Raw genomic sequence first — 72,089 nt, forward strand, 5'->3', positions numbered from 1 at the left:
CTCCGGCCATTGCGGCCATCTGGGGAGTGAACCAGCAGATGGAAGACCTCTCTCTCTGTCTCTACCTCTCTCTGTAACTCTGTCTTTAAAAAAAAAGAAAGAAATTACTATAACGAGATATATGCTAATAAATTGGTAAACCTAGAAGAAATAGATATTTTCCTAGAAACACACAACCTACCAAAATTGAGTCATGAAGGCAAAGAAAATCTAAACACAACAATAACAAAGATGGAAATCGAATCAGAAATAAAGACCCTCCCAACAAAGACACCTTCATTGCTGAATTTTACCAGCATTTAAAGAACTAATTCAACTTTTCTCAAACTATTCCAAACAGTTGGAATCCTCCCAAACTCCTTCTATGAAGCCTGCATCACCTTAATCCTCAAGCTAGAAAAAGATACAGCAGAGAAAGAGAACTATAGATCAATATACCTGATGAACATAGATGCAAAAATTCTCAAAAAATCTTAGCTAATACAATCCAACAACGTACCAGAAAGATCATACACCTGGAGCAAGTGGGATTCATCCTTGGTATGCAAGAATGGTTCAGCACAAACCAATAAACATGATATATCATATTAGTAAATTGAAGAATAAAAACCATATGGTTATCTCAATAGATGAAGTGAAATCATTTAATAAAATACAACATCCTTTCATGATGAAAACCTTAACCAAATTGGGTATAGAAGGAACATTCCTCAACACAAGGCAGTTTATGACAAAACCCATGGCCAGCATCCTATTGAATGGGAAAAAGCTGGAAACATCCCCCCAAGAAAAGGGCGCTGACTCTCACCTTTGCTATTTAATATAGTCCTGGAAGTTTTAGCCATAGCCATGAGGCAAGAAAAAGAAATCAAAGAGATACAAATAGGAAAGGAGGAAATCAAACTATCCCTATTTTCAGATGGCATGATTCTATATGTAGAGGATCCAAAAGACTCCACTGAGAGATTATTGGAACTCATAAAAGAGTTTGGTAAAGTGGTAAGATATAAAATCAACACATAAAATCATTAGCCTTTGTATACACAGACAATATCATTGCTGAGAAAGATGTTTTAAGATCAGTCCCATTCATAGTAGCTCCAAAAAGAATTAAATACCTTGGAATAAATTTAACCAAGAATGTCAAAGATCTCTACACTGAAAATTACAAAACACCAAAAAAAAGAAATAGAAGAAGACATTAAAAATGCAAAAATCTTACTTGATTGTGGACTGGAAGAATCAACATCATCAAAATGTCCATACTAGCAAAAGCAATTTACAGATTCAATGCAATCCCAAACAAAATGCCAACAAATTTCTTTACAGATCTACTCAGCTGTAAAATAAAATGAAATCCTGTCTTTTGCAACAAGATGGTTGCAACTGAAAATCCTTATGCTCAGTAAAATAAGCCAGTCCTGAAAGACAGATATATGTTTTTCCTGATCCGAGGTAAATAGTAGTGTACCTTAAATATAATGTATTGGTCTGAAATAGACATATTGAGTTTGATGATTGTTACAGGCCTTGTCTCTTCCATTGAGGTACAGTGATTTTTATTCTTCATACTATTTATTGAATTATTTTACTTAGTCTATGGATAACTACACAATCATTAAGTAAACTGAAAATAGATTTTTTGTACAAATTAAGAGTGGAATGTGAGAAGCAGGAGGAGGAAAAGTTGGAGCATGGGTGGGAAAGAGGGTTGTGAGGGATGTGTCACTATGTTCATAAATCGGTATATATGGAATACGTGAAACTTGTATAACTTAACTAAAATTTAAAAAGAAAGAAAAGATGAAATATTTATTTATGTATGTATTTGAAAGACAAAAATATGGCAGGGGAGGTGTGATACACACACACACACACACACATATACACACACAGGAGAGAGAGAGATCTTTCATCTATTGTTTCACACCCTAAATGGCCACAGAGGCTGAAGCCAGGAGGCAGTCATTACATATAAGTCTTCCATCTGGGTGACAGGCTCTGAAGTACTTATGCCATATTCTGTTACTTTCCAAGAAATATTAGCAGGAAGCTGCATCAGAAGTGGAACATCTGGGACTTGAACAAGCACTCAATATGTATTGTAAATGGTGGCTCAATCTGTTGTTCCACAATGCTGTCTCTAGTCTTTTTGCTTTTGAATAAGAAGAAAATTATGTGAACTAGGTCAGAAGTAAATGGTTAATATACTCAAAATTAAAATAAAAATTTGAAGTGTCTTTGTAGAAAATTTGACTTTATATTTAAATCAGGGATATGTGGAATTAATGAATAAATAATAGGCACTTGAAATCTGAGTACACTTTGATAGAGTTAGTTAATTGTGCAGATTAGGCCAATAAAAGTGAGCAACCCTACACATGCATTCCATTGGATAATAGTAATAGCAAAGACAAGCAAAGGAAGAACCCTTGTACATTTTAGATAGCCAAGATTTGTATCCTAATCACTAAAACACTTCACTATTGAAAGTTCAGGGTTCAAATATCAAACAAAAAGGAAAAATGTTTAACAAATGCAATTCTCAGTAATTGTTCAGTTTGTTTTTCTGATGTTCATCCTGGCATTATTGATTCTACTCAATGATACTCTTTTCAAAGATAGATTGCATTGTAAATGCAACATTGCTGTAAGATTACTGCTTTGGCACTGAGGAATTCATCCAAAACGGTTACTGCTTTACCCTGGCCTTTCCTAGCTACTCGAAACAAAAAAAAAAAAATGTCATTTATCAAGGCTTGCACTAGGTTGTCATGGGAGGTTATTCTTTGATACACCATTGGCAACAGAAGTTCTTCGAAGGTTTTGAGATTAGGTATCCAGTACCTACTTAACTTCTTATCCAGAATGCTGAGAGGGAAATTCTTTTGTGTTGTACAAACAAACAGGACCGATGACTGTGGTGGCAACACAGAGCAGATATAAATCATACGGAAAGACATGAGCTTTTTTTTAGAAAAATTATACTGAATTAAGAATAAGTCATTCCTTGTAACATGATGAGAATTCAGTTATTCAGTTATTTTTGCATAGGCCCAAAAAGATCAAAATAGAAAATAAATATTAACAATACCAAATACTGCAATATCTTTACATTCCCCGTAAATACTTTAGACCTTGATGTACCATGTGTCCATTGGGATCATTTTGAAATAAATCAGTGAAGATAGAAATGAAAGTTTTAAAAATCAATTTTATAACTAAAACAAATTTTGTGGCTGCAAACTGCATCATAGGAAGGAAATTCAGAATAATTAATCAGACTCAAATAACTGTGCATCCTACTTATTTAGTACCACTTTATTGTGTTTAAGATATTTGAGGGGCTGGCATTGTGGTGTACTAGGTTAAGCCTCCACCTGCAGTGCTGGCATCCCATATGCACAAAGGTTTGATTCCCAGCTGCTCTTCTTCATATCCAGCTCCCTGTTGATAGCCTGGGAAAGCATTAGAATACGGCCCAGGTACTTGGGAGACCCGGAAGAACTCCTGGTTCCTGGTTTCAGATTGGTCTAGCTTCAGCTGTTGCGGCCATTTGGAGAGTGAACCAGTGGATGGAAGACCTTTCTCTCTGTCTCTATATATATAACTGTGCCTCTCAAATTAATTAATTAATTAATTAATATGTGTGAACTCTTTTCCACTGAATTCTTTGCTATTAGTTTAAAACTACTTGGTTAGGTTAGGTGCTTGAACTGTTTTTGATTTTCAGGAAGTTAAAAATATGGTTTTATCATTAAAACTGTGTGGCAGTTCACTGGAAATGAATAAAGCAGAGCACCTTGTTTTTTGGTTCTCTCATTCAGCTCAATTAAATATAATTTCCACTTTGTGGCACAAAGTAAATTGGAGGATAGGGTCCATGGCAATGCCTTAAAATAATTCATTCTAGGAACATTGTCAGAGAACTAAGATGCTAAAATAGAATTTTGAGGTGAATTTAAGTGAAAACATATATTATACTATCACTGGGAAATTTAGCTACAAAACACTCTCCCATGATAACAACACAAGTGAACATGTTGGCAAATGTTTAATTGTTTTAACTTTCTGTGCTGTTGAAGCAAGATTTTTATTTTGGTAACCTTCATGATTGCTTTAGGTATCTTCTTGTATAACTTATCTCACAATGCATGCTACAATTTCTTTTTTCCCTTTTTTTTCTTTCTTTGCATAGATAGAGATCTTCCATCTGTTGGTTCACTCCCAACAAATGGCCGCAATAGTCAGAGCTGAGCCAGTCTGAAGCCAGGAGCCAGCAACTTCATCCTGGTCTCCCATGTAAGTATAAAGGTCCAAGCACTTGGTCTACCTTCTGCTATTTTCCAAGGTGCATTAGCAGGGAGCTGTATCAGAAGTGGAACAGGCAGGACTTGAACCAGACCTCATAAGGGATGCCAGCACTGCAGGGAGCAGATTAACTTGCTATGTCACAACACCAGCTTCTAAAATTTCTTTTAATTTTTTTAAGTTCTATTGACTTATTTAAAAGACAAAGTTATCAGCAGGGAGTGGGGAGACCTTCTATCCTATACACTGTTTCACTCCCCAAAATGACCACAACAGACTGTCTTGGGCCATGTAGGATTCAGGATCCTGGAATTCCATCTGGGTCTACCACATGGGTGGCTGGGTCCCAATCCCTTGGGTCACCTTCTGCTCTTTTCCCTGGTGCTTTAGTGGGAAACTAACCAGCATTCATATGGGATGCAGGCATTCAAGGTGGTGTCTTAAATTGCTGATCTGTAACACCCCAAGGCTACAATTTCTTAACTTAATATAACAGAATTTAAAAGAGTGGTCCAAAGTTGTTGTAAGTGATAATCTACTTATCTGACTTTCACCCTGATTAATTATAATACTATAATTATATTCAATTAAGGATGAACTCAGAAAAATAGCTTTAGCATATGATGTAATCAATATAGAAAACTATAGAACTATTACATTTGTCTACTAACAAATCTAAGAATTGATTTAAAGGACATATTTTCTACTTGACTATTCTTTAATGAACACCTTCATAGAATAAAAAATGTGACTTTAAATTAAGAATGAAATAGCAGTACAAAAATGTTCATCAAGTCACTAGGGAAGAGCTTTCTGGCCCCTGATAAAAGCATCGATGCTTAGGAGAAGGATGGGAAGCATGTTACTGAGCATGGAGGAATCACAAGTTGCTTCATGCAACTCTTCCTCCTGTATTCCCCTGCCCCCCTACTCAGGTGCTTGAAGAACTCCACAAGATGGAAAATGCAGTATGATTATAGAATTGACAAGACTAGGTGACTCATTGGTTGTAGGGGCCAGGAGCAAACAGGGATGGTGTCCCAGGTCTGATTTTTTGATTATGGTTCTTGGGCATGTGTTGGAGTGAGAATGGGGGATGTGACTGTACCATTTATGAAAATGGAAATTAGAAAAAGTTACAAATTTCTGGTTAATGAGGTAGCAGTTGAAAGTTTAGCACTAGGGGCCAGCACTGTGGCTTACTAGGCTAATCCTCTGCCTTGTGGCGCCGGCACACTGGATTCTAGTCCCGGTCAGGGTGCTGGATTCTGTCCCGGTTGCCCCTCTTCCAGGCCAGCTCTCTGCTGTGGCCTGGGAGTGCAGTGGAGGATGGCCCAGGTCCTTGGGCCCTGCACCCGCATGGGAGACCAAGAGAAGCACCTGGCTCCTGGCTTTGGATCAGCACGGTGCACCTGCCGCAGTGGCCATTGCGGGGTGAATCAACAGAAAAAGGAAGACCTTTTCCTCAGTCTCTCTCTCTCACTGTCCACTCTGCCTGTCAAAAAAAAAAAAAAAAAAAAAAAAGAATCACTGGTGATGAGAAATAGAATCTCTGCATGCAGAAGAATGAAGCCACAGCCCTAAGACTACCAGGTACAAAAATCAACTACAAATGGATTAAATACTTGAATGCAACACCTGAGTCTTTGGAACTTTTAGAAGAGAGCATAGAGAAAACATTACCGTGCATTGGAATGGGCAAGGATTTTCTGTTTCACATCCCAAAAGCACAGGAAATGAAAGCCAAAATACAAATGGAATTTCATAAAAGTAGAGACTCTTGGGGCTCGTGCTGTGGCTCAGCGTGTTAACACCCTGGCCTGAAGTGCTGGCATCCCATATGAACGCCAGTTCTAGTCCTGGCTGCTATGCTTCCAATCCAGCTCTCTGTTATGGCCTGGGAAAGCAGTAGAAGATGGCTCAAGTCCTTGGGCCCCTGCACCCGCATGGGAGACCCAGAGGAAGTGCCTGGCTCCTGGCTTTGGATCAGTACAACTCCTGCTGTTGAGGCCAAGTGGGAAGTCAACCATTGAGTAGAAGACCTCTCTCTCTCTCTCCCTCTCTCTGCCTCTCTTCTAACTCTGACTTTTAAATAAATAAATAATCTTAAAAAAATAAGTAAAGAGACTCTGTACAGCAAAGGAAACAATCAATAAAGTGAAGAGAAAACCTATAGCATGGGGAAAAATACGTGCACGTTATACATTTGATAATAGGTTAATATAAGTATATAAAGCACTAGAACATCTCCATAGGAAAATAATGACTGAATTTAAAAAAGGGCAGTGGATCTAATCATATACTTATCAAAGGAAGATATACCAAATGGTCAATAGGAATATATATCAAATAATCACCATCACCAATCATCAGAGAAATACAAATCAAACACACAATATTACCTCACTCTGGTTAGATTAGCAAAAAGACATAAGATAACAAGTGTTGGTGAGGACTGGGGGAAAATGGAACCTTGCACAATATTTGGGAAAATGTAAATTACTAAAGTCATTGTGGAAAACAGTATGGAGTTTCCTCAAAAAATAGAATCACATGTTCCAGCAATCTTATGACTGGCTATATATCCAATAAAATGAAATCTGTTTAATAGACATCTGAACTCTAATTTTTCTTGTACCACTATTAATAATGGTCAAGAAATGGAAGCAAATTTCTACTCACTGATGAAAGGAAAAAGAAAATGTGTTATGTGTACCCACTGGCATGTTATTCAATGGATAAAATTGTGTCACTTGCAACAACATGAATAGAAAAGGAAGTCATTATGTTAAGTGAAATATGCCAATCTCAGAAATACAACTTTTACATGTTCTCAATCATGTGGAGTCTAAAAAAGAGATGATTTTAAAGAAGTTAAAAATATAGTGATGGGGGCCGGTGCCGCGGTTTAATAGGCTAATCCTCCACCTGCGGCGCCGGCACCCCGGGTTCTACTCCCAGTCAGGGCGCCGGATTCTGTCCTGGTTGCCCCTCTTCCAGTCCAGCTCTGCACCCACCCAAGCGACACACACAGAAGTGCTCCTGGCTGCAAGCAGAGAGGATGTGCCACCTTGATAAGGCAATGTCAGCAACCAAAGCTCATGCCTGTGCAAGTAAGGGATTTCTCTGAAGGTAAATCCTTGATCCCTACTGACTGACTCTGCCTAGAGGGCTGGCAGGGTCAGAGGTGCCCACTTAAGCCTATGAGGTGCTCCTCTCCCTTAACTCTATCATGGGCAACCGTATACTCAAATTGCCAAGGCAGAACAATGACAAGCAGCAATTCTGGAAATTCTTCAGCTCTCTCCATGGATGGAGTAGCCTCATGGGGCCGAGATTGGATGAACTGCTCCCTGTGACTGCGGGAGCCTTGCAAGTTATGACAGTGGGAATTCTGTGACTGAATGCTAGGGCTGCTGTGTAGATGAATTTTTGGCAATCACAGTGACTGGCTTCAGAAGACCAGATTACTTAGGGTGTCTTTTCAGAGAGTTCTGTGCTCACACTAAGAATTGCAGATTATTTGTGAAGTTCACATGCCTGCATGGGTGGGGTGTGTAGCTACTGTGGGCATGCTCTGTGCATGTATGACCTTGGCCGAGAGGAGGTGAGACAGTTATCACACTAGCTGATGTGATCATACCCTCTCCCTGCTGACAATAGAGATCTATAATGCACCCAACTTGAGTGTCACCCTGGATTCTTACATTACTCCCAAGCAGTGGCTAGAGCTTCTTGGCTACACTCTACGTATGACTCCGAATATCCACTGAAGGAGAAGACACTCCGCTAAGCCACAGAAGCATATTTCAAAGATAGGAACACTTAGAGATAAAAGAGACAACTGGTTCCATAAATACCTAAAAATAAATGTGGAAACAATAGAACATGAGAGAAAGAAAAAAAAAATGACTCCCTCAAAGGGAAACAACAACATTTCTAATATTAGAATATGAAAATGAAGAGATTGATGAAATGCCTGAAAAGGAATTCAAAGAATGTCCATAGGATTACTCAAAAACAGTGAGAAGTAAATTCATGAGTTAAAGAAATCCATACATGAGTTGGATGAAAAATTTGCTGGGAGATAGGGATATTGAAGAGAAATCAATCTGAAATATTAGAAAGGAAGAATTCGATTTGTCAAATAAAGAATACAATGGAAAGCCTTACCAGCAGACTTGGTGAAGCAGAAAAAAGAATATCCAAGCTAGAAGATAATTCGTTGGAAATATCTCAGTCAGATAAAAAAAAAAAAAAAAAAAAAGGAAGGAAGGAAAAGAAATACAAAAGCTGAAAACAGTGCTCACGATTTATGGGATACTCTCAAGTGACCTCACATATCATCATAGCAATTTCTGAAAGTGTACAAAGAGTGAATGACTTAGAAAGGCTGTTCAGTGAAATAATAGCAGAAAACTGATGACTAGATCAAGAAAATGTGTTTTCTATACACTACAGAATACTATTCAGCCATAAAAAAGGAGTGGAATCCTGTCTTTTGCCACATAATGAATGCAACTGGAAACCATTATTCTTACTGAAATAAGCCAGTCCCACAAAGAGAAATATCATATGTTTTCCCTATTTTTAGTAATTAGTATACAAGGCAGAAAAATGTAATATATATGGGCTAAATTGATATTTTGAGATTGATTATTGTTTACTGCCTTTGTCTATACTTCTGAGGACAGTAATTTTTCTATTTTCTACTTGTTAATATCTTTATATGGTGATTGTAAAATAAACTGAAAATATGACATTGTAAAAATTAAAATAAAAAATAAGAAAAGAGAAGGGAGGGTGGGAGCGTAAGTAGGAAGGAGGATAGATAGGAAGGATCATTATACTCCTAAATCTATGTCTGTGAAATACAATAAATTTGTTTACTTTATATAAATTAAAAAAAAAAAAGAATTGGCTTTAGTTCACAAGACTATCTATAATCACATTAGGCAACCTCAGAACAGGATCAATAAAATAAGATTCTTGTGATGAAAGGAAAGAGATCCAGAAGAGTCAACATCTCAGTGAAATAGTTAACAAAATTGCATTCAGCATTGGACGCTGCTTGGAGAGGAAAAATGGACAACCAAGGTAGCATGTTAGCATTGTGGTTGGTGCTGGATAATGGGACTCATTCTTTCATTTGCTCAATATATATTGATGTTTTGAACACCTCCAATGCATCAATTAATGTACTGTAAGTGCCCCAGAAAGAGTATCTTCCCAGGTGAAAGGATATGTTGAGTTGCACAAAGAGCCACTTCCTTTAAAAAAAAAAAAAAAAAAGGACCTAATCAAATTAAAAGAAATTAAAACAGAAGAAAATAAGTCGAAAGCTTTTCCCAGTATATATTGATAGAAAAAAAACTATGAAATTATAGACTACTATTTTTCTTGTGGTGGAGAACTAATTTTCTACTAATGTTAGTCATGTTTTTCTGAGCTAATAAAAGTTTCTAACTTTCAGAACTAATTGCATTCAAAAAATCTAGAATCAAAGTTTTCTTAAATTGCCTACAGGGAACAATGGGAAATATTTTTTGTTGTTGTTTTTCCCCTAACAGACTATTTCACTTTTATTGGCTTCATGATTTGGGGAATATTGGATAACAAGGCAAACTCAAAGGGGTGAACTTTATTACTCTCATTTATTTTGCTCCAGGGTCAAAGAGAGTTGAGGCATTTATCTCTGTTGTGTACCTTCTACACACACTACTACTATGGTCATATAAGAGAAAACATATTTCTGGGAAAAAATTGTGCCTAAAACTACATCTACCAAATATTTGGGCCAAAGATCATTCATTGGTACAAACAACAGTAGTAGAATATTTTAGCAAAAGATAATTAAAATATTTAAATCACTCTGTAAGTCTGACTTAAGATTTGTTCATAGTAAAAATCAATTTTAGAACTTAAAAACTTAAAAATTTTAGAGTATAGAAAAAAAAGACCAAAGATAATTACTAAAATCCAAATCTCATTTTTTTCATTCTAAAAGGGATGATAGATCTAAAATAATCACTGTAATAAAAAGCATTGTCAAATTAATTATGAACTACATTAATGAACAATCACAATCCACAATGAGAGTAATCTTTGTGCAAATAGTTCTAGTATCCAGTATTATTAACATTTTTATTATTTTGTTATCTTCATGATTTTTTTTTTTTTTTTTTTGACAGGCAGAGTGGACAGTGAGAGAGACAGAGAGACAGAGAGAAAGGTCTTCCTTTGCCGTTGGTTCACCCTCCAATGGCTGGCGCGGCCGACGCGCTGCGGCCCACACACCATGCTGATCCGAAGCCAGGAGCCAGGTGCTTCTCCTAGTCTCCCATGGGGTGCAGGGTCCAAGCACTTGGGCCATCCTCCACTTCATTCCTGGGCCACAGCAGAGAGCTCACCTGGAAGAGGGACAACCAGGACAGAAACAGGCGCCCGACCGGGACTAGAACCCAGGGGTACCGGCGCCGCAGGCCGAGGATTAGCCTATGCAGCCGTGGTGCCGGCCCATCTTAATGATTTTTATACTCAAAGGCCATCCATTTGACTGATTTTATTCTCAAAATTGAATTTTATTGAATTTTCTATAACTATTTTATCTAAGCTAAGTTGATTGAGAGTCTATGAATTAGAGATCTAATAATTTAGTTTAGATAAAACTAACATTATAGTCCAAATTTTTAAGATTTATATTTTCTAATCATCAGTACCTATTGGAGTAAGCCAAAACACTTATCAATGTTTAACTAAGTATATAGAATAGAAATGGAAAGTATTTAAACTTATACAGGCAATATTCTCTTTTTAGACTTAGAAAAATTGAAGAGTTTAAATTATTTCCCAGTCCAAGCAGTAGACCAATACCATATTTTGAATTATAATTTTTAAAAATATTTATTGGCTGCTGTCGCAGCTCACTAGGCTAATCCTCCGCCTGAGGCACCGGTACCCCGGGTTCTAGTCCCAGCTGGGGCGCCGGGTTCTGTCCCAGTTGCTCCTCTTCAGTCCTGCTCTCTGCTGTGGCCTAGGAATGCAGTGGAGGATGGCCCAAGTCTTTGGGCCTTGCACCCACACGGGAGACCAGGAGAAGCACTTGGCTCCTGGCTTCGGATCGGCGCAGCGCTGGCCATAGCGGCCATCTGGGGGGTGAACCAATGGAAAGAAGACCTTTCTCTCTGTCTCTCTCTCTCACTGTCTAACTCTGCCTGTCAAAAAATGTATTATTTATATGACAGAGTTATATATAGAGAGAAGGAGAAGCAGAGAGAGAGAGAGTTCTTCCATCTGATGGCTCACTCCCCAAATGACTGCAATGGCTGGAGCTGCACTGATCCAAAGCCAAAAGTCAGAAGCCTCCTCCAGGGCTCCCACGCAGATGCAGGAGCCCAAGGATTTGGGCCAACTTCCACTGTTTTCCCCTGCCATAGCACACAGCTGGATTGGAAGTGGAACAGCTGGGACTTGAACTGGTACCCATATGGGATGCTGGCACTGCAGGTGGCAGCTTCAGCTTCTATGCCACAGTTCCTGCCCCTGAAAAAAAAATTTAAGGTGCATTTATTTCATTGGAATTTTTAAAAATATATTATAAAGTTTGTAAGACTTTTCATTTGTTATAGTCTATATGTTATTTATGACTCTTTGAACATCATGTTCCCTGATTTCTCTTTTGTGGGGGAAGATGATAAAACCTTAGAAAGTTACTGCAAAAAAAAAAAAAAAAAAAAAAAGATACTGCATGTTCCGGCTATTCTAGCCATTTTTTTACAGATAATTTTTGTTTATTTGTTTTATTTTGTTTAACCTTAAAAGAGTCTCTGATGTTTTATTCTTTCCAGGCATGAGGACAATGACTCAGATTACTAAACTTGACAAGTAATACAGATAGCTAGGTGTCACAATACATCGCATCAGATTGCTTTTATATCAAAGTTCATTTTCACTTTCCTCTCTTATGGAATGACTCCATCCATACCTTGCATAATCTCAATTTCCAGTGTTAATTCTACAAAGTTTCCTAGCCCTCATATCTTTCTGTAGGTATTCTTTTAATTCACTAATTAAGGTAGTTAGATCAGCCTATAATAAATATTCATGACATTTTTATTATTATTTCCCAAGAAATATATGCATTTTGTTGTCTCTACAAATCTCTTGCATAAATATGCCTACATTAGAAAAAGTGCTCATATCTCATTGTTTTGTTTTTTGTTTTTTGTTTTTTTTTTTTGGTATTTATTTGACAGGTAGAGTATAGACAGTGAGAGAGAGACAGAGAGAAAGATCTTCCTTCCATTGGTTCGTCCCCCAAAGGGCCGCCACGGCCGGCGCTGCGCTGATCCAAAGCCAGGAGCCGCGTGCTTCCTCCTGGTCTCCCATTCAGGTGCAGGGCCCAAGCACTTGAGCCATCCTCCACTGCCTTCCCAGGCCACAGCAGAGAGCTGGACTGGAAGAAGAGCAGCCAGGAATAGAACCCGGCACCCATATTGGATGCTGGCGCCGCAGGCGGAGGATTAACCAAGTGAGCCATGGTGCCAGCCCCCACATTTTTTTGTTCTTTCTTTCTTTCTTTCTTTCTTTTTTCTTTCTTTCTTTCTTTCTTTCTTTCTTTCTTTCTTTCTTTCTTTCTTTCTTTCTTTCTTTCTTTCTTTCTTTCTTTCTTTCTTTCTTTCTTTCTTTCTTTCTTTCTTTCTTTCTTTCTTTCTTTCTTTCTTTCTTTCTTTCTTTCTTTCTTTCTTTCTTTCTTTCTTTCTTTCTTTCTTTCTGACAGGCAGAGTTAGACAGTGAGAGAGAGAAAGAGAGAAAGGTCTTTCTTCCGATTGTTCACCCCCCCAAATGGCCGCTACGGCCGGCGTGCTGAGCTGATCCGAAGCCAGGAGCAAGGTGCTTCTTCCTGGTCTCCCATGCGGGTGCAGGGCCCAAGGACTTGGGCCATCTTCCCTGCCTTCCCGGGCCACAGCAGAGAGCTGGGCAGGAAGAGGAGCAATCGGGACAGAACCGGTGCCCCAACTGGGATTAGAACCTGGAATGCTGGTGCCACAGGTGGAGGATTAGCTTAGTGAGCTGTGGCACATGCCATTGTTCTTTATTTCTAGAAACACCATCCTGCATAGTGATACCATACTGATACTGAATTCAAAAATAAATTCCTGGATAATGTGTGTGAATGAAATCAAAACCCAAAAATATTCTAGCTGTTTGATTAAAACCAATGATTAAAGAGTACTGAGATGGACCAGTGGTTCATCCTTAAGAAAGCTCTGCTAATGTTTGCATTATGGAAAATTTTTTGCTTTTAAAACATTTGACATAGGCCGGCGCCGCGGCTCACTAGGCTAATCCTCCGCCTAGCGGCACCGGCACACCGGGTTCTAGTCCCGGTCAGGGCGCCGGATTCTGTCCCGGTTGCCCCTCTTCCAGGCCAGCCCTCTGCTGTGGCCAGGGAGTGCAGTAGAGGATGGCCCAAGTGCTTGGGCCCTGCACCCCATGGGAGACCAGGAAAAGCACCTGGCTCCTGGCTCCTGCCATCGGATCAGCGCGGTGCGCCGGCCGCAGCGCGCCGGCCGCGGCGGCCATTGGAGGGTGAACCAACGGCAAAGGAAGACCTTTCTCTCTGTCTCTCTCTCTCTCACTGTCCACTCTGCCTGTCAAAAAAAAAAAAAAAAAAAAAAAAAAAAACATTTGACATAATACATTTTGAGATTTTTGTTGATGAGACATCTTCAAACATTGCTTTGTAAATATCATAAAATCTATTTAATAGATGAAGTAATGATCTCAAGGAGAATACATTTTTTTAAAAGATTATATTTATTTATTTGAGAAGTAGAGCCATAGACAGAGAGGGCAAGACAAAGAGAAAGGTCCTCTATCTGCTGGTTCACTCTCCAAATGGCCACAGTTGCAAGGCCAGACCCATCTGAAGCCAGGTGCCAGGAGCTTCTTTTGGGTCTCCCAAGTGGGTACAGGGGCCCAAGCACTTGGGTCATCTGCTGCTGCCTTCCCAGGGCATTAGCACACAGCAGCTGGGACAGGAACCAACGCTTATATGGGATGTCGGCACCCCAGGTGGAGGCCCAGCCTACTAGGCCACTGCACTAGCCCTGAAACTAGATGCCTTTTTAAATATCAATACAATTATATATTGCTAAAAAAAAATCCAAGGATTTTTGAGTCTAATTGTTATTTATGAACAGTATACACACACTCACCTAAGCCTGGGGTGATAGTTGCTAATCAGTTGAAACGGTGTTCTCTGGGAAAATAATATTTTTTCTTCCATGTTAGTTTCATGGCTGAGACCCAAGAATAAAAGTTTAACAAGCCAAAAACATGTGTATCATGGAAACCTTCAAAAAAGAAGACTCAATGAAATTAATAAGCTTGTACAGTTTTATGGTGAGTGCAATAAGGAAGTGGGTAATTGCAGAGCAGAATAATATAAGGCAAAAGGGTATGGTCTAATTATAGTGCACCTGGGTGAACTTAGCAAGGCTGGCTGATTCAGATTCTTCCACTTCCTGCGTTTCTAGAGATAAGGATGTTCCTTTCTTCCACATCCAGGGTGGGCACCTGTCACATAGGCGTCTTCTAATTGTCTTCGGGGGATTTCAGAAAATTCTTTTTTAGATTTTATGGTCTGTTTTAAGAAAGAAAAGTGGGAAAATATTTGTAAGTGGCTTTTCTGGCTTTTTCTGATCTTTTTATTCCTAAAATGCCAAACTTCCATATTTTGGGATGTAGTGTCCTAATCTCCATCAATGCCTAAATTTACACAGTCAGTTACATGCTATCAAAATAATCACTGAGAATTATAGAAACGAAATATTTCAAGGATGCGATGGCAGGTGTGTGACACATTATATGTTCTGCATTCTTACTTTATCCCTTTTCTTTTTTAAAGTATTTTTTGGCTTCTCAATTAAAGAAGCACTTATTTTATTTATTTGAAATGCAGACAGGAAAAGAAAGGTTGGCAGACACAGGGATATCTCCCATGCATTGATTCACTCTCCAGGTGGCTGCAACAGCCAAGGTTGGGCCAGGCTGAATCTGGGATATAGGAATTACATTCAGGTCTCCCATGTAGGGAGAAGAAATTGCGACTCAGAAGGGTTGTGGGCATCCAAAATGATGTCTTAACCGCTGTGCCAAATACCTATCCTTCATTTATTTTTCTAATGAATAAAGGGAGTTGTCAGATAATTAATTTAGAGAAGTTACTGGGATTTGATTTACTTAAGGCTCTCTCTTGCATTCCTTTTTGTATCCATCAGGATCTTGCTAGTCTGGCTAGAGATAAATAAAATTCTCATGTTGAAAGTGCTATTTATGACTATAAGCAACAAAATTCAGAATAGCAGCTCTGGGGTAGATTGACAATCATAATAACAACTATTATCCTCTAAAGCGGCTTCTGCTACTTAAAGGGGCAATATTCATTATAGAAGGAATAGTGGCTTTACTGGAAAATGTTTTGTTATGATGATTGTTGTAAATATAGCCATAGTGAGTTTGGGTCTTTGAAATCAAAGTAGCTTCATTTTATTTAAGAAGGTTATATGAACACAGTTAAATTGGTAACATTTCAATCCATGTTAAATCTTCTATAAGGAAAGTGGAAAGTGAAGTTATTCAATTCTCTTTATACTACTATAATCTTATGCCTGGATTTGCCACTCACATTTTTAGTGCAAAGTGTTACTTGTGTTTGCTACACTTCACCCATATCATTCAGATTTAACAGAATGATCACTTTGAAAAATCACAGTGGTCATATTTCCCTTGGTCATGATCCATCTTTTATATTTCACATGTTAACAGATAAAACATAAATTTACCAGGTAAGCACTCAGTGGATTACTTTACAATACTTTGGCAAAAGAACAAAAAAAGTTTTTCCTCATTTAGTTCATTCTGGACCCAGAAATATGAGCAAAATAAATGTGAGTAAGTAAGTACAGAGGAAAAGAATTAAGTTCAGGAATCTTGAACATTTACACTACCATGATGGAATTACATACAATACTTTGTTAAAGTGAGTATTGGTAGAGATTCAGTCAAAATAAGATAGTGATATAAATTGGAAGCTTTTTTATGGTCTTCCCTGTGTAGTATTTTTTTGGAGAACACTTCCTCCCTTACTCTCAATTCTTGGACAGAATTCTGGTTTTTGATAAACAGTACACTGTATTTCTGAACACAAATACACAAATTCCTTCCTGACAACTTTGTCAGAACTAAAAAGACCAAGACACAAGAACAAGAACAGAGTATTACGAATGTGGAATAATGTAGATACCCGAAGTTTTCTCCACCAACACATCTAAAGAGGAAAGAGTGATCTAGCGCTGAAAAAAAAAAAAAAAAAAAAAAAAAAAAAAAAAAAAAAAAGAGCCACGAGGAAAGGAAAATATTCTGCATAGTTTCTGAGAAGAAGAACTCAGTTATGTTGAAATCATTTAGCTGACCTGAAATATTTCCTTTATTCATTGAAAGAAAGCTTGACTTGGAGTTTATGTCTTAATTATTAGAATCTGAACCATTATCTTTATTAAATATCTACTTGGGTTGATTTGATTAAAAGTATTGTAACTATTCAAGAGTATTTTAAGGTAGTTTAGACAATATAAACAATAAATAACATTCATTGTATGAGGAATCTTCAAAAAGTTCTTGGAAAATGCATATTATGAAAAAATTATGCATGAATTATTGAGGCACTTCATGTATAAAGCAATATTTATAAATGTAATCTGCAAAATAAAATTATAACATTATCATTCATCAGTAAATATTTTTATTTATTACTTTTTAATTGTAATTCTTTGCATTTCAATTTTTCTGTAATTAAAATTTATTTTCTATTATTTTACTTTAATTGATATATAGACTCTTCAATCATGTAGCTAAATCATTTTTTAAGATACAAGAATGCATGCAATATCTTCCCCACACTCAGCCCTCTGATCTGCTCAGCTCCTTTGCCTTATGTAAGTTGCAAAGTGACAGGCTGTTAATGACTTACGCAGTTTCACAGATTTTTTTTCTATATACAAGTATATATTGTACATAGCCCATCCTTACTTTTACACAACAGATAGCACAAGATATACAATAATCGCTCCCTTATTTATTACTTTTAACATGTAGGGTGATGATTCTCAAGGGTAAGTTTATAGGACAAAATTCTCAGTAACTCTGGATCCATCTAACTGCCAAATTGGCTGTAACACTTTGGTATTTAACAGGCATCTCAAAGTGAACTTGTCTGAAATTGATTTCCAACTTCTCCCCAAATTGGCTGTCTCTAGTTCTCTTCATCTCAGCCACTGATGACAAGATTCTGCCTGCTAAAGACAAGTGATGTCAACTTTGTTTTTTCCCATTTTTCTCCTAGATCAGTTCCAACAACAAATCCCCTTGGCTGTGCTTCCAAATACACAGAAGTCAACTTACGCTTGTCATCTTCACTTGCCAATTCATGTTGATAAAATCTATCATCATTTCTCTCCTGGATTTTCAAAAAATATTTATTCATTTGAAACAGAGAGACAAAGTTCTCCTCTGCTATTTTACTCCCCAGAAGCCTGCAACAATGGAGGCTGAGCTGAGGCCAAATCTGGGAGCTAGGAACAGAATCCACATCTTCCACTTGGATGGCAGTGACTCATGTACTTGATTGGTCACCTGCTGCTTCCCATGGTTAGCTTAGCAGGAATCTCAAATCAAGAATGAAGCCAAGACAGAAACATAGACATTAGTATATAGTTTGATGGGGTTATTTCTACTCATATCTTATTAAATAATAGCCCAAGTGCCTGTCCCTCCCCTGCTTAATTTTTGAAGAGATCATCCTCTCTTTATTACTGAAATGTATGCTGAATACCACAGCCCAGGTCTTTATTACCTCTTGGAAGAAACTTCATGATCGATGGCCCCAGGAAAACTTCTGTGACTTCATAATAATATCATTTTATCCTTGTTGTTCCAATCTCATGGACTTTTTTCCCTTTCATCTGCAAAATTCTTTGCGCAGAAATTAGCAATGTAATTTACTACAAAACTACTCATTGAATTTTTGTGTGTGATTATTTTCTGTTTTACAATTACATATGCAGGCATCTTTTGTCATTGCTATTGAATAATTTAATCAATTTTATCATTTTCTCAAATTACTTGGTTTAGTTTCATTGTCACATGCATTAAAATCTGTTTCAGGAATTTTAAATCAATTTTCACTTTTTAAAATTTTCAAATGTGCAAATATTTGAGACAGATATAAGCTATTTTTCTTTTTTAATTTTTATTTTTATTTGAAAGACAGAGTTACAGAGAGAGGTAGAGACAGAGAGGTAGGTCTTCCATCCACTGGTTCACTCCCCAGATGGCCGCAGTGGCTGGAGCTATGCAGATCCGAAGCCAGGAGCCAGAAGCTTCTTCCAGGTCTCCCACATGGGTGCAGGGGCCCAAGGACTTGGGACATCTTCTACTGCTATCCCAGGTCATAGCAGAATGCTGGATTGGAAGTGGAGCAGCCGGGACTAGAACCAGCACCCATATGGGATGCGGCGCTTCAGGCCAGACCATTAACCCGCTGCACCACAGCACCGGCCCCTAACTATTTTTCTTTATTCCTTTCTACTTGTTCACTTCTCCACACATGATCTTAGCCAAAAGGCCGAGAAACGATGTTCACTTCTCTATTTACTGAAATCTGTGTATTTTTCTCCAGCATTATTCTAAAGGAATCTCACACATTCTTAAATATAGTGCTTTTATTTTTATTATCACTATTTTCCAGATATTCTGAAATGTTTGTTTACATTTGCTCCATGAACTAGGTCTTCATTATGTTCTTAAAACTGTTTATAAGAAATACATGAAATTTTCACTTTTCATATAAGTAAAAAAATTTAAAAATGATAGCTAGTTTGAGATTTTGATTTTTTTGCATTATTTTCAGTTATTGATCAATGGTCACATTGAAGTTTCTTTACTTTTTCTTTTTCTTTAGAGATTTTGAAATTTGGGGCCAACATCTGTGCAATGGGTTAAGCTACTGCTGTAACACTGGCATCCCAGATATAAGTTTTAGGATGATAGCAAATAATATATTTGTAAAATATTTATAAACATTTATATATATAAGCAAATATTAATTTAAAATAAATTAGCCCTACCTTATTATTGGGTTCCATTTTGTATTTTTCCATTTGATCTCTTAAGAGAAAAATTAAAAATCAACTATTATTCATATGATTCTATTCTTCCTTCAATATTTTCAAATGTTTCCTAACTATGATTCCTAAATGTTTCAATTGTTTCCTAAAGTGGAGGAGATGTTACCATCTCCTCCACTTTATCTGTTTTTACTTTTTCTAATACAGTTCCGAAAACTTAATTCATTCATCTGCATGTCTATTTTAGTTATCCTTTCAATTTCAAACTGCTTTGTTCAGTATATCTTTTTTATATAAAAATTTTCTTTTTAAGATAATAGGAAATTTTAAGAGGTATTTTTTACTAATTTATATTTTTGCTTTTCCAGTGTTCATATTATTTTATGTCATGCTGAATTTTTCTTGAATTTTGTATTGTCTTTATTTATTTTTTTAACTTTAATTAATGAATATAAATTTCCAAAGTACAACTTATGGATTACAATGACTTCCCCTGCCCATAACTTCCCTCCCACCCACAACCCTCCCCTTTTCCTCTCCCTCCCCCCTTCCATTCACATCAAGATTCATTTTCAATTCTCTTTATATACAGAAGATCAGTTTAGCATATATTAAGTGAAGATATCAACAGTTTGCACCCACATAGAAACACAAAGTGAAAAATACTGTTTGAGTACTAGTTATAGCATTAAATCACAATGTACAGCACACTAAGGACAGAGATCCTACATGAGGAGTAAGTGCACAGTGACTCCTGTTGTTGACTTAACAAATTGACACTCTTGTTTATGGCCTCAGTAATCACCCTAGGCTCTTGTCATGAGCTGCCAAGGCTATGGAAGCCCTCTGAGTTCACTGACTCTGATCATATTTAGACAAGGCCATCGTCAAAGTGCAAGTTCTCTCCTCCCCTCAGAGAAAGGTACCTCCTTCTTTGATGACCTGTTCTTTTCACTGGGATCTCACTCGCAGAGATCTTTCATGTAGGTTTTGGTTTTTTGTTTTTTGTTTTTTTTGTTTGTTTGTTTGTTTGTTTTTTTGACAGAGTGTTTTGGCTTTCCATGCCTGAAATACTCTCATGGGCATTTCAGCCGGATCCGCATGCCTTAAGGGCTGATTCTGAGGCCAGAGTGCTGTTTAGGACATCTGCCATTCTATGGGTCTGCTGTGTATCTCGCTTCCCATGTTGGATCGTTCTCTCCCTTTTTTATTCTATCGGCTAGTGTTTGCAGACACTAGTCTTTTTTATGTGATCCCTTTGGCTCTTAGTCCTATCATTATGATCAATTGTGAACAGAATTGTCTTTACTTTTTAATATGAAAAATTCTGATACTTAGTAGAGTTTCTTATGGTTGCAAGGTAGTGCAGGTTATCTTTACATCATAGCTTTAAATCTTTCAATAATTTATATGATGAAAAGTTATTTTCTTTACAACTTTCTCCCTTCTCTCATATCCGAATCGGATTTTATATTTTAGCGTTATTTTTACTATTATTTAGCTTTTTATAATCAATGACACTTTGAATGCTATCATTTAGGCCTCACCTGTTCAGCTTTCAATATGCAGTTGGTTCATTTAATCTAAATTCCACCTTCTTTTCTCTCACATTGTTATATAGTTTAACAATTTATGCTTTGTGAGGTATATCACTTTTACAATTTTTTATGTCTACCTCTTCCTAAAAAATACTTCAGAGTTTACTCTACAATTTCTTGTAGTTAATGTTGACAACCCTTTCTTTACATAAAGTCCTGAGATTTCATATAGTTAATTTCATGTCCTTCTTTTAGCAGTTTTCTTAAAAAGTGTTCTGGGAAATTTATTCTCTAGGTTTTCATATATCCACACTTTGTAGCAGAAGGAATTTTTTTTCTGTGTATGAAATCCATAGTCCCACTTTCATTCTTTACAGTCTTGTATTTTGTTTCTATATTTTCTGGTGTGCAAAATATGAAAAATTCCCAGGCTTAAATAATTATTTTATTCCTATATAATAAATTTGATTTTTGGCCTTGCTTGTAAATGATTATTTCTTTTGAAGTTTAGGATAGGTCTTGATATTGAAAATGCCGGGTTAAGTTTTTTATCCCAGTGTATCCTTTTAATATATAAATGTAATTTCTTTATAATGCTCAGATAAATTTTCTTGAATTATAATTTTAAATATTTATTCTATTTTCTTTTCTTTTTACAGGAGGTGGGTGTGTGGGTGTGATGCCAAGGGAATCCCAATATATGTGATATTTTATACATATATAATTTTCTCTTTAAAAGGTTAACATATAAATAACTGTGGTAAATTTTGAGTAACTTTACAAATTATATTTTAACATACCTTACTGAATATTCTGCAGAGTTCACTATTTCTTATGTTTTTTACCATATTATCTACTTTATATTTGAGAATTTCTAAAATTCAATTTTCCATTTCATTCATTCACCATCTTCTATTGCTTTCTCTTCTGTAGTCTTTCCTGAGTTCATGCTTTTCTGCTTTGTGGTTGTGCTTGTCAAAATCTCAATAAGAAACAGATGATATACTCAAATGCAGTTAACTACAAACAGTTTCATAAAAGGACTATTCCTGGCAGTGAATACAGACAGTGAAACATGTGCTACTGGCAACAGTGAAGCAAGCTTTATTCCACCTAGGCTTAAAGGTCAGGCAGTTACCAGAACCCAGAGGAAACTATGAAATGGCTACCTAATCATAATCTTCAAGGAAAGACACAGAAAGCTTCTGTCCTGGTCTGAAGAGATCTGAGGAATAAATGTGCTGATCTTATTCTTATCCCAACCAGTATTCCATCAAAATCTATTGGCAAAACAATCTGAAGGAGTACAAGTGATCTACTTAGGCAATTTACAAAGACTAGCCTCCATGGGCATTGCGTAGATGACAGAAAAAAAAAAAAAAGAAGCATGTATCAGGAAGAGCAAATAGTGATGATATTCCAATCTACTGGTAATTTTCTGCTTCTACATTTTATTTTTCTTCTCCTATATCTTTATTCTGTGTTAATTCATTTCTATTAATATCACACTGAGAATAGATTTCTTGATTGGAGGATAAATACAGGGACATATATTCATTTGCTTCATAGTATGTTGATATCTTTACAGATTTCACTGGTAGAATTTGGATTTCTTAATCTGTTAGAGCTAGTACAATTGATACTATAAGGTAAGACGCTTTTACAAACAGTGACTTCTTTCTCACTGAGTTTGGGAAGTATAAGATCAAGGTGCTGGCAGATGCAGTGTCTTGTGAGGGAACACTTTTTGGCTCATAAATGGTGCTTTTTTCCTCACTTGGTAAAAGTAGTGGATGAGCTCACTTTGGCATGATCTCTAAGGACTTTAATTCTTTATTGTGGATCTACCTTCATGTCCTAATCACCCCCACAGGCTCTTTTGTTTCTCAACATCAGTTACTCTGGGGACTAGAATTTCAGCATATGAATGTCAAGAGAACAACATTCATTCAGATCACAGTGACAGATGATATAATTCATTATAATTTCATATTTTTCCCTCATGTGTACAATGCAGAATGTCATTTACAACTTTTACTTGATATTATTATTGTCAAAAGTCTGCTCTTCTTTCATTTTCCAATCAAATTGGGCCCATTAGTATAGACTGCCATATTTTCTTTCTGCCGTGGGTCATGTGCTTCCCAATATACATGGAAAATGGCACAGACACAGGAAGGAATGAAAAGTTGGGGACGGAGCCTGCGTCGTGGCTCACTTGGTTAATCCTCCACCTTGCAGCGCCGGCATCCCATATGGCTGCTGGTTCTAGTCTCGGTTGGTTGCTCCTCTTCCAGTCCAGCTCTCTGCTGTGGCCCGGGAAGGCAGTGGAGGATGGCCCAAGTTCCTGGACCCTGCAACCGCATGGGAGACCAGGAGGAAACACCTGGCTCCTGGCTTTGGATTGCGGCCATTTGGAGAGTGAATCAATGGAAGGAAGACCTTTCTCTCTGTCTCTCTCTCTCACTATCTATCTGTCAAATAAAAAAAAAAAGAAAGAGAAAAGTTGGGGACAATAATAGAACTGTCTACTCAGCTTGTTAGTGACACAGGTGGGACTTCCATGAAACTTCCACTCCATGAAGCATTTGAAAACAAAGACAGAAACCCCTTTACTTTATGACATAGGAATAATGAATAGTAGATAGCTATTTTCCAAAGATATTAGGCCAACCATATCTAAGAAACGAAGATGTGAACCAAAACAACTCAGCACAAACTCACCTATTATGACAGTCAATGTATGGTTTTGAGAGATCAACAGAGCAGCAATCAGTATATTCAATTACCTTTCTAGCAGGATAGACATAGATTTAGCATACTAAAATTTAAGTACTATCAATATATTAATAAAGAATGAACAATTAAAAGCACTTTGCATCCATTTTCCTGAGACTTCCATTAATAGCAAAATTATATTTTATAAAGTAGATCAAATAATCTATTCAAGATATTGTAAAGTAGAAAAATCATTAGTTTGCAGAAATTTCAAGAGAATTAGAATGTGAAATTTCTTTTAGTGCATTTCCCTGAAAAAATAAAGTGCACCTAAAGTTTAAACAGTTCTTATCGTGTTGGATTTGACTGCGAAACTCTAATGTGTTCAGTGTATTGCACTTGTTAGTAGCTGAGAATCCTTTGTCAGGGTCTTGGGTACTCTGTTTGCTCTGTAATTTTGCCAGCTGGGAGACTGTAAGAAAGCATAATAGCCCCTTTAAGTCACGAAGGGACAAAACATTTCACTAAGGATTCTTCTTGGTTAATCCTCCAGAACAGATTTAGTTCTTGTCTGTAAAGATAAAGGAAGCTGTTGGTACCTACTACCGAGATTAAGGAAGCCTCTGTCTGTGTGTGTGTGTGTGCGTGTGTGTGTATGTGAATACACCTTTAATATTGACTTTAATTCACATGCACCTACCACAGGAAGTAATCTGTGTAAACATATGGTTTACATGAAATTATAAAGTTTTGAATTATTTAAATGAGAATCAAAACTGTCTCAATGGACACTCCATATAACTTTATATATGTTTCTAACAATGAAGCTTGGGGATGTAGATTTTTATTATTTTGCTATGTAATCTATATATGCAATGTATATATTCATTTACATGCATATTTAATTAGTGACGGAATGAGAGAGGTTCTGTTTCTAGCAGAACTAAGTTTCTAATTGGACCAACTCTGCAATGCACACACACACACCTTTACACACACATGCAAAACATGCATTTTCCCAGTAAATAATAATAACTTATTTTTAAATCTTTTTAAAAGATTTATTTATTTAGTTAAAAGGCAGAGTTACAAAGAGAAAGTGGGAGAGACAGAGAGAATCTTCCATCTGCTGGCTTACTCCCCAAATGTTTGCAATGGCTGGAACCAGGAGGGTCTGAAGCCATAAGATAGGAGCTTCACCAAGGTCTCCCTAGTGGGTGTAGGGGGCCAAGAACTTGGGCATCCTCCACAACCCTCCCAGGCACATTAGCAGGAAGTCGGATCTGAAGCAGAGGAGCTGGGACAGGAACCTGTGTTTTTTATGAGATGCCAGCAACACAAACAACAGCTTTATACACTACACCACAGCGCCAGTCCTTAGTTTTAAATCTTAAAAAGGTAATTTCATGAAATAATGATAAAACTCACAATACTGCAGCAAAAGTAAGTGTTACCTATACACTCTCCCACCTGAAACACTATTTTTTTATGTAGAGTGAATCTAACACTTTTTTCAAATTTCAAAATTCTCCAGATGAGCCAATTTTGAAAACAAAGTAAATATTGCCTAATGTTTTATTTCTTCTATGTGGACATATGGAATACTCCTCGTTAAACTATTTCTGAATCTGTCCCGAGTCTTCCACATCTAGGAAATCTTCACTGGTCTAATAGCTCAGGTACATCCTTAGATCCTACAATGATAGTAAGACTTTCTATCGTACCCTCCTAAAATTGGAACATTTTGCTGAATTTTTTCTTGTTAAAAAACACACATATCTCTTGTGTATTATTTCTATGCCCTTTCAAAAAAGAACCCATTGTTTGGATTAAAACAAGTTAATAATTACCCAAAATGAGAAAAAGAAAAATTACTGATCACAATGAAGCTTAATATACTACAATTTTGTAATTAACCTATATTGAACCATTTTAAATCTATAGTAAGCATTAAATAACACGTAATCTTGAACTATGCAATGTTTACTGGAGTTGTCAACTTCACAGTAGAATAGCTAAACCAGTGCCTGTTCCACAATTAACCTGATTGTAAGCAATGCAATTAGAAGGCTATTTGCAGTATTATATGAGCATGGTTACAACCGTTCTGGGGGTTTTCCTTAAATAGGCTCTAATTATTGATTCATGTGGTATCAGTAATAACTAAATTTTATGTCCCTGTAAGAAAGAACACTTAGAATGTGGCTACATATGTTATTTTAAATGAATTTAGCATTTGCTTCGGTTTTCAGAACAATAAGCTCTAATTGTATAATTTATTTTCAGGTGTAATGGAGTTATTTTTTAAAAAATTTGGCTTATAAGGCATTTAAGATGTAGGGCTTATTTGTGAGTGTTGTAAGTACACTACAGTTTTATTATATTTTCAGTTTTTATTCTTTTTATATCAAATGTGTTTATAGAGATTTAAAATCCAAAATAATGAAAAGCAAACCACTATGGAACACCAGAGCAGGCACGGGTTATTTATAAAATGAAGGAGAGCCAATACTGTGAATATTTCATTTCTTTTGAGTTGATCCTGTTCTTGTTTACACCTGACAGGAAATCCTGGCAGGCAATTAATTGCCTTCTTCACCAGAGAAGACATCATTTTTTTCCTTTAGCAATGACCCTGATCTCTATGCTCAGTGAAGAAGACAGATACGCATTAGGTGGCAGGCTTGAACCCACTGGCTCATGGGTATGACTACTCTTCTCAGAGATGCTGGAAATAAGGATTAACCTTAAAAAATTAAAGCTGTAAGTACAACCAAACGATATGATAAGAGGTGAATTTTTAGCTTGCACACACAAATACTGCCCAAGGACAACAAATCTGTAAGTTATAATATGGGAATAAACAGGATAGAAACATTGTTGTCAAGAAGATAAGGATAATACAATACACCCAGAATACATAATCAGATAAATTTAAACACAAGGAGAGCTATAATTTACCTTTAAAACAAGAGAAAACTATCCACATGCCCAAAGATTTCTATTTTTGACCACCTAAAGGTTCGAACTTCTTTGTTTACCATTACTGTTGATAAGGCATTCTGAAATGGAGTTGAAAGCAATTACTCCTTCCTTCCATTTTGATCCTTAACACAGGTTTCTCTGAGCCTGTTTACTTTCACAATCTGAATGGCAAGAGCCTAAAAGCAACTGTGATGGAAGAATGGTTCTCTACATATGGCATGAAATCTGAGGTTCAATAAATGTTCAAGGTTCAATTGCAGCTGGTGTTTTTCTTCTGGCTCATGGCTCAATAAGTATTACCAAACTTGAAAACTTGGCAAAAAAAAAAAAAATCACTAATGCATTTTAAGAGGAATACACACAGAACTTTTATTATACTTAAATATGGATATCTATTCAACACAGTAAAGTAGAAAGTAGTGGATTTAGATGTTAGGGGGAGTACAAATATTGACCACAGGGAGCTGGCACTGTGGCATAGTAGGTAAAGCCACTGCCTGCAGTGCCAGCATCCCATATGGGCCCCAGGTTCAAGTCCTGGCTGCTCCACTTCTCTGATATGGCCTAGGAAAGCAGTGGATGACTCAAGTCCATGGGCCCCTGCACCCATGTAGGAGACCAAGAAGAAACTCCTGGCTCTGGGCTTCGGACAGGCCATGCTCTGGCAGTTGTGGCCTTCTGGGGAGTGAACCAGCCAATGGAAGACCTTTCTCTCTCCCTCTCTCTCTCTGTCTCTCTCTCTCTCTCTCTCACACACACACACACACACTCTTACTCTGCCTCTCTGTAACTCTGCGTTTCAAATAAATAAATAAATCTTAAAAAAAAAATAGACCCCAGGGTGCCACAATCAACTCCCAGAAGAGAACTCAAAGATTGCTGTTGTTATCAGGTCAGCTCCATGCACATCTCTTGTGCCATGTCTGAGGAACTATCTTAAATCTGATACTGCTTCAGCACATAGTAAATAAATGATTCCAAAGATTAAATTGCTCTCTATCAATCCAGACCAATTATCAGATACAAAAGACTAAAGAATTCTGTTCTCTGCACATGGGATAAAGTAATGAGATGGTCAATCAAAGTGTACTTGTGAAAGCCACTTGTATCACATAAAACTTCGGATTGAAAGATATGGTACTGTTGAGCAATCAGAACTTGCTCAAAATCAGAACTTGTTTTTGATGGTTCTACTTTGCCTTTAGAACCATCAAAAGCAAGTTCTGAGTTTGAATACAACATTTTATGCAGAGTAAGTGCTCAAATATATTTGTTCAGTTTTATTAAAAAAATAAACTGTCATCATATTAAAAACATGCATGTCAGGTGACACCTCAACTTATAAAGGTGCACAGACTTCATTTGGAACAGTGCTTGTTTTTGTAATTAAGGTATTATTGCAACAAAGTCCCACTTGTTCATTTATATGTTGCATATGTCTGCTGCTCTGTGTTGGAGCAGAACTGAGTAGTCGGGCAGAGACTGTATGTCCCACAAAGCTGAAAGAATTTACTATCTGGCCTTTTGCATATGTTTGCTGGCTTCAGATGCATGACGTTTTGTTTAAATATAAGCTTTTTGAAAAAATTATAGAAACAGTTGTTTATTGTTATTTATTGTTGACCTTTTAATAATATCTGCTTTTTTTTTTTCTGATCGCTCAACAGTACTATATCTTTCAATCAGAACTCTTAGGTAAGTGGCTTTCACAAGTACACTTTGATTGACCATCTCATTACTTTATTCCATGTGTAGTGAAGTTGAGTGGACACAGAGAACAGAATTCTTTAGTCTTTTGTATCTTATAATTGTTCTGGATTGATAGAGAGCAATTTAATTTTTGGAATTATTTATAGTTAACATAATTTTGGTTATTATTATACTAGCACTATTATAAGAGAATTTAGATAATTTCTAATGGGAAAAAGTTGGATCCTGACAGATATGATCACAATTACAAATAATATTGGAACAGAGCTAACTCAAATAAAATAAATATTTTGGGATTATGATATATATATATATTTCATGAAATCAAAGGAAGATCTAGATGCATAGATTATATGAATGATGTAAATAAAGACATTCCCAGAAATCACGGAAGTGGGATTTTGTAAACCATTCCATTAGAACATCGTTGAATAACTACTCCAATTATATTTTGTCCTTGAGTTTCCATGTGAAATAACTGAGAGTCTCAGAGACAGAGATATATTTTCTTATATCCAATTGGACAGACAAAAGATCATTGTCTGTAACTGATATTATCACAAATTTGTGGATAGGAAGTGTGTTTTTTTAAAAAATAAAGATTATTTTGAAGACATGAACAACAGACTCCCATGAATTCATTCCAGGTGCCGTAAAAGTGTGCACAGAGCCATGGTGATGTGAAAGCATAGGCTTTGTTTTGAAAGCAGAAGGGAATACTGAAATTGTGGAATCACAGATATTTGGAAATTGAGTGTTAAAAGAATAGAGAAATTTCGAATCCCCTGGTATGTTTCTAACTCTACTGTTTGAGGTAAGTCAGCTTGAGCATGTCCCGAATCGCACATCTCTTCCCTCTCTTATTCCCACTCTTATATTTAACAGCGATCACTTTTCAGTTAAGTTTCAGCACTTAAGAAGAATTGTGTATTGATTACAGTATTCAACCAAAAGTATTAAGTAGAACAAACAAAAAAAAAATACTAAGAGGGATAACATATTAAGCTGTTCATCAACAGTCAGGGTGAGGGCTGATCAAGTCACCGTTTCTCATAGTGTTCATTTCACTTTAACAGGTTTCCTTTTTGGTGCTCAGTTAGTTGTCACCTATCAAGGAGAACAACTTGTTCAAGGAGAACAAGTTAGAAACATACCAGGGGATTCGAATTCAATCCCATCAAGGTGGCATGTACCAATGCCATCTCACTAGTCCCAGTGATCAATTTCTGTTCACAATTGATCATAATGATAGGACTAAGAACCAAAGGGATCACATAAACAAGAATAGTGTCTGCAAATACTAGCTGATAGAATCAAAAAGGGAGAGAATGATCCAACATGGGAAGTGAGATACACAGCAGACCCATAGAATGGCAAATGTCCTAAACAGCACTCTGGCCTCATAATCAGTCCTTAAGGCATGCGGATCTGGCTGAAATGCCCATGAGAGTATTTCAGGCATGGAAAGCCAAGACACTCTGGGGGAAAAAAAAAACCTAAATGAAAGATCTCCACGAGTGAGATCCCAGTGGAAAGAATGGGTCTTCAAAGAAGGAGGTACCTTTCTCTGAAGGGAGGAGAGAACTTCCACTTTGACCATGGCCTTGTCTAAAAATGATCAGAGTCGGTGAACTCAGGGGGCTTCCATAGCCTTGGCAACTCATGACAAGAGCCTAGGGTGATTACTGATGCCATAAACAAGAGTGTCAATTTGTTAAGTCAACAACAGGAGTCACTGTGCACTTACTCCTCATGTAGGATCTTTGTCCTTAGTGTGCTGTACATTGTGATTTAATTCTATAACTAGTACTCAAACAGTATTTTTCACTTTCTGTTTCTGTGTGGGAGCAAACTGTTGAAATCTTTACTTAATGTATGCTAAACTGATCTTCTGTATATAAAGAGAATGGAAAATGAATCTTGATGTGAATGGAAGGGGAGAGGGAGTGGATAAGGGGAGGGTTGCGGGTTGGAGGGACGTTATGGGGGGAAGCCATTGTAATCAATATTCTGTACTTTGGAAATTTATATTCATTAAATAAAAGTTAAAAAAATAAAATAAAATCACATAAAGAACTTAGGGGGAACATAAAATCTTTTCCTTTTTATTTTCTCTTACATCTCTGAGATTTTTCAAATCTCTTCAAGTTCATTTAGCTCAGTTGATGAAGATAAAGATTTTGCTTATTCAAAAAGACAAATAAATTTCAATGCAGACTAAAAAAAAAAGAATAGAGAAATTTCTTCTAGAATATAAGTAAAGCACTGTGGGATGCATAGTCTTTGTTATAACTACTCACTCTCGTAGTGCAAAACCAGCTGCAGGCAATGCATAAACAAGTGAGTATATCTGTGTTGAAATAAAACCTTAGCTAGGAAAGAGGTGGTAGGTTGGATTTTACTCCTAGGCCATAGTTGCTGACTTCTGTTCTTAGTCAGTGGCTGCCAAAAGCAAGAACCCCCAGAATTGTGAATTGAGGAAATATTTTTCATTTGTTTTTTTTTTTTCTTTTATATCCTTTAAAGCTTTTTCCCATTATTTGTTTAAATATATTATAATATCTATTCTATTTTATATTATTGTTTATGATATATCTGTGCATAATTTTGACTATAATTTAGCAAAAAGTACCTCTATATCTATATTTACCTATCTACCTATCTATCTATATGATGTGTATGTTCAGCCTTGTTTCACCACACAGCTATATGACAGTAAGAAAAGATATATAAGTATAGACAACTGCTCTAGGCAGTAGGGAATCATTGTACTTTTTAATCAGCAAAGTAAGCTAATCAGATTTGTTTTTCGGAAGGATAATTTTGTGAGCAGTATTTTCATTGTACTTAATTTCTTTACCAGGAATCCAGCTATCATTTTCTTTTTAATTCAGAGAATTTCTTAATTTGATTTCTTATCTCTTTGACTATCTTAGTATTATAAATATAGTGTTTCCTGATAGTTGCCTCCAATTAAAGTCATAAAAAGGATCAGTATTACAGAAAGCTATGATACCAAAAACAATAATGAATTTCAGTAATTTGATGAGATCTTCTTGCACCAAAATAGTTTAGTTCAATTTTTGGTTTTGCTTGGAAGAAACAGGGAAATCATCTAGTTGAGCTAGTTTAATCCTCATGATAGAAGGGACGAAGTAATTAAATGGTGAAATCCCTGAACTATTATTACTGAAAGAATATTAAAAAGGGTAGCACAGAATATGTCATGATTTATTACAAGAAAGCAAATGCATTTTAAAAATATATGTCAGAAAGTCTTCCTGTAAGAGCATAGAGTGTACATTTCAGAATTAATGTGATATAACAAACATAATAGGAAGGAATTCATCAGGCTGAAAGGATTTTTGCAAGATGAAGGAATCAGAAAAAGGCACGAATTTTAGAAAATAATGAAAGAAATCTGTGTAGACATCCAATAAGGAAAGCTTGTTCTCAAATTAAATAAATCAAAAAAAACACCACGCATTCACATTAATAGTGCTTTAAATTAAACAAAAGAAGGATAACAGATCCTAACAGAGTAGGCTACAGAAAGAATGCAATCGAGGCATAACAGAAATAGAAAAAAATTGGAATCTAGATAAGAACAGAACACATATTTCCCTCTAGACCATCAGTAGTGTGCTTTACAAGTGGGATAGCCACATGGGTGACCCAACTTACACTCTGGTCTCAATATTGCTGCTACTCCACTATAGGCTTTCTTCCTTGTGGCCCCATCCTGGTTAATAATAAGCAAAATTTGTGTCAACCAAAAATTGTGACTATCTGTTTCAAATTTTTCTTCCTCATTGGCTCACTGCTACTCTGAAATAATCTTTTATTTCATTTAAAATTCGAATAAATTGACTCCAACAAATTTCATTATCAGTTCTTTCTTTACAGACTAAGTACATTTCTTGGATACATCCTTACCTTCATTCTTTTGTATGTACACCCAATATATTGTCCAAAAATAAATTAATGATCTTTTTTATTATGAAAAAAAATTATATAGATAGATAGATAGATAGATTACTGTTGACTACCACTGCTATTTTATGCTTAGTTGTTTGGAATAGAAAAGTGGTATCAGGGCCAGCACTGTGGCACAGCAGGTAAAGCAGCGACCTGCAGTGCCTTCCAACATCCCATTTGGGCACTGGTTGGAGTCCTGGCATTTCCACTTCTGATCCAGCTCTCTGCTATAGCCTGGGAAAGCAGTAGAAGATGGCCCAAGTCCTTTGGCCCCTGCTCCCATGTGGGAGACCTAGAAGAAGCTCCTGGCTCCTGGCTGCAGATAGGCGCAACTCTGGCTATTGTGGCCATTTGGGGAGTGAACCAGCAGATGAAAGACCTCTCTCTCACTCTCTGCCTCTCCTTCTTTCTGTGTGTAACTCTGATTTCAAATAAATAACTAAATCTTAAAAAAAAAAAAAAAACACAAGAAAAATGGTATCATTCAGATGTAGAATGGGCAGTAAATAATAGACAACTTCTCAGAAGCAGTGAATTTTGATTTAGAATTTCAGAATGTGTAAGGCTAATATGTGGGGGTTAGGGAGTGTTGTTATGGCACAGCTTGTTAAACCACTGCTTGTGACACTGAGATCCCATATTGGAATCTGGGAGAAGCCAGATGGAATTATTGGCTCCTGACTTGGTCCTAGGCCAGAACTGGCTATTACTGTCATTTGGGAAGTGATCCAGTGGGTGAAGTCTCTCTCTCTCTCACACTCTATTTCTCTCTCTCATCCTATCTTTTAATAAATGAATAAAAAATAAATAAATCTTTAGAAAGAGTAATATGGAAAACCAGGGGCATTTGTAATTTAATGAAGTATATATTTCACTAGTAATTTGGATAACTAAATTAGGAATTGGGGTGTAAAGGAGTAAGTATATGAAGCTGAAATTAGAAAAAAATACTATTGCTACTTTAAGAGCTATCAGCGCAATGGATTTGTTTTATTTTTATAATGTGTTTGTTTATTTTAACTTTTCTTAAAGGCAGACACAAACACACACACACACACACACACGTACACACACACACAGTATTCCAACTGTTACTTCATTCCAATAAATGTTCGAAACACTGGGTTGGGCCAGGATGAAGGTGGGAGTCAAGAGCTCAATCCAGGTTTATCATGTGGGTGGCAGGGACCCAAGTATTTGAGACTCTGTCTCCTGTATCTGAGGGTGTGCATTATTAGCAGGAAGCAGGATCAGGAGCTGTGTAGCCACAACTTGAAATAGCACTTCCATATAGGATGCAGGAGTCCCAAGCAGCAAATCAATCACTTGCACCAAACTTTCACCCAGTAGGAATACTTAAAAAATATATGGTTCATATTTGCATAGTTGTTTCAAAAGTTCCAAAAATATACACCTACCCCTTTGACTAATACATACGCATATGTCAAATTTGATCTATTATTAAGAATCATTCTTAATCAAAGAAAAATATTTTTAGTAGCAGCAAGAGCATTATTTTTTCAAGGAAAAATTCCTCCATGTATGGGTGTTTGTCCTAGTGAGTGTTTGACTCCAGTTAGGATGGCTACCTCATATATCAGAGTACATGGGTTTACTTTTCTCCTCTGACTTCTGATTCAAGATTTCTGACAATATGGATCCTGGAAGGCAGTGGTGGTTAATCAGGAAATTGGGCTTTTATCACTCATTTAAGCTGCATAGATGAGTTTCTAGCCTCCTGCTTTATCCCTACCCTGTATATGGACATGCTGTTGCAGGCATCTGGAAAGTTACCCAGTAATAGAATCTCTCTCTCACATTCTCTCTTGCTCTCTGGCTCTCAATAGATAAATGGAATCTGAAACTTTAAAGAGGCACTAAATTTTATACACATGATTATATCTAGTTGCAGGCATTAGTTTCTATCTATGAAAATTATAAAATTAATTAAGTTAAGGTTTAGACTAAGTCTCTTATTATTTATTATACTCAGTCATTTTTATGACTCCAATTCATTTAGCATGGCATGATAAACAAGATTAATAGCACAAAAGCTACATATTGGGCTCAATCAGTAGTTTAATCACGATCTATATTTATTGCAGACTTTCATTTGTAATTTAGTACAAATTGAAATCTAAGTGTATGTATTAAAAGCAATCATGCTATATTAGTGTTTTCCTATCTCTTGATCTACTATAGCTACCTTTGGCTTCTATAACTTCCATTTGACAATTAAAGAAACGAAATAGTAATTTTAAATATTAAGGCAACTTTTGATATTTCCATTACTATTAGAAAAAATATTGCCAACACTGGACAATAACTGAATTTAAGAATTGTAATAGTTTTAGAGGATTTCTAGAATTTTTTATAATGTTCAGTAAGTGCACATTTTATAAAACACAGTGGTATTAAGGGATTAATGTACATAAGCTCTTTACTTAGCAAGACAAAATTTTTTTTAGAGTTCTGTCAGGTGTTTTCTCTAAACACTCACATTGTTTTGTTATATAAAAGGTAGGAAGGAAAGATGAACTCATCTCTGAACCACTGGCCATAAATGAAGCCTTAGAAAATATATACATGTCTGAGCCAACGCTGTGATATAGTAGGCTAAGCCTCTGCCTGTGACGCTGGCATCCCATATGGGTGCCAGTTTGTCTCCTGGCTGCTCCTTTTCAAATCCAGCTCTCTGCTATGGCTTGGGAAAGCAGTAGAGCATGGCCCAAGTTTCCCATGTGGGAGGCCCAGAAAAAGCTCTTGGCTCCTGGCTCTGGCTCCTGATTGGCCCAGCTCCAGCTGTTGCAGCCACTTGGGAAGTGAACCAGTGATGGAAGGCCTCTCTCTCTCTGTTTTCCCTCTCTCTGTCTGTAACTCTGCCTCTCAAATAAATAAATAAATCTTTACAAAAAAAGAGAATATATTATGTCATTGCTATAGATTGTAAGTCGGAGGACTAGCTATTTACTGGAACTGAGGAGGGTGGAGGTTGAGAGAGAAAAAGTAAACTTGAGCTAACCCTGAATCCTTTTGTAACCGGATAGTTTACTGTAGGCTATTGTGAACATCATGGTATTTACAAATAACATTGACTTAATTAGCCAAATCTATCATAATATGTAATCTGTTACGTTCACACAATATGTATTTCTATTACAAGATTCATTGAATGTGCTAACGACAGGCAAGGAAATCAAATTTTATATAGTCATAGCCTATTTACAAACTTTTGTATATAAATGAGACGTATGTCCCTTCATGAACACAGATGCATGTCTTACACACAGATGCAAGGAAACTTCAGAAAGTTCATGGAAAGTGGATTTAAGCAATGTTTATTGTGGTGAAAAGTATTTTGAAATGTATGTGTAGATTTTTTTGAAGATTTTATTTATTTATTTATTTGAGACATAGAGTTACAGACAATGAGAGGAAGAGAAAAAGAGAAAGGTCTTCCTTTCATTGGTTCACTCCCCCAAGTGGCTGCCAAGGCCGTATATGCGCCGATCTAAAGCCAGGAGCCAGGAGCTTCTTGCTGGTCTCCCACGCAGGTGCAGGGGCCCAAGGACTTGAGCCATCTTTTACTGCTTTCCCAGGCCATAGCAGAGATTGGAAGAGGAGCAGCCAGGACTAGAACCGGCACCCATATGGGATGCCGGCACTGCAAACGGAGGATTAACCTACTGTGCCACGGTGCTGGCCCCTGCATAGATTTTTATAATACACAATTTAAATGAAATTTTTCAATATCATTCGTGTGTACAAACATATACACACACAGAAGCCTCTTTGATTTTGTGAAAGCTATCAACAAATAATAAAGATTTCCAAAAAATTAGAAATACAAAAATAAGTCTTTAAAATGTAGTCATTGTAAAAGAATAAGAATTAATGAGCAGTATTCAAAAAGTTTTCTGGCATCAAAAAGGAATCACAGTAAACATTCAATTAATATCACAGTTTCGCCTATGTAATCAATGAAATACAAGTCACAGTTTTTATGGTACTTGAAAAATTAATCTTTTTTCTTACATAAAATTTTTCAAAACTAAAATGCATACAAATTAACAAAATTTTGACATGCTAGACTTCCCCTGTTGCATAGTGAATGTTTATAGAAATGATATTTGTTTTGAGGAAATATGTCTATACTAAGAAGTATATATCCATTCTCATTTAGAGTATTTGTCAGAACCAGTGGAAATTCACTATTTGGTATATGAAGATTGAGAATAAATTGAGATGAACATTCAGCCTAATGGTTAAAACACTTATTAGGATATTCACGTCCTACATCAGAATCCCTGAGTTAGATATCTGATGGTAGTACTTGAATCCAGCTTTCTGATAATACAAACCCTGGGAGGCAGTGGTGATGGCTGCAGTAAAAGACATCCTGTCACCCACATGGGAGACCTGGAAGACGCTCCTGGATCCCAACTTCTGCATTTGAGAGTGAACCAGTGAACAGGATCTCTCGATCTCTCTCTCTTTCTCTCTCTCCTCTCCCATCTGTGTGTGTACAAAACACATTTTTTTTATCTTTTTTTTTATCTTTTATTTAATGAATATAAATTTCCAAAGTACGACTCATGGGTTACAATGGCTTCCCCCCCCATACCGTCCCTCCCACCCACAACCCTCCCCTTTCCCACTCCTTCTCCCCTTCCATTCACATCAAGATTCATTTTCGATTATCTTAATATACAGAAGATCAGCTTAGTATACCTTAAGTAAGGATTTCAACAGTTTGCTCCCACACAGAAACATAAAGTGAAAAATATTGTCATGTTTAATCCCAGTGAGAGTCAAATTGGGAATTGATAATTTTTTTTTTTTTTTTACAGAAGATCAGTTTAGTGTACATTAAGTAAAGATTTCAATCGTTTGCTCCCCCATAGAAACACAAAGTGAAATATACTGTTTGAGTACTCGTTATAGCATTAAGCCTCAGTGTACAGCACATTAAGGACAGAGATCCTACATGAGGAGTAAGTGCACAGTGACTCCTGTTGTTGACTTTACAAATTGACACTCCTGTTTATGGCATCAGTAATCTCCCTATGCACCAGTCATGAGTTTCCAAGGCTATGGAAGCCCCTTGAGTTCTCCGACTCTTATCTTGTTTAGACACGGTCATAGTCAAAGTGGAGGTTCTCTCCTCCCTTCAGAGAAAGGCACCTCCCTCTTTGAAGACCTGTTCTTTCCACTGGGATCTCACTCACAGAGATCTTTTTGCCAGAGTGTCTTGGCTTTCCATGCCTGAAATACTCTCATGGGCTTTTCAGCCAGATCCGAGTGCCTTTAGGGCTGATTCTGAGGCCAGAGACAAAACACATTTTGTAAAGATTTATTTATTTATTTGAAAGGCAGAGTTACATAGAGAGGTAGAGAAAGTGAGAGAAAGATCTTCCATCCTCTGGTTCACCCCCCAAATGGCCAAAATGAGGGGAGTTGGGCCAATCTGAAGTCAGGAGCCAGGAGCTTCTTCCTGGTCTCCCACCTGGGTGCAGGGGCCCAAGCACTCAGGCTTTTCTCCACTGCTTTGCCAGACCATAGCAGAGAGCTGGATCTGAAGTGGAGCAGCCAACCGAGTCTTGAACCAGCACCCATATGGGATACTGGCACTGCAGGCAGCGGCTTTACCTGCTATGCCACAGTGTTGGCCGCTCAAATACATTTTTAAAAATTAAAATAAAAGAGAATATATCTTCATAGTTCAGGATGTATATGTAAAATAATATATTTACCAAATATATCAGATTTATATATATACACATAGTGCATACTTACATACACAAACTACACAAAAGATAAAATCACTGTGAAAGATCCCATTGGAAACAAAAATATATTGGACATGAGCTTCAAAAATGCATAAATATAGGTCTTTTAGAATACAGATTTTGAATAAAACAAAAAGTATATAAAGAGTAAATATATTTAAAATATTGTTATTAAAATAATTCTCTCTGCTACTAGAAACCCACATTTAATTAACAGTCACAAAGTGAGTGTGGTGAATAAGAACATTCCAAATTTCTGTACTTAAATAGCAAGAGGAGAAAGATTATGTGTTTTGGTATTTTCATTAAAACTAAAACTATATAACTGACATAAGGTCACCAGTATTGGACATGTAATTCCATGATTACATTTGCTATTCTGAGTGAAAGAATAATGCAATGGCTAAGAATACAAGTGGAGCCATGCAACCTGAGGGTTCAAAGCTGGTCTAAGACTTGCTAGTATTAATATGATTTAAAAGTCTGTGCTTTAGTTTCCTCATCTGTAAAAACAGGATGTTGATATACTCACCTACAAGGCCATATTGATGATTTTATTAGCTTAAATAATAAAAGCTTCCAGGGGCCGGCACTGTGGTGTAGCGGGAAAAGCCGCTGCCTGCAGTGCCAGCATTCCATATGGGCACCGGTTTGAGTCCCGGCTGCTCCACTTCTGATCCAGCTCTCTGCTATAGCCTGGGAAAGCAGTAAAAAATGGCCCAAGTCTTTGGGCCCCTGCACCCAGGTGGGAGCCCAGGAAGAAGCTCCTGGCTTCGGATAGGCGCAGCTCCAGCTGTTGCAGCCAACTGGGGAGTGAACCAGCGGATGGAAGACCTCTCCTCTGTCTATGTAGCTCTAACTTTCAAACAAGTAAATCTTAAATAATTTAAAAAAAAAAGCTTCCAGATCAGTGTCCAGTACTTACAAATATTTTATAAAAATATTACTGTTTTTATTCTGAAAAGCAGAGGATCTCAGGTTTTGTGCTACTTGCTAAATACAAATCCAAATAAAGAAGATGCAAAAAAATTAAGATCAGCTGCTTGGAAGAACACACATAACTCAAAGCAGGAACAAAAACCAAGGAATATAAATATTAATACTTAAGAAAATATATCTTTATGAGGAATGAATGTAAATAAGAAGGTGAATGGATGTCAAACTAATATTCATAATAAGTGTTTATGAATCAAGACTATTATATTATAATAACATCTATATAAACAGTTGAAAATTTCAAGAAAAATGGATGACTATATAAATGTACAGGGAGATTTAAACACAGAACTACTCTTTTTTAAATATTAGATTAAATTGGCAAAAGTTAAGACCCAAAATATTTGAATAACAATAAAGATTAACTTTGTTCATACATTTTTGCTGTTTGTGTTTCCTCACAAAGATACTTCCCTATCCACAAATGTCCGTTGAAAAGAAATTGATGAGGGCCAGCACCATGGCTCACTAGGTTAATCCTCTGCCTGTGGCGCTGGTATCCCATGTGGGCGCTGGGTTCTAGTCCCGGTTGCTCCTCTTCCAGTCCAGCTCTCTGCTGTGGCCCGGGAGGGCAGTGGAGGATGGCCCAGGTCCTTGCGCCCTGCACCTGCATGGGAGACCAGGGGAAGAACCTGGCTCCTGGCTTCGGATCGGCGCAGTGCTGGCCGTAGCAGCCATTTGGGGAGTGGACCAACAGAAGGAAGACCTTTCTCTCTGTCTCCTCTTACTGTGTACAACTCTACCTATCAAATAAAAAAAAAAAAAAAGAAATTGATGAACAACTTGAGTTGTTATGTCACAACAAGAACAAAAACTCCATTAGATTATGAAAATTTAAAAACGTCTTTACAAAGTGACTGTTTACAAAGGTGGCAATGGGGGGAACAACCACTATAATCCAAAAGCTGTACTTTCAAAATTCATATTTCTTAAATAAAAGCTTTCTATTAAAAAAGAAAAAATCAAGCATAGCTAGCTCGTGATTAGTGCATGCAGGTGCCGAACCGCCCTGGCTTTTCTCTTCTCCTTCCCTTTATTCCCCTGCTGTAGCTTCCCAAAGGAAAAATATAAGAAAAAGAAAAACTGGAAGTCAGACAGCTGAGGAATCCACATTCCATACAGATTGGATATCTGGGATGAAAGCAGCAGAGTTAACAATGACTCTGGAAATGGAAAAGCCACAAAGGAAACCACCAACACTCCAAACAGAATAAAAGTCTCAGGACATAGTCAGTGACTCTAATAAAATACAAAGGTTTTTCCATTAGGATATTTGATTAATAAATATATATATATACATATATATATATATATCATGTTTGATCTCTGTGGTGTCTCTCACTATATTTAAAGATATATATGCAAAACTGGATTCTGGATATTATGTGTATAAATGTTTTATATGCCTGAAAGGTTTTTTTTTTTTTTTAAATCTCATACCTGAAAATTTTAAATTTATTCAGGGCTCTAGATACCAAAATATGTCTTATAACATATTTGTTGAGTGAATATTAAAGTTTAAAATTAACCACTATCTGGGTTGCTTTTCATGTAAGGATAAAGATTGTAAAAATTTTAAGAGATTGAGAATGAGGGTAGTCCAGAGGTTTTAGTGGGATTCAACACTGGGAAAGAAGCATTCAACACTGGGAAAGAAGCTGAGCTAGACGTAACAACTATCCTATGTAGAAACTACCAACAAGGGGTTGTTTTCTGTTTGGTGCACAAAGCAATGTGCCTTCACGGTTGTATATGTATCACAACAACTACAAAGTAGGACGGAAAGCTCTCTATCAAAATAGGAGCTTTTTTCAACCAGAAACATATCCTGATTCAGGGCTTCATTGCTAAATCGAACACCGATTTCAAAAGAAATCACTGTGGAAAACACTCTCTTCTTGTTAATTCAATTTCTCTCCTATCTCCTTATTGTCAACAATCTGACTTTCACCATAGTTTTCTTACAATAGAGTTTACATTACATTATTAGTAAATAACATGGCACATGAAACAAATTCATTTCAATCTTTTTTCTTGATATAGAATCAAATTATAAATCAAAGGTTTTATTTGATTCAATGCATTAAAATAACATATATTCTCTTATTAAGGTGGAAAGATAAATTATGAATTAGAGAAGCAAGTAAATATAGGCAAAATTATGAATTAGAGAAGCAAGTAAATAGGCAGTTTATCTACAATTATTACTATGTATATTGGTGTTCTAATGCACTGAATTACCTAAATTGATGTAACCATAACAGTTAAAATGAAAAAAAAATTAGTAAAACCAAATAGTAGTTTCTTCGAGATAATAATTAACTGATATTCCTGAATAGAAATGCAAATTAATCATGGAGGGTATTCCAATTTCAATTTGAATTTAGTAATCATGCATTCCTGGATTAACCAGGTTAAGCCAGTATGTGGATTTGCCATTATTTCAAATTTGAAGTAAAATGGTCATTGCCAATTGGGAATGTAGGCGAGGTTTCACCCTGAAGTAAAAACTGGGTTAAAGTTGGGTTATGAAATGCACGACTCACCTTTGTTTAAAAGTTATGTAATTAAATGATTGATTTGTCATATACAGGTCTTTTGGATTACTTTTCTTATTTCTAGTTTGTATTTGTTGTTAAAGATTAACGACATCTGAAAGACAAAATAATATTGAAAGATAAATGTAGGTGCCACCTTCCTATGAGAGCACTGCCTTAGGGTGTATCAATAACACTTTCAGACTCCTGACAACTTTATGGTGTGTATAGACAATAGAGACTTTAAAAAAACTGATAAGAAAAACCTGATATAACTACATATTTGTGAGTTAGAATGGTTTCAGAGAATGGATTCACTAAAATTACAGTTGAATTGGTTTTACTGCTGTTATATCTGGTGGCAGAATCAGTAAAAATCAGTCACTCAAAACAAAACTACTCTATTTAGGAGAAAAAATATTCTGGCTGGACTATTACAGTAAATGTGCTTTTGTGGCAGTGATCTAAACTAATAGTTTACTTTATTATTAATAGTATTTTGTTTGAACTACAAACGCATCATTTTAAGGTCATAGACTTTAATGTGAGTTGTTATATCAACATACAAAAATGTAAAAATGAATAATATGTATTGATAGATTTCTCTTTTTCTTTATTTTCTAGTTTTTGTTTTAAAACAATTTATAAACATGTGAAAGATGCACCATTGTTAATACAAATTTAGAATGATTCCTGGTCGATTATTACCAAGCTGCCATATTTTTTTTTCATTTAGGTTTTCTCTTTAGGGTATTTGATTAATAAATTATTTTTGCCTGAACAAAACTAAATTCATAATTTGCTGCCAGTTTTCAATTTATAACAATGCATTACTCAGTGAGTTAATTTACCTAGAAGTAATCCAACCATTGACTCTTGAGTGCTTATTTTTCTTAAGATTCTCTATGCTCTCCAAGGGAATTGTAAACAGCACAGCTTCTTTTTGTAGTGATGCATGTGTTGTTTGGTAGTTAAACTTTCACTTAATTCTTAATATAGTCAAAGACAGAATTCATTAATCATACCCCACAGCGCAGAATTATAGTTATACTTCTATAGTTTCAAATAGTAAGGGGATATCTGCTATTTTTTGCGTCCAATGAGAATTACTCCACAAGTCATTATATAACTATATCTATTAACATACTTCTTGTAACTATCACTCTGAATTTTGTAATCAATTGTTAATTCTTTTGCAGCCAATTTGCATTGCAATAGCACAATGCAATAAAGTTATTAAAATATTCAACAGCCTAAAAACTTTTGTAATGATATTACTCTATTTTCAATGTGTTTTAGGAATATTTCATTTACCAATTTGTAAAACAAAATGAAAGCAGTTGACCTCTGAAAAGCTTATGGTATTTTAATAATAACTAAATGACTGAAACTTACATAAATAATAAGTACATGTGTGTATGTGTTAGTGAGGATTCATATTTGGGATCATTATTTTTAAAAGGACCAAGTAATTGTTTTAAAGGCTTTTTATTCTACTAGTCAGAGTATTTGCTGTACTAGGCTGAAGTCTGCCCTCTCCCAGTTTGGATGCATCTTGCCTCCCCCTCCTGTTTACAACCCTCCCCTCCTGTAGTGTGATCCCATCTAATGATCAGACATGTGCCCCATGCCCTACATCATCCCTAGGCTCTAATGCCTTCTTGTATGTTTGGAAAACTGGCTGCCTATTTAGCAAAACCCTTAACATTCATCTTTAATTTATTTTCTGTTTCCAACCTTCTTCAACGTTTTTTGTGTGCTAGTGTTTCAACTCCAAAGTCAATCCATCCTCCTCCATTGAATCAAATGCCCTCTAGCCTTTCCTATTTCAATCTATTATGCACCCTGCTGTGTTACTTCCATTTCTCACCAGACTACATCTTTCCTCAGCATTTGTATATGCTATAGTATCATCTGTTCAAAACACAAAAAAACCTCCCCTCTTCATTTCTCATTTACCCTTCAGCTCATTATCATTAATGATATGAAACAAAAAGCTTAGCTACTTCAATTCAACTATTCAGATAAGCAATGAATCATATGTTCCAAATATTGTGTATTTTTATTTTATAATGCTAGTTTTCCAGATATTTATTCTTTATAATGAATCAAAACTGCGATTTATTTCTTGATGATAAATTATATCTTTTTTGCTAATCCAGTTGCCACAGATATAAACAAGCCTGTTTTGTCTATCTGTAAAAGATTGAGAAGAGCTATGGCTGGCGCCGTGGCTCACTTGTTTAATTCTCTGCCTGCAGCGCTGGCTTCACATATGGGTGCCAGGTTCTAGTCCTGGTTGCTCCTCTTCCAGTCCAGCTCTCTGCTGTGGCCTGGGAGGGCAGTGGAGGATGGCCCAAATGCTTGGGCCCCTGCACCCACATGGGAGACCAGGAGGAAGCACCTGGATCCAGGCTTCAGATTGGCGCAGCGCCGGCTGTAGCAGCCATTTGGAGAGTGAACCAACAGAAGGAAGACCTTTCTTTTTCTCTCTCTCTCTCTCTAACTCTATCTGTCAAAAAAAATAAAATAAAATAAGTTGAGAAGACCAGAGAATTAACACTTTCTTAGAATAGACATTCTAAATGACCCATGAGTTTGGGCATAAATGTCCCTCTATTCCTTTTTGTTGTTGTTTTTGTTAAGAACACTTAACATTATACCTGTCTGCTTAGCAAAAAAGTTTATTATATTTTTTAAAGATTTATTTATTTACCTGAGAGGCAGAGTTACAGACAGAGAGAGGAAGAGACAGAGAGAGAGAGAAAGGTCTTCCATCCACTGGGTCACTTCCCAAGTGGCCACAATGTCAGGTACTAGAATGATCTAAATGCTGGATCCAGGAGCTTCTTCTGGTTCTCCCAAAAGGGTTAAGGGGCCCAAGTATTTGGGTCATTTTTCACTGTTATCTCTGGCCTTTAGCAGTGAGCTGGATCTGTGGAGCAGCCAGGATTTGAACCAGCTCCCATATGGGATTCAGGTGCCGTGGGAGGAGGCTTAACCTCTACACCACAGTATCCTCTCTAAATCAATAAACAAACAAACAAACAAACAAAAAACAAACACAAAAACCACAATATAGTATTGCTGACTTCCAGGCAGTATGTTGTATACCAGGTCTCTAGAATGCACCCATCTTACATAACTGAAACTTTATACCCGTTATACAACAACCCCCACTTCCTCCTCCAAGGCCCTGGCAAACACCATTCTACTATGCTTCGATGAGTTTGACTATTTTTCTTTTAAAGAATTATTTATTTATTTGATAGTAAGAGTTACACAGAGAGATAAGGAGAGGCACAGAGAGAGAGAGAGAGAGGTCTTCCATCTTTTGGTTCGCTCCTCAATTAGCTGCAACAGCCAGAACTGGGCCCATCTGAAGCCAGGAGCCAGGAGGTTCTTCTAGATCTCCCACATGGGTTCAGGGGCCCAAGGACTTGGGTCATCTTCTACTGCTTTCCCTGGTCATAGCAGAGAGCTGGATGGGAAGTGGAGCAGCCAGGACTCAAACCAGCACCCATATGGGATGGTGTCACTGCAGGCAGCAACTTTACCCACTGTGCCACAGTGCTGGCCCCAAGTTTGACTATTTTGGACACATCATATAAATAAAATCATGCCATATTTATCTCTTTGTGACTGTATTATTTTACTTAGCTTAATGTCAACAAGATTCATTCACACTCTCACATAATAGAGTCTTCTTCATTTTTTTAATACTGAATATTCATTATATATTCCACATTTTCTTTCTTTATTTTTTCTGAAATAACCTTTTATTTAAGGGTATAGCCTTCATGCATTTAATTAATACAAATTTACGAACATAGTGATTCTTCCCACCCTACCCCCTCTACCACACACATTCCCACCTCTCTTCCTTAATCATACACTTATTTTTTACTAAGATCTATTTTCAATTAACTTTATACACATATGATTAACTTCATGTTAACTAAAGAGTTTTAACAAACAATGAAGCCATCTGCTCCTAGGCATTTTGACCCTAGCAATTTTATTACTGATTCAATTTCTATCTTGGTTATGGGTCTGTTTAGGTTGTCTGTGTCTTCACAGCTCAATTTAGGTAGGTTGTATGTGTCCAGGAATCTATCCATTTCCTCTAGGTTTCCCAGTTGTTGGTAAACAGCTCTTTATAGTAATTTCTGATGGCTCTTTCTATTTCTGTGGTGTCTGTTGTTACATTTCCTTTTTCATCTCTAATTTTATTATTGTACAAGATGCTGATGGGGCCAGAGCCTAAGATAGTACCCTAGATAAGACAGTCCACTTTACTAACATACCTTCTTTTGTTTTTTATAAAGCAAGTGTTGTATGGAATTACATCAACCCCAAAAGTCCAGGAGGGATGGAGGGATGATGACCTGTTTTCTAGAGATACTTCCTGCTGGCATGGGGCGATGTGTCCCTTCTGGCATGGGAGATGTCTCAAGTCCTGATCTCCTGGGTGGGGAGCTGAGTATGTCCCTGTGGTAGCATTTGGTTGACCACCTGGTTGGTGAAGGCTTTGGTTCATTCCATTATTACTTCCTCGGATGTTGTTGGCTGAGGTCTCAATGGACCTGGTGACCTCCTCTTATGACTATTGGAGTTGTTTTGGAGTCAGTTGGTCAAGATAACATTATGGCCCAAAGCTGTTCCTGAGATCACTACTGAGGAAAGGGAGGCTGCAAAGCTGATCCCAACCAATCCCGGGAGAAAGGCTGCTCATCTCTTGCAGGTAGAGACGTTTGTCTGTAGAAAAAAATTCTAAATAATTATACAATATTAAGTGAGGACAGAGGACCACCAATACACAGGCCAGGAGTAGAGCCATTGATATAAGAGTAGAGGGCATGATTACAAAATAATGAGGGCCCAAGTGGGCTAGATAGGGTCTAGAACAAAGGACAGAGTCATTATTAGAGGACCTAAGAAAGGTGCTGTCTAAACCATGAACAAGCCTTCCTATTGAGAGGCAAATGGAAACTGACAGCAGGGGCTTGATAATAATCAGGTGGGCTTTAAGACTTTGCTAATTATGAGGCCCAGACCTGTCTATCTCTTCACATGGGGAACATCATAAGAAAGGTATGAACATCCTTGGGGAAGGCACCCTGTTGACTTCCAGTACCTAGCTGGCCTGGGAGGAGAGCTGGCCAGCTAAAAGCAGGTGGCATCTACAATAGGAAATGTACATATCTTCATGCAGTGTTACTGATCCTCGTGGCTGTCTCCTCAGCAGCAGTGGTTATTTGGAAGCTGGGCGGAGTGAAGAGCTTTTCAGCTTAGAGTCAACAAGGTCTACAGCTCTGACCATGAGTCCCTTGACTCCAGGGCAGGTCTGTTTCCAGTGTCCCAACTCTTGGCTGGCAGAGCTGCCAGGTCTCTTCATAAGCTGACTTCAGCTGAAGCTCTGGATTCACACATCAAAAACCACTGCAGTGGACTGTCCTGTTGGGTTTCCTTGATGGCAGATCACTGTGTGAAGCAGCCATTAATTAGCCTGCCACCTATCTTTAAGTTGCTTCTGCTACCCATCCTTCTCTTCTTCCTGGTTTTTGTTAAAGCAAACAAGAGGAAACCTTTAAGAGGATGCAAGTCAAGGGAGTGCTCAGTTCCATCTCTAATCTTTAGTGGACTAAACTAGAAGTCTACAGTCACAGGCTTGTTCTGATAGCAGTTTTTCTGTGAGGTAGACAATGCCCATGAGGGAAGCTGTGTTCTAACTTTAAGATTTCCTCTCCCTTCTTTTGGTGTGAAAGGGAGGTTGCCAGGTTAATCAAAGATACTTTTTGGTTCATGTGACCTAAATCTCTGTACAAGATGTTTTAAATTTGACATGTTTGTGCTCGGGTTTTGCTGCTCAAACAAGTTACACTTGTGTTAGATACTTAAGTGATGGTTCCAAATACCTGCACTCTTGTTTTGTAATTTATAGAAGGCATTGGGTCTTCTAGTATATGTTTTCATAAGTTATTTAACAGTTAAAATTGCTTGCTAAGTTTTCATTTAATATTAAGTTATTAACAGTAGTTGATCTGGGAAGTTTGACTTGTTCCCTCATATCTATATTCTCCTCAAGATGGGAAACTGATTCCATTCCAAAGCACTCTCCAGCATGTGCAGTTTGATCTTTAGACCTTATAAGAGGAATGGCTAACACTTTTTTTTTTTTTTTTGTAAGAATAGCATAGCCAAAATGAGAGCTTAAATTATGATTTCACAGCTAGATTTACTTCACCATGCGCACAGTAAACAGGTAAAACCTCCCTTTCATGAAGGGGCCATCAAAGAAGGATGTACTTTTCTCTGAAGGGAAGAGAGAACTTCTACTTTGCATATGGCCCTGTCAAAATACTGGAGTTTGTGAACTCAGAGGTTTCCATAGCCTTGGCAGCACATATCAAGAGCCACAGGTGTTCACTGAAGTAAAAAATAAGAGTGTTAATTGTTAAGTAAACAATAGGAGTCACTGTGCACTTACTCCCCATGTTGTACCTCTGTCCTTAATGAGGTGCAGTATGAAAATTAACAGTAAAACTTGTTTTCAAACTGTACTTTATACTTTGTGTGTCTGTGTGGGTACAAACAGTTGAAATTTCTACTTAGTATAGAGCTTGTCTTCTGTATATAAAGTCAATTAAAAATGAAAAATGGAATAGGAGAAGGAGTAGAAGGTAGGATTGGAGTAGGGGTGGGAGGGCAGGAATGGGGGGAAGAAACACTATATCTCTAAAAGCTGTACATATAAAATTTGTATTCATTAAATAAAAACCTTTAAAAAAAAGATGAGATAGTAAGACATAATGACTCAGAAGAGGAAATAGTGATCTCATATAATTAATCTCAAATAGAATGTAATATGACAAGTATAGACTATAATTGTTCATCATGCTTTTGTAACATTTAAAATAAAATAAAATTTTTGGATACTAAAAAAAATAATGTTTCCAGTAAACTGTGAGCTTGGGAGGTTGGAATTGCTACTCCTGAACAGGAGGGGGAGGGGCAAAGACAAGTTGGAGGAGGGGGCTGGTAGCCAGAGGGTGAAAACTACCTGAGTGTAATGAAACAATTTCTGGCCATTACGCCATTTGAAGAGTTATCAGTCTGATGAGTCTCATCAGCATGGACACAAGCCTGTTCCCAAACTTACCTTTGCTCCTCTGGGAGGACGGTGTTAGAGAGGATCTGAGATAAGGCATGGGGAGCAGAAATGGACAAGGGCTGGTTCTGAGATAAAGGTGAGCAGAACAGAGGGAGCACAAACAGATGTTATTTCTTGGAATTCCCAGGTTGGGAGGGGGAGGTACAATGAGAGCAGGAGCAGTGAACGTAGAAAAAAAGAGTTTTGGCTGTTTAGTGGGAACTTTGGAATCTACAAGGAGAACACAAGGTGTAGAGAGAAGGCTTAGAGTGGAGATAGGAGCAGGCTTAGCCATAGGGAGTCTCCTACTTTTCTGAATGCTTAAAGAAGTGGTAAACATACTGAATAATATCAGGATTGAACATGCCGTTAAGTGGCCATTTGTACTGGTTGTTGAGGTAGGAGACAAGGGACGACGGTTAGATGGAATGCGGATTGAGGAAGCTCCCATGGTGACCCATGGAGTTGGACTGGTGAATATCAGGCATCCCCAAAACCTCAGCTGTCCGACAGGGAGTGTTTGGGAGCAGACAGTGGGGTCATCACCCAAACCCATTAGCCAGGGGCATGATGCCTGTAGAAGGGAAACAGGGATTGAGTCATTATCTGTTGTTGCCTAGGACACACGGTCTGTAGAGGCACAAGGCTGGGGGGGTTGTGGTGCCTGGTACCAGGGCTTCCAGGAGAAGTTGAGTAGAACTACAATCCATAGAAAGTTGCAATGAGAGGATCCTCTGCCCACTCTGTCTTACCTCGGAATTTTATAAGGCTGGTGTATGGATGGGAGTCACAGAGCGTCCAGTGGCAAAGAGGAAGGTCTGGGGGTACACTCTGTGGCTGGCAAAAATCCAGGATCCCAAAGCAGCTCAGATACTGAAGGGGAGAGCAAGGTCTGCACCAATGAAAGGCCACCACAAAATACACCAAACACCAGAGTAAGGGAAAATGTTCATTGTTCTGTGGAGGAAACCCAATAGGCTGCTTCCCATGCACAAGAGAAAAGACAACTGTACTGGGAGAACAGATTTGTATAGCTTTGAAGAGGTAAGGAAGTGGGAGCAGTAAATCCTGTTAGGGTGGGGGTAGAGCTGATGCTGTGGTTGGGCCATTTGGTCACCTGACTTCTAGTAAGCCAGCTTAGATTGCTCTAAGTTACAGATTCACAAAATAAGAAGTGTCTGGCTTCCAACTAAATTATTTTGGAAAATCTGAAATTTAACATGCTCAATTCTTTCTTATGTTGTTTCTTTGTTAAAAGATTTTTTTTTTATTTGAAATGCAGAATTACAAAGGAAGAAAGGCAGCGAGGGAGAGGGAGATGGGGAGAGAGAGATTGAGATCGAGATCTTCCATCTGCTGGTCTAGTGCAACTACTGAAGCCAGCCAGGGTGAGGCCAGGACCGGGAACTCCATTTGGGTCTTTCCCAGTCACATCAGCAGGAGCTGGATCTGAAGTGGAGCTGCCAGGATTTGAACCACCATCCACATAGGATGCTGGCTTCTTAGGCCATGTCCCAACCCAGTATGCCACAATTTTGGCCCTCTATGCTCTTTATTAATCTTTGAATACATAATTCTTCTATCTTCCCAGTAACTTATGCAGGAGGTTAGGAAGGAGCACATTTGACACATTCTTACCAATCACCTGTACATCTAATGTTTTACCAAGCCCCATAGTTTGTCATATATATATATATATATATAAACACATATATATATATTTCTTAAAATGTGTATAATTATGTAGTCCTATGTGATGTTTCCTTACATGTATTATTTATGTAATATCCAATAAAGATGAAATTATTAATCATTTCAAGCGTTTAACATTTCTTTACATTGAACAAATCCAAAATCCTATTCCCTATGTTTTTGTGATAGAGAAATATATAGTACTCTGTATATTAGCAACAAATTAGAGACAAAATAGTTGTCTGTTTGGCTTATTTCACTAAGTATAATGATTTCCCATTGCATCCATTATTTTGTGAAAGACAAGATTTCATTCTTGTCATAGCTGAGTAGTATTTCATCACTTATGTATATCATTTTCTTTATTCAGTCATTAGTTGATGAACATCTTGATTGATTCCATGTTTTAGCTATTGTTAAAAAGAACTGCTATAAATATGGGAATACGGATAGCTCTTTCATATGCTTATTTCATTTCCTTTGGGTAAATTCCCAGGAATGGGATGCCTGGATTACATAATAGATCTATTTTCAGATTTCTGAAGAATCCCCAGACTATCTTCAAAATCATTTCCACTGAGATCTGGTACCAGACAGGGATGCTATTCAATATGGCACTGGAAGTGTTAGCCAGAGCCATTAGGCAAGAAAAAGAAATTAAAAGGATACAAATTAGGAAGGAGAATTCAAACTATCTCTCTTTGCAGATGATATGAGTCTTTATTTAGGGGATCCAAAGAACTCTACCTAGAGACTGCTTGAACTCATAGAAGAGTTTGGCAATGTAGCAGGATATAAAATCAATGCATAAAAATTAACAGCCTTTGTATACACAGGCAATGCCACGTTGAGAAAGAACTTCTCTCTCTCTTTTTTTTTTTTTTTTTTTGCGTGTGTGTGTGTGTGTGTGTGTGTGTGTCAGGCAGAGTGGACAGTGAGAGAGAGAGAGAGACAGACAGAGAGAAAGGTCTTCCTTTTACCGTTGGTACACCCTCCAATGGCTGCTGCGGCCAGTGCACTGTGCTGATCCGAAGCCAGGAGCCAGGTGCTTCTCCTGGTCTCCCATGCAGGTGCAGGGCCCAAGGACTTGTCCACTGCACTCCCGGGCCACAGCAGAGAGCTGGCCTGAAAGAGGGGCAACCGGGACAGAATCCAGTGCCCCGACCGGGTTTAGAACCTGGTGTGCCGGCATTGCAGGCGGAGGATTAGCCTATTTAGCTGCTGAACCGGCCTGAGAAAGAACTTCTAAGATCAATTTCATTCACAATAGCTACAATAACAATCAAATACCTTGGAATAAACTTAACCAATGATGTCAAAGATCTCTCTGATGAGAATTACCAATTCTTAAAGAAAGAAATAGAGGAGGATACCAAAAAATGAAAAAAAAAAATCTTCCATGCTCATGGATTCAAAGAATCCATATCATCAAATGTTCATTCTGCCAAAAGCAATTTATAGATTCAATGTGATACCAATCAAAATACCAAAGACATTCTTCTCAGATCTGGGAAAAATGATGCTGAAATTCGTATGGAGACACAGGAGGCCTCAGATAGCTACAGCAATCTTTTACAACAAATACAAAGCTGGAGGCATCACAATACCAGATTTCAAGACATACTACAGGGCAGTTGTAATCAAAGCAGCATGGTACTGGTACAGAAACAGATGGATAGACTGATGGAACAGAATAGAAACACCAGAAATCAATCCAAACATCTACAGCCAACTTATATTTGGTCAAGGATCTAAAACCAATTCCTGGAACAAGGACAGTCTGTTCAACAAATGGTGCTGGGAAAACCGGATCTCCACACGCAGAAGCATGAAGCAAGACCCCTACCTTTCACCTTACACAAAAATCCACTCAACATGTGCAGGGTCTTAGTCCACCCAAATAAGGATGGACTGGGTCCGAGGAAAGGTAAGTGGGCCACTGGCCCATTCCCCACCCTCGCTTGATCCCTGAGACAATCAGACACAGCAGAGAGTCGAGTCAACAAGGAACTCTTTTATTGCGCATGTAGCAAAGCCTTTTGAAGCACAAAACCGCAGGATTATTGGAGCAGGGCATAAGGACCAATCAATTACTTAAAAGGTCATTTTACAGGGCAATTTTTACAGGACCAGCTGTATGTTTGTACACTTGTCATCAGTTGCCCTCACCTCTCCTGATGCTACGCGACCAATCGGCTTTGGTGGTAAACAACTTTGGGTTCTTCCCACCTTACTTCCTTTGTGTGCCATATGTGCATTGCCTCGTGTGCCTAATTTCCCTGCAAACATGGATTAAAGATCTAAATCTATGACCCGACACCATCAAATTATTAGAGAACATTGGAGAACCCCTACAAGGTATAGGCACAGGAAAAGACTTCTTGGAAAAGACCACAGAGGCACACGCAGTCAAAACCAAAATTAACAACTGGGATGAATGATGTTTTTAATGTGCTGCTAGATTTGAATTCTTAGAATTTTATTGAGAATTTTTTGTTAACCTATGTTCATCAAGATTATTGGGTAGCTTTCTTGTTTGCTGTTTCCTTGTTTGGTTTTCTGGTGAAAGTAATGCTAGCCTCACAGAGTGAATTTGAATTTCCTTCCTTTAGGTTTTTTTAAATCATTTTTGAAGAATTGGTGTTTTTCTTCTCTATTAGTTTGGTAGAATTCATATGTGAAGCTATCTGATTATGTACTTTTATTTTGGGGAATTTTATTATTATTAATTATTCACTCTCTCATTACTGGTACATTCATTAATTCTGTTCTATTTCCTTGTAATTCCATTTTGGTAAGGTATATTTCCCCAAGAATCTCTCTGTCTCTTCTACATTGTCAAATTTGTTGCCATACAGTTTTGGTACACTAATTTCAAATAATCATTTGTATTTCTGTGATGTCCAGTCATCATGTATCTTGTTTCATTTCTGATTTTTTTATATTTGAAGCCCAGCTCTCTTTTTTTGGTTATTTTAGCTAGGAGTTCATTATCTTTGTTTATCTTCACAAAGAATTAGCCCTTTATTTCATTGATTGTTTCGTATTTTTTTCTTTAACATTTACTCGCATTCTGGGTTTTGTTATTTCTTTCCTTCTACTAATTTTGAATTTGATTTGCTCTAAGTTTTTCTAGTTTTTTGAAGCACAGTAGTAAATTTTTTTAGAATATTTCTTTGTGTGAAGGCATTGATTGCTATATAAACTTTCTCAGTAGTGCTTTTTGATGTATGCCATAGATTTTAGTATGCTGCATTTATTGTTTCATTTATTTCAAGACATTTAAATTTTTCTGTTTTTTTTTTTTTTAGATTCATTGGTTATTTAGGAGTAAGTTGTTTAATTTCTATGTGTTTGTGTAGCTTCTGAAGTTATTTTTGTCATTGATTTCTAGATTTTATTGCATCATGATAAAAATATTAATGTGGTTTCTATTCATTTAAAATTTTTGAAATTCTATTTTGATCTACCACATGGTCTATCCTGGAGAATGTCCCACATGTTGTCAAAAAGAATGTAATACTCTAGTTGTTGTTTGAAATATGCTGTAGATGCTTGGTAAGATCAATTGATTTAGGGCACAACCTAACTCTGCTGATTTTTTTATTTTCTATGTAGATCATCTGTTCATTTCTGAAAGTGTGGTATCAAGGTCCCTTGCTATTTGTACTAAAATCTGTGTCTCCTCCTGGATCTATTAATGTTTGTTTCATCTATTTTATATGTTGCTGCTTATTGCTGTATTGTGCCGTTTATCATTATATAATGACATTCTTGGTCTCATTTTTATTTAGTTTTTATTTAAAAGCTACTTTTTGCTACTCCTCTCTTTTAAGTTCCATTTACATAGAATATCTTGTTCCATCCTTTTAGTTTAAGTGTTTGTTGGAAGCAGCACACATTCGGATACTGTTTTGTTTGTTTGTTTTTTAAGATTTATATATTTATTTGAGAGGTAGAGTTACAGACAGAGAGGAGAGAAAGACAGAAAGGTCTTGCAACTGCTGGTGCACTCCCCAAATGGCCACAATGGCCGAATTTGGGCCAATCCGAAGCCAGAAGCCAGGAGCTTCTTTCAGTCTTCCACTTGGGAGACTTGGGCCACCCTCTACTGCTTTCTGAGGCCATAGCAGAGAGCTGGATCAGAAGTGGAGCAGCGGGACTTGAACTGGTGCACATAAAGGATGCCGGTACTGCAGGAGGCTGCTTTACCTGCTGTGCCATAGCGCCGCCCCCTGTATTTTGAATTTTCAATGTTAAATTTGACCTCTTACATCACCTGTCACATTACATTCCAATGTAGTGATTATAATTTTGTTCTGAATGTCCTGAAAATGAAAAAAATACTTCATTCTGTTGTCCATCTATTGTATTTTTCTTAAATATACCAATGGAAGTGTTTTGTACTTAATAAAACCCTCTAAATCACTAGATTCCTGATGGAGTGGACAGAAATAACCAGATGATTATTGTTTTGACACAGCTTGCAGACCAATATTTTAGATAAAAACTTATGTGATGTCAGCAATGAACTCTCATTTGACTGCATGGTAATTTTATTTTGGATACTTTATTTATCTGTATACTGAGATAATTATTTTGAACAAAGAAAGTTTTATCATATACATAAATTATCCTTTCTCCTTCATTCCAAGATCTCCAGTGGGTGTTTGAAACCATGGACAATATTAAACCTACATGTACTTGAGGTCGATGCCATGGCATAGTAGGTTAGGCATCCCTCTGTGGGGTTGGCATCCCATATAGGCTCCAGTTTGAATCCTGGCTGCTCCACTTCCAATCCAGATCCAGCTCCCTGCTGATGGCCTGATAAAGCAGTAGAAGATGGCCCCAGTGCTTGGGCCCCTACACCCATGTGGGATACCCAGAAGAAGCTTCTGTCTCATGGCTTCGGATCAGCCCAGCTCAGGATGTTTCAGTAATTTGGGGGGTGAACTAGTGGATGGAAGACTTTTCTCTCTGTCTCTCCCTCTCTCTCCCTTTGTTCCGCAATTCAATAAAGTAAATATTTCTTTCAAAAAAAGCTACATGTATTATTATTTTCCATAAACATACACCTTTGTTGAAAATTATTTCTCAACTATAGACAGTAAAATATCAACCAATAATAAAGCAGTATATTTTAGTGAAAATTATATAAATGTGGTCTCTCAAAATATCTTTTTTTTTGGGGGGGGGGGGAACAGGCAAAGTTAGTGTGAGAGAGAGAGAGACAGAGAGAAAGGTCTTCCTTTTTCCATTGGTTCACCCCCGCAATGGCTGCTATGGCCAGCGTGTTGCAGCCAGCACGCTGCGCCGATCCGAAGCCAGGAGCCAGGTGCTTCCTCCTGGTCTCCCATGTGGGTGCAGGGCCCAAGGATTTGGGCCATCCTCCACTGCCCTCCTGGCCCACAGCAGAGAGCGGGACTGGAAGAGGAGCAACCGGAACAGAATCCGGCACCCTGACCGGAACTAGAACCCGGGGTGCTGGTGCCGCAGGTGGAGGATTAGCCTAGTGAGCCACAGAGCCGGCCTCTCCTCTCAAAATATCTTAATTCTTTTTTGTGCTGGAGAAAAAATATTTGAATAGCACTTGATCTTGGCAACTGAAAACACATAAACAAAACCAGGGATAACAGGGCACCTACAGTAACCAAAATGGGTGAAATAAAATTTCCCATAGAATTTCTTCTTTTAATTTCTCTTTTGTCTCCAAAATAAACACAAAGAATTAGTATTAAGTGTACATTCCCTCATTTTACAAAATAGGCATTAAATATATGTAAAACTGCTGTTCTTTACATACTTTCTTCAAGAAATAGAATTATATGCTAAACACTTAAAGTAATATCAGAAAATACATAACAAACTTAAATGAAGGAAAACAAATATTTTCAGAACCTGGAGATATGGTAATGCTCCTGCTGAGATTCTGTTAACATGGAAAACGTAATTACTCTGAGGGAGACTGAGGTGCTGGACTAACGGGCAAAAATTTCTCTTCTGAAAGGGAAAAAGGTTATCCATCTTAAGGAAAGTTTAATTAAATTCCAAAAAAAGAGAAAGGCATCAAGAAGATGTATGAGGAAAATACTTTTGAAAAAAAAATAAGGGAAATGTCTTTCCATTTCATTCGTCGGTGAATAACTCATTTTCTCATTTTGATCTGATAACATTTAGACTGAATCAAAAGAAAATACAAAGTGCTCATTGGAAGGTGTGAAGAAGTCATAAACTTAAGCCATAAAATATTTGGAGTTTTTACTCTTTAAGTCCTGGTGGTATAATTCAGGTATGAACTCATTAATCTCTTCCTAACAGGGAAAACAATATTTATTTTTGAAAATTCTCATCTGCCAGGAGAAAGTTCTACCTTCTTGACTTTCTACTTCCTCAGTATTTTTTTGCTCTCTCAATTTGGAGATGTGGAAAGAGTTGATTATGAATTCCTGTTCTGAGACACAGGAATTCCACATTCCTGACAGCTTGTCTTCATCTTAAGACTCTGGTTAACATATTCACAGACTTTGGTCTAGCTGATAATCCCTGTCTCTGCTTTGTCTAAAATAATTTTGTTACATTCTCCTTAACTTCTGCTTACTGTGCCAAAATTTTTGTTGTATGAAAAATATTTCTCCCTTGACTGTCTCCCCTAAGCTAAATATAAGACTGAGGTGTCTAAACCACGCTTAGTGTTGTTTTGCATCTTGCTTTCCTTCCATATTTTCCAAATGTCCCTCTGGCTATAGGCACTCCGGTAAAATTTCTCCCATACCACTTAAGTCGCTTTTCCATTTGCTAACGCCAAAGACCATGTTTCAATGATTGTGCTGACCTTGTTTCTGCAGAAATTCTGAGAATCTTCATATTCCTTTCAACAAACCAACCAACCACCCTTTTAGGAGCTCGATGGTAAGGGAGGTGATATCAAACAATTCAAACAACTCTTTTCCTCTATTTTATCTTTTAATATATTGTGTTTTTGAATAATAGTATAGTAAGGAAATTGTCTGATGTGCTTTATATCATTCCTTGACCAACTGAAGTATGTAATTGCTTAATGTTCCTATGTTTAATGCTCACACCATTACTTTCATTATTAAAAACTTAACAAATGCCATATCATGTAAGCATTTAAATTATATTTAAAAAACAAGTCAGGAAAAAAATCAGCAAACTAAAGGAACTGGTAGCAGCATTTAAAACATGAATGGCTGGACTGGCATTGTCACACAGAGTCCCTGCTGTTCTACCTCTAATGTGGCTCCCTGCTAATGCACCTGAAAAAACAGTGGAGGATGGTCTAAGTGCTTGGGCCCTTGCACTCACATGGGAGACCCAGAGGAAGCTTCTTGTTCCTGGTTTCCAGCTCCGTCGTTGCAGCCATTTGGGGACTGAATGAGCAGAAGGAAGACCATCTCTCTGTCTCTACCTCTCCATAACTCTGTAACTCTGCCTTTCAAATAAATAAAATAAATCTCAAAAAAGTGCATGGCTATTAGTCTTGGAATTAATCAGACCTTTACTTTCTCCTTTACTCAATTAATTTTCCTGTAGGATCTTCATTAGAGATTCATTAAAAAATACATCAAGAAAAAAACAGGCATTATGAATGAATCTGGAAATCTATACACTGTGAAAAGTGTTTTGATCATTTAAATATAAAATGTAATGCAGTTCCATTAATACAGAAAATATTTCATATAAGTACATCTACATTGCTACAAGATATAGCAATGGTCTATTAATATAATTTAAATAGAGCTAAAATTATTTTGAAAACTGCTTAATTAAGGGATACATATGCATATTTCATGCAAATTCAGAAATTTAGATACCTTTCACCAATCAAAACAGAAGATACTAATCTCTAAAACATGTCTGTGGTTCATAGCTGAGGTAAGATCTATTTTAAGACAAAACTGCTACACAGTGTTATTTATTTCCAGGTGCAATAAAATGCATTTGATTTCAAGACTGATTAAAGTAGAAAAATCTCATGACATGTAGAAAACGGATGCTCTACCAATCAAACTGGGTTCTGACACTAACTGCCAAACATAGCCAAGAAACCTCAGTAGCAGAAAAATGTCAGCAATGATAGTGAGCCATCATATATATTTTGTTAGTGCTGTATGTCATAAAATTAAATTATGTAACCTACTATTTGAACTCCAGAAGGGTTAAACTAGTACTTGATGTTTTCCTCTTACAGAATTAACTCATTAAAGTATATTAGTAAAAATGAACATTTAATAATATAGCTTGTATTCATTTTATGTGTAAGTTCCAGGGGACCAGAATAATCATACAAAATCAATTTAAGGATAAGGCAGAGAAGTCATTATTTGTACTCTGTGATTATATAAAATTTATTTCCAGCTCTTATAAACTTTGAAATAATCTATGTTACTACTCAATATTTTAAAATTAATTTATAATCTTTCTTTGTCTTGTTATTGCTATGGATATAATGGACTATGTGATGATGGTTCCATTTAAATTATTGTCTACTTGGACAAATTTGAAACCAGATACTAAAATTATTTAAATTCTCAAAAGGAAGAATGATAGAGGAGGTAGAAACATCTTCTTGAAAGCAAAATAAAGGTTCATTTATGGACTTAAAAATGAGTTTATATAATTCCAAATTATTCTGACTGCTGCTTCTAGGTTATTATATTAAGATTCTCAACATTAAAGTTCAAATTCTAGGCAAGCGGTAAAATTGATTAAATCAAGCAATTTATTTTAAGCTGTAGATGTAAATTACATTCCAGGATATACTGTTTTCCGTAAGTAGTGTACTCAGTTTCCTGGGACTTTGTTTTCTTTGTGTCACATAGCTATAAGACCTACGGAAATCTTCCTATCAAAGATGGCATTTAGGGACAAGGGTCTGACTCAGGGGTTGAGCTATCACCTGGGGTATCTGGGTCTCAAGTGGATTGTCTGGGTGTGAGACCAGCCTCTGCTTTAGATTCCAGCTTCAAGCTAAGTACACTGGGAGGCAGCAGGGAATGGCTTAAGTACTTGGTTTCCTGCCACACACACAGGACACCCAGACTGAGTTCTGGGCTCCTGGCTTTCATCCAGTCTGGCCCTGGCGGTTACAAGTATTTCTGGGTGAATATAAACGGACAAAAGAACTCTGTCTCTATATTTCTGCCTTTCAAGTAAGTAACAGTTTTCTTTAAATGTGCTATATGAAGTAATAGAGCCATATAAAAGGGATTCAGAAAATACTAGATTCCCCTGTGTTAATAATTCAGGAAAAATAATCTTGAGGTGATATACTGTTATTTATAAATCACATAAAATATTATATATTAAATTGTGCAAAGCATTCTAAGTAGATGTAGCATAAGCTTTGCAAACAGTATCAATAGAAAATATTTGATTTAATTTGAACTTTATTTAGATTATTATTGATCATGGAGAAATTTTCTTTAATAAGGCTTGAAAATAATGCCATAAAAATCAGCAGACTCTAAAAACCTTCATGAATTAAAATTCCAGTTAGGCTAAAAGATATCTTGATTTTCATCTTTTAAAATGTTTATGAGGCTGGTGCTTTGGCATAGTCGATAAATCCACCGCCTGCAGTGCCAGCATCCCATATGGGCGTCAATTCGAGTCGCAGCTGCTCCACTTCCAATCCAGCTCTCTGCTATGACCTGGGAACGCAGTGGAAGGTGGCCCAAATCCTTAGACCCCTTCACCCATGTGGGAGACCCAGAACAAGCTCCTGACTCTTGGCTTCGGATTGGCGCAGCTCCAGCCATTGCGGTCAATTGGGGAGTGAACCGGCGGATGGAAGACTCTCTCTCTCTCTCTCTCTCTCTCTCTTTCTCTCTCTCTGTCTCTCCTTCTCTCTGTGTAACACTTTCAAATAAATAAATATTTAAAAATAAATAAAATGTTTAAAAATATTTGTTCATTTCTGGATTTGTGTGAGAGATGGTATAACAGAAACGGGGGAGAGAGAGATACAGAGAGAAAGAGATGTATGAGAGAGAGAGAGAGAGAGAGAGAGAGAGAGGAGAGAGGGAGAGAGATCTTCTCTCCTTTGTTTATTCCCCAGATCTGCTAAGGCTGGGCTGAGAATGACACTAGGAGCCTGGAATGAAACTCAGGTCTCCCATGTTAGTGGGAAGATCCAGTGAGTTGAGCTATCAAGACTGCCTCCTAGGAGCTGCATTAGCAGAAACCTGGAGTCAGGAGCTGGGAACTGATCGAGGTACTCTGGTCTGGGACACATGGGTCACATGTGCTTTTCTTTCTTTCTTTCTTAATAACCTTATTTTACTTGCTTATTTATTATTTAAACTTACGTGAAAGGCAGAGACAAAGATAGTCAGAGAAAGAGCTTCCATCTTCTGGTTCACTCCTGAAATTCCAAGGACAGCCAGGGCTGGATCTGGCCAGAGCCAGGAACCTGAAACTCTCTCTGGGTCTCCAGTGGGTGGCAAGGATCCAACCACTTGTACCCTCATCTGCTGCTTCTCCGTGCACTCACTACTAGGAATTTGGAATCAGCAGCAGAGCTCAGACTAAAACTCATGTACTCTGATATTTGATATGACTGTCAATAAGCAGTCCCAGTCGGGTTCTAGTCCCGGTTGGGGCGCTGGATTCTGTCCCGGTTGCCCCTCTTCCAGGCCAGCTCTCTGCTGTGGCCAGGGAGTGCAGTGGAGGATGGCCCAAGTGCTTGGGCCCTGCACCCCATGGAAGACCAGGAGAAGCACCTGGCTCCTGCCATCAGATCAGCGCGGGGCGCCAGCCGCAGCACGCCGGCCGCGGCAGCCATTGGAGGGTGAATCAACGGAAAAGGAAGACCTTTCTCTCTGTCTCTCTCTCTCACTATCCACTCTGCCTGTCAAAAAATAATAATAATAAAAAAAAATAAGCAGTCTTCACTCTTGTGTCTACCACCCACCACTGTTATTTTTTAGTGAAATAAAACATAGTGAATTCTTATTTTGAAATAGCATGATGATGTTAAACAAAACTATTTTATACAGACATAAGAAAAACATGTTAAGTGTAAAGTTCATGCCACATAACATTAAGAATAGCATAAGTTAAGTAATATACATAAAATAAGTAAAATGGACAGTGACTAAATGTTGGTATAAAACTATTGGTTTCATATCAGCTATTTATTTCTACTTAATGCCCTGCTCCACCAGGGCATTAAAAAAGTGACTTTGGGCCAGTTACTTAATCTCTTTATGACTCAGTTCTTTCATCTGTAAAATGGAATTAAAATTATAATGGGTGATAATAGGCTTGAAGAATGTGCATGAACACATCTTAAGAAGTCAATTCTGAGAAAATAAACAAGAATGTTTAGCGACCTTTGGAACTTTTACTTTTTTTCTTATTTTAAACTTTCTTTCTTTCCATTTTTTTTTGTTTGTTTTGAAAGGCAGTGTCACAGAGAGAAAGGTAGTGACAGCGAGAAGATATTACATCTGCTGGTTACTCCTCAAAGAGTCACAATGGCAAGGACTGGGATAGACCAATGTCAGGAGCCTCAAACTTCATCCTATTCAGAGCCCAACTAATTAGGCCATCTTCTGCTACTCTCTCAGGTACTTTAGTAAGGAGCTGGATCAGAAGTAGATGATCCAGGACTCGAACCAGTGCTCATATGGGATACCAGCATTGGAAACAGGGAATCGAACTCTTGCATCAAAATGTCAGCTTTGGGAACTTTTAGTTGTTTACTTCATATATTCCTGCTCTTAAAACTAGTAGCATTAGCCATACTGTTTTTAAAATTACAAATACAAAAAAGTTCAGTTGCTTAGATCTATAAAATGAACAATTTCCCCATATTAGGCAATAAAAAACAAGCAAACATAATTAATTGGCTTATTGCAAGACTCATGTCCAGAATAACAGAAGGGGCTGGAGTTGTGGAAAAGCAAGTTAAGCCCTCTCTCTTGTGGGCAGTAGTTTGAGAATCGGCTGTTCTATATTTGATCCAGCCTCCTGCTAATGTGCTTGGGAAAGCAATGGTAGATGGCCCAAGTGCTTGGGCCCCTGCATGCATGTGGGAGACCTGGAGGAAAGTTCTGGGTTCCACTTGGCCTGAACCAGCCCAGGCTATTTCAGCCATTTGGGAGGTGAGCCAGCAGATAGAAGATTGTGCGTGTGTGTGTGTCCTCCTCTCTCTGAAACTCTGCCTTTCAAATACATTTTTAAAAAAAGAAAAAAAATGGGGCCTGTGCTGTGGCATAGTAGGTAAAGCCACCTCCTGCAGGGCCAGTATCCCATATGGGTGCCAGTTCGAGTCCCGGCTGCTCCATTTCTGATCCAGCTCTCTGCTGTGTCCTGGGAAAATAGTGGAGGATGGCTCAAGTCCTCGAGCCTCTGCACCCATGTGGGAGACCTGGAGAAAGCTCCTCGCTCCTGGCTTCGGATTGGTACAGCTCAGGCCGCTGCGGCCAACTGGGGAGTGAACCAATGGGTGGAGGACCTCTCTCTCTCTGCCTCTACTTCTTCTGTATAACTCAGACTTTCAAATAAATAAATAAATCTTCTTTTAAAAAAGAAAAAATAAGATATTCTATATGTTGTTCATATTGATATGTCAGTAGATTCAGAAGACCAATGAATTTTCTCAGCTTTTATCTAAGAAAAAACATGTGAGTTTGAAACCGAGTAAGCAAAATATATGCTGATGGATAAAAGCCTTCAGAAGGCATAAGTATATGAAAGAGATGCACACTTTGGTTGACAGATTAGGCAGTAAATATGGACCTAGTTTCCAGCTCAAATTAATTTGGTCAATATATTTATCAAATCAGCATGGTAGTTTAGTCAAAGATGTACATTTTGAATAAAGTATATAGTGAGATATACAGGCCCAAAAGTTAAAATGAACCATATGGAAATGAGCAAACATTAATCATAATGACATAAATGACATGGAACATTAGTCATTGTTTAATCCTTCCTCATCAGCACTGGTAAAACATTTAGTCATATGTGGTGACACAGGTGCTTCTATTTTTCCCATTTTAACTTCCTTGTGTTTATTATAATCATATTTTCATTTGTTAGTCTGTTTCAAAATTATTGCTTCCACATGTAAAGATTTCCCAAGCAGTCACAAAAAAATTCTGTCTCTTTGGTATTGTTCAGTATTGACTCCTTAAATACAATTTACACCTATTCAATTCTATGAAATATTGTATTCTTTAATTGTAATTTTTAGGATAATGGAAGTGAAGTGTTTTCTCTATCCATGATCAGAATATTCTTGTTATTGGAGTACTCTTCTTAGCTGAGAATGGACAATCTCCATGTAACTCTACTTCATTGTAACTCTTTTTATCTTCAGTCTCCTGTCTGCCTCACAATGGGAGTAGTTTTATAGTCTACATTCTCTTGTGATAGAAAATGAACTGCTTTCAGATTAAGTATGACCTCATAAAATCTTGTTGCAGTGCAAATGTTATTGATTCTATAAGGTTCTATAGAATTCTACTTTCCAGCTTTCCTCTGGCCATAGGACCCCAGAGTTTTGCTATGCAACTGCTTCCGGCTTAGTCTTCATAAATTATTCTTATTAATACAAGACCAGCTATTTTAAAATAAAGTGCAATTAGAATTAAAAAATAAATTTTGATGTCACATAAATACATCTTATAGGTGGTATATGTCAGTTACTAAAAAGCCTGTGTGAAAAGCCTAGATAAAGCCTTGAAAATCTTTCAAGATTCTTGAAAACCACTATTCAAGCCCTTCTCCATATTCAACTTTTTGAAGCTTTTTTTATTTATTTGAAAGGAGAGTTACAGAGAACCAGCGAGAGCAAGAGTGAGAGAGAGAGAATTCTTTCATCCATTGATTCATTCCACAATGGCCACAACATCAGGAGCTGGGCCTATCTGAAGCCAGGAGCTTCTTCTGGGTCTCCCACATGGGTGCAGGAGCCCAAGGACTTGGGTCATCTTTCGCTGCTTTCCCAGCTGCATTAGCAGGGAGGTGGATCAGAAGTGAAGCCCTGGGGATTTGAACTTGTGCCCACATGGGATGCTGGCACTGCAGGTGGTAGCTTTACCTACTATACACAGTACTGCCCCCATATTCAAACTTTAGCATTTAACCATTGAATTGTAGCAGAATAAAATAGTTTCATAGAAGGCATGTGATGGTATTGAAATAAATGAATAAACAAGTAAAAGAAGGAATGGAATGAAAGCATTCTTGCAAGTTACTTCACTACTGCTACCTGAGGGTCTCGTCCAGCTTCTACTCAATTTACTCTGTGTGGGTAGTGAAAATTTTATTGCTGCTCTAGTAACTACTAACACTGAAAATGGCTATTCACTCCTACAGAGTAATATACTTTTGATTGCCAGGCATTCTGGGGAAAAAAAATAAAGGTATGGAAGTAACTTTGCTCTTTCTATGATCAGAAAAAGACACATTCTCAGGCACCCAGGGAAGAATTAAAGTCAACATAATATTTAACAGCCATGGGAGTACCTAATAATCCACTTTGATTGCCCTCATGAGAAATACAAATTTACCTTTATGTCTTCATTGTGATTTCTCCAATCTATCAAATGACTGCACTTGGCAATTCTCATCCCTTTGATTGCTCTAATCTATCAAATGATGGAACTATGTGATTCTCATTTCCTCTAAAACCATGTTCTGTTTTTCTCTTTTCTTTTTCATAGACTGATTTACAGCCTTTTCTTCTATTGCTCCCTCTGGTACTCTCTTTCCATATTTCCACCAGCTTTTGTGTTAAACAGTTTAACTAAATTGCATGGAGGTGCACCCCCTCATTAACTTTAATCCCTGCCTTCCTACTTTTAAATTAACATTGCCCGACTATCAAGAGAGTTTTATGACCATCAATGCATTTATTTCTTTTCATGATTATATAAATACAGTTATTGTATTCCCAATGAGAACACTTTTAGAACACATTTTCTCTGAGATTAAAACAAAACCACCCTGCCTAAATTTCCTTCATTATACATATGTTTTAAATATTTTATTGATTTTCACATTAGAGGGAAGCTAAATGGAATTGCACAATTGCCTCAATATGCAATTTCAGCTCTCTTAGTATTTTAAAATTATATCTAATTAATTCTTATAACATAGGCTATCAAAACTGTCAGTTGGGTTCTTATGGTTTTGTAAGATAAGGTTTGAGAAGGCAGAGATAAACTAAAGTTAAAGGAGCTAAAAAATTCCAGGAATTATAGAAAACTCTATATTTTTGTGCATGAAATAAATCTGTTTCTATTCTACATTTTCTGTCCAGAAAAAGTTATTCAAAATAAAACATGGCCTCATTGGGCTAAGATCATGTCCCCCAATTTAAAGTGCTATCTAATAGACCCTCTCAACTGACAAGCAAAAGTTATTTTGAAAGTCATCAGGGCATATCTTAACTTGTTTTGTGCAGCTATAGTGGAACACCGGAGACTGAGAAATCTATCAAGAACAAACATTTGTTTCTCACAGTTCTGATGATTTGGAAGTCTGTAGTCAAGGTGCTTGCATCAGATGAGTGTTTTCTTGCTGGGAACTCGCATCAGAGAAGAACATTAGAAAAAAAAACAAGAAAATGTGAGGGAAGTCTATTTTGCAAAGTCTTGAATCCTGTTGATGAGGCCTAAATCACCCCTTAAAGACCTCAAGTCGTTACCCTATCACAGTGAAAACACCTGAAGATTGGAGGGGGCACATACGAAGCATAGCAGGACCTTAAGCCTTAGAAAGTTTATATACTTCTAAGGTAGAAAGAGGTCTGTCTCTAAATGGATTACGGATGGGCTTTCTGCACCTGCATGGGAGACCCTAAAGAAGCTCCTGTCTCCTGGCTTTGGATAGGCCCAGCTCCAGCCATCACGCCCACTTGGGGAGTGAACCAGTGGGTGGAAGACTCCCTCTCTCTCTGCCTCTGCCAGTCTGTAACTCTGCCTTTCAAATAAATAAATATTTAAGAAAAAGGCAACCAATAATATGGGAGGAATTATTTGCAAGTTTTTTCCATCTGATAGGGAGTTAATAACCAGAATATATAAGATCTTCTCCAGGTCAATATCAAATAATCTGAAGTAACATGATTAATAATGAGCAAAGGACATTCAATTGGCACCTCTTAAAGTAAGATATAAAAATAATCAGTGTATATCTGATAGGGCATTCATCATTGCTTATCATCAGGGAAATGCAGATTAAAACTATTATGAAATATCACTTCATACGTGGTAATACAGATATTTTCAAAATGATAAAAGATGACAAATGTTAGTAAGGATGTGGAAAAATTGGAATTTATACACTGTTGATAAGAATATGGATGGTGTGGCCACAACAGGAAACAGTTTGAAGTTTCCTCAAGAAATTAAAAATAGGATTAATATATAATCTAGCAATGCATTCTATCTTTTAAAGGTATTTGCTAAATGCAAGAAATAATATTTTAGTTTTGGTATTACATCAAGACAATAGATATGTGTTTGTGTATGTGAATGTTTTGAATGTCAGGTAGCTAGAACATATTTGGCAGAGCAAAATATGCATCGGGCATAAGGTGAAATTAAAAATAAAAAGAGGAATACCAACTTATGAAGTAGAGATTTGAGATGTAAGGGGCTATTGTATTTAATGATATGTCAACAAATCTGAGAGATTTTAACATTGATAACAAATTCCTAGACAGAACAAAGAATAGCGGAAAAATTTAATAACCCAATTATAAATTATAGTAAGAATTTAAGATAATCCTGATGAACTAAACAAACAAATAAATAAGATATTTTTGGCTTATAAGATATCTGGTATTTAAGAAGTAGTTTAAATTATAAACTCTGGGCCAGCGCCGCGGCTCACTAGGCTAATCCTCCGCCTAGTGGCGCCGGCACACCGGGTTCTAGTCCCGGTTGGGGCGCCGGATTCTGTCCCGGTTGCCCCTCTTCCAGGCCAGCTCTCTGCTGTGGCCCGGGAGTGCAGTGGAGGATGGCCCAGGTGCTTGGGCCCTGCACCCCATGGGAGACCAGGAAAAGCACCTGGCTCTTGGCTCCTGCCATCGGATCAGCGCGGTGAGCCGGCCGCAGCGCGCCGGCTGCGGCGGCCATTGGAGGGTGAACCAACGGCAAAAGGAAGACCTTTCTCTCTGTCTCTCTCTCTCACTGTCCACTCTGCCTGTCAAAAAAAAAAAAAAAAATTACAAACTCTGGAGGGATTATAGTTCAATGGAGAATGGCAAACGAAAAACATTTCTCAACTCATTTTAGGAGTCTAGTGTTACTTAAGAGTAAAAATTCCAACAAATGAAATACAAAAAAAGTGGGAAGGATTGACCAATCTCACTTATACAGATAAATGATTAAATTATAGAAGTTACATTGGCGAGATTATAAGATTTAGGTTGAGAATAGGTATAGACATTTAATCCTTAAAACTATGTAACACTTAAATACAAAAGTCAATCATTTTAAAGGAGAAAAATAAACAAAATTTTCTCAATATGTTAAAAAGAAATGGCAGAGCACATAGTGTGTAAACTTAATTTAACAGCTTTTGTGGATCAATAATTGAAATAATCAGGTATATAATTTCCCATTTTGTCTTTGAATTTCTATTTTTTTTCTAAAAAGGAGACAGTATCATATAGCCTGTATCCTCTCCATAGTCTGAAATTGTTTGTGCCAAATTGAATTTAGGTTTTATTACACTAAATTTCTGAAATGCCTTCATATTATTTGAACTTCATAAAGTTTTGTCTTCCAGCTAGAGCCATAACTGAGTTTTTGATATTTCATTTTGCAATTCTTTGCTTGGTCACTTTTGGGTGATGGGATATATAATAGGGAATGATCATCAAATACCATATCATCCCACTTCCTTTCTTCTCTCACTATGCTAGACTCGTTAGTCAGAGAAACACATTTATTACCAACACATTATAGTAATAAAGAAGCTTGCTAATTTCTCAACAGTTGTTTCTGATAGAAATAGCAGGGAAACTCTTTCAATACCCAACATAAATATCTACTCCGCCGAGGAAAATTCTATCTGCTGTCTTCTCTTTGATAGAAGAGATCTAACATAATTGACTTTTCACCAGGTGGATGGACATTTTTCTTTGCCCCTTACAGATAAAGCTGTCCTTATGTCTGCAGCCAGATCACATATGGGCAATGAGGAAAGAAGTTATTGAAAAATGCAGTCAGAACATTTGTTTTGACCTCTTCCTTAATGAGACCAATAAGCAAGCATTGAGGTTGTTAGTGAAAAAGAGTGCTATTGACAGGATAAGTCATTTTGTACACATCATCATTGAGTGTTTCCTCACTCATTCTGAGTATCAATATTTGAAGCAGATATTTTTTTTACTTCTTGCCTAAGCTACTTCTGTATGATTCATCCACATAAACCCAAGGATGCCCAGCTGGGTGGCTTGGTGAATAATATAGCACTTATTTCAACATGAACTCAGAGGGCATGTATTTTCCTCCTATGGTCTACACTGCAGAGTATTCAGATAGCATGTTAAACACTTCTTGCACTACAGCCTGAATCAGCCCAAGAGTTTACATTGCTCTGAGTCCCACTCAAAGCTTTCAGTCTCATGGGTTACTAAGAAAATTGATTGGAGTAGCATTTCCAAATACGTGTATCAGCTGAATAATGCGTGTCATCTACAAATCCAAATTACTCTAGCAGGCACTTTATGTATTTTTCTGAGAGTTATAGAGTCCATGATGTAACTTATCTTACTTTTTGAATAGGGTATTCCAAGAGGCTCAAGACAATTGAACAGGTAGAATATATATATATATGATATATTTTATTTATATAAGATATATGTATAATATATATATATGTGTGTGTGTGTATATATATTTCAATGACAAGCATCTAAAAATCCCACAGTTTGTTTTTCATTGTCTGGCATACAAGTGCCTTTCAAGATATCTAAGATACCTGTTAGGTATTAATCATTGCATTCTATCAATGCAATGCACTAGCCTGATTTCCTGTAGGAAACAAGATAATTAAGATTCTCAAAGAGCTAAATTATGGAGCCTAACCCAGGAATTGATGAAACCTCATGGCAAAACAGTGTAGTTCTAATATGCCATTTGAAAAGTGAATTCTGATTCCTTTTGTTTGCTGGTGTTGAAGGGGAAAATGCATGCATTAATCAGCTTGATAGCTTACTTTTCAGATTTCAAGGATTATATTCACTGTCTCCATTGAGGAGCAAATGCAATTGGAGACGCATACTAATTGGGTTTGTGATAGGCCTCTCTGATTTTCTATGATCTGTCTTTCTTCTACAGAAGCCAAAGTTAAATATGAAAGGCATATCTGCCTCATTTGGTGGAAGTTACATTCTTGCAGTTACTCAGAGAAAACCTTTGGAATTCTTTCTGAATTATCATTCTTTCACGTGTACAAACATTCAATTTACAAGAAATTCTGTCATGATACTGAGGTGCACTGTAAACTGCTCTCTAACCTTTATCATTGTCTCCTACCATTTATTTTCCTGTAGTAACAAAAGAATACTTTTAAAATATACGGCAGATAATATCATTGTTTTTAAGCCATAAGGCACATATTTCAAAATACTGCAGTGTCTCTCTTTTTCCTTTGCAGAAAAAGGTAATGTATTTACAGTGGCTCGAAAAATTTTGTGGCCCTGGGTTGCGATAAATCTCTGACTTCATCTCATGATCTCATTGTTTACTTTCCTGCACCATAGAGGCCTTCCTGACATTCCTCAAACACAATAATCACTTTCTGCCTCAAAGCATTTATTCTAGCTGTTTCTGCTGTTTGGCTTGGCCTTCCTTTACAAGTCCACACTCTTATCTCCATCCTCCTCACTTTCTTCAATTCTTTGCTCACAGCCATCTTTGCAATGAGGTCACTTTTGGTTACCCTATTTAAATACAGCCAAGCCTCCTCTCCCCACTTTGCCTCCATTGGGCTGCTGATTGCCCATTTCTTGCTCTATTGCATGTGTTCCTCTGTAATTTTCACCTTACATAAAATATTTACTTTCATTCTTTTGCTTATTTACATTTACTACTTATTATTTATTTCCTCCATCAAAACGAGATACTTATGACTGTAGAATGTTTGATTTATTCATTGACATACTCTAAGAACATCAAATAGTGTGTGATATAAAAAAGATATCAAATATTACAGAAAACCATTAATTGATAAACAAATCTGTGAACATGTTGAATTAAATAAGACAGTTGAAGAAAATGTATAACATATAATTTCATTTACACAAAGCCGAAAAAATAAAACTAAAATTTTAAAGGCTAAGATATGTATGCATATACACAGACACACACAAAGCTATAAAGGAAAATGATAGAGTGATAATAATGGAAGTCAGAACAGTAGTTACTTTATAGTTTAGCAAAGGTAATTTAATTCAAGAGAAGAATATATGTTAAAGTATAGAAGTGCTATTCTAAAACCTCTTTGAATAGAAGATAAAATAGTACTAATTTGTTACACTTTTCTCAGTTCTTTTTTTGCATATACATGAAGCATCTAATAAAATAGTGTTTTAATTTTAAAAGCTTTAGTATAGAACTTAAAAATATGGATGAAGAAAGTGAATATTTTTACTCTTGAGCTAGTTAGATATTCATTGATTAATATTTTCATTCATTGAATAAGCCACTTTTATAGACTTTATTATATGTTAAGTAGATTTCTTGGTTCTGAAAATATCAAAGTAGTGGGGAAATAACTAAAAAAAAAATTGCCTTCCAGAATTCAGTTTTGGTGCTAGCAATAGAGAATACAGACATAAATATATGGATAAGTAGCCTATCAGATGTTACTAAGGTTGGTGGAAGTGGTATTCTCAGATAAGGCCTTCTGGTACTAATACTTGAGGGATCATAGAATCTAGGCCATGTAAATGTCTCTAGAAAATTATTTTGATCAGATGGAAATTATTCCTTTGGAGAATTTGAATAGTGTAAGGTGGGCTATGCAACTCAAGAAACAAGCAGTCAAAAGGCAGAATTGGAGAATAGTAGAACAAATTGCATATAACATGTTAGAATGTGCTACAAATTAAACTGGAAGACCTGTGAAGTTTTGACTAAGGGAAAGTAGCACAACTGGAAAAATTAAAAGGTTGAATTCTTGCTGCTGAGATGAGAATCAACTGTAGGGAGATGAAGATAGAATGAAGGAAATTTATTAGAAGAGTTGCAGTAATCCAAGCAAGGAAAAGAAGCAAATGAACCATGACATTCTACTGGAAGTCATGAGAAGTAATAAGATCCTGGATATTTTTTGGAAGTTTATCTAATACTAAAAAATGTTGGTTATGAAAATGTGTCAAAGGTGGCATTAAATTGAGCAATTGAAAGATGGACATGTTAGTTGAGACAGGAAAGGCCATAGACAGAACAGAATTTGTGTTTAGATTTATAGGTATTACATTTGATATGCAA

This window comes from Oryctolagus cuniculus, chromosome 5 (genome assembly GCF_964237555.1).
Source record: "Oryctolagus cuniculus chromosome 5, mOryCun1.1, whole genome shotgun sequence".
Classification (NCBI taxonomy): domain Eukaryota; kingdom Metazoa; phylum Chordata; class Mammalia; order Lagomorpha; family Leporidae; genus Oryctolagus; species Oryctolagus cuniculus.